We start from the raw sequence: 72089 nt of genomic DNA, 5'->3' as shown, positions 1-72089 counted from the left end.
AAGTGCATTGGTGGAGCTGTGGATTAGTCAGAGACCTGCAATATCAGAGCGTGCTCTGGGGTAGTACTGAAGTGCATTGATGGAGCTGTGGATTAGTGACAGACCTGCAATATCAGAGCGTGCTCTGAGGTAGTACTGAAGTGCAATGGTGGAGCTGTGCCTTGATGCAACTACCAGAATACTGGGAAGTGTTGTGGTGGCAGACGTGAGATGATTAGCAGAGCTGTTCTTGTTTTTCTTGGTCCTTGCATTACAGAGATGCTTCCAGGGGCCGCATCGTGATCCCCTTTTCTGTGCAGCACCGGCGCCGAAGCCGTCTGTGTGTTTCTTTTTTGCGTCTTGGGCATATACATTAACTCGAAAAGTCTCCACATTAGTGCGTATTTTGCCCACTGGCAGAGCTCAGAAACACAAAGGCAACTACTACCTTGTGTTTCAAAGCTTGCAGTCTGCAACCCATTCACTAATTTGGAGATTTTTTAAGTTAATGTATGCACTGAAGGCGCAAAAAAATGCACATATCGCTTCTGCTCCGGCAAGTGAGATCATGATACAGCCAGGGGTGTCGCTTGCATTGGTGCAGCAGGTGCAGTGGCACCGGGGCCCAGAGGCCTGACGAGCCCACTGAACCTTGATGTTTGTTGTATTTCACAGTTCAAACAGGGGCCAGGGGACTAATTTCCTTGCTTGCACTAGGCACATGGCACACTGACTACACCACTGGATATGGCTCCAGGTAGAGATGTGCTCTGGCTGACTCGGCTTGGACTCTTGCAGCCGTTTAGTAATGAAGTGCTGAGCACTGCTGGCACCAGGAGGCGCGCAGGTGGACAATAAAACAGGGATATAACGAGCAGCCTCTCCATCTGCTGAGATATGGATTTATTGGAAGAAAGGAAGAAGAAACAGCACCGTGGGAAGTAACGAGTGTCTAGTTATCGCGCAACAATGGAAGCCCAGCCGGCCGCCTGTCAATCACGCACAGAACAAGGGGAAGCCTCCATAAAGGCCGCGCTGGGGCCGCCATGTGTCCGCGCCACTTGTGATCATCCTCAAATTGGAAAAGAGAGGCAACAAGAGCTGAGCATCGAGTATGACTTTCAACTTATCTCAAAGGACCCTCAGGAGGTGGCTGTACATCTGATACCCTATTAACCTAATCTTCAAAATATGAGTTCTCACATATAACCAGAGGCAGCCACTCTCATGGGAAAGTCGGGCCTGGCCCATGTCCCATAAGCTAGCAGTGCTGGAAAAAATCACACATCTGTCTGAATGTTGGCTTGTGGTTGACTCTGCCCGGCCCTTTTAAGGGCACCTGCCTACCATGATTTGTCTTGATTGAGCTGGATGCGTTTCTACCTCTATGAACCTCCAAAATGTCCCTTCTTCGCAACCGACTTGAGTGAAATGATCTGGCTGTACCATTTATGATTAAGAACTCTGACTAGTAGGGAACTCTGAGGGCAGTGAGCATGTTAGGCTCTCACACCTTTTGTGTTCTCTGGAGCTAGGAGCTGTTTGGGATTTAAATGTTTTTGCAAAGATAGGTGAGTTTCAGATTCCAGTACAAATTCCCTTATTCGAAAGGTACAATTTTGGCAAAGAACAGAACTGGTAGCAGCGTGACGTAGGGCAAAACGCGTCTTTTTTTTTGTTTAAATCACCAAATTTTCTGGCCTACTCTAGACATGCTAAAGGTGATAAAATGCTTCTCTGACTAACAATACAGTTCATAGTTCTGTCCTTAACAGCTGCAAGTCAAAGTTCTCCGTTTATAGCTCGAATGCCATACGTGTTTATAAAGCAATGTGTGCAAAAAAGTTTGGATGATGTCATCAATGATGATATGTGAGATGTCATCAGTGATGTCATAAATGAGGTCATAGAACATGTAATTTGTGATGTAATATGTGAGGTCATAAACAGTGCAAAGCAGGAGGGGCAAGTTGTAGCTAGCTCTTTGTTTTTTTCAGTGAATTTCTAGGGCTTTTTTAATGTAAAGTAATATTTTATTATCGCACATAAACCTAACCCCCAGCAGTTCACGTCCTTCAGCCATGCACAGCATGGGGTTGGCTACAATGCCTGCCCTATGGCCAGGCCGTGCAGTGGCCAACTCCCCCGGAGGCAGCCAACCCCATGCTGTGCACAACATGTTTTCATCCCTGGGACCTTGCAGCCCACACCCCCAACCCTGGGGCCTTATTTATTTATTTAGTGGAGAGAGTACACAACCCCTTCCTGAGCTGTATTCGACCCCGGGGACCCCTTCCCTGGGACCAAATTTAAATATTATGGGGAGAGGGTGCACAGCTTCCCTGCCCAAGCCATATTTGGACTCGGGGACCCCATCCCTTGGAGCCCAAAGTATTTCCTAAGGGAAGGGGACCATGCAGCCCACCCCCCCCAAGCCTTGAAAAGGTCCTGGAGACCTCATCCCCCAGGGCCACTACTTAAATTAAAACAGAGGGAGCCACATGGCCCCCTCCCCAAGTTATAATAGGCTTCAGGGAAACCACACCCGGGACAGCATTCTGTAAAGGGCAGTGGGCACGTGCCCCCCTCCCTGAGCTATTATAGTTCTTGGGGAACCCATCCCTGTGTCCTTATTCAATAAAGGGGAGGGGGGGCACGTGGCCTCCCTCTCTGAGCCATTTTTGACCAAGGGGACCACTTTCCCCAGGGCCCAATTAAATAAATATAGGGGGAGGAGGCATGCAGCCCCACTCCCTGAGATGGTTTTAGCCCCAAGGATCCACCTCCTGGGCCTCATGGATTTATAAAGAGGAGGAGTGCTGCACGGCCCACCTCCCCATGCCTAGTAATGGCTTGGAGGCCCCATCCCCCAGGGCCGCTAACTTTACAGAAATGGAAGGGGATGCTTGCCCCCAGCTCCCTGAGCCATTAATGGCCCCAGGAACACACCCCCTGAGGTAGGCTCACTTGCTGTGCCCTAGGGGCCCTCCCTGGGACACTGCTGTTTCCCTGCTGACATTGGCGCAGGCAGGGAAACCTGCGTTTGCTCCCTGACGTGGGAAACCTGGCGGGGGCATTTTAAAAACTCCAGCCAAACAGGAGCGAACACTAAGGGGGTTATTCTAACTTTGGAGGAGTGTTAATCCGTCCCAAAAGTGACGGTAAAGTGACGGATATACCACCAGCCGTATTACGAGTTCCATAGGATATAATGGACTCGTAATACGGCTGGTGGTAAATCCGTCACTTTTCCGTCACTTTTGGGACGGATTAACACCTCCTCCAAAGTTAGAATAACCCCCTAAGTCTGCTCCCAGCAGGTGAGAGCTTTGAAAATGCTCCTGCGGCTGGAAGTAGACTTGTATTCTGTTTCCCTGCCAGCAATTATGTAGTCAGGAAAACAGAACACGAATTGCTGCCGCCCGGAGGGAGCATGCTGAAAAAGCTTCCAGTGGTTGGGACAGTCCCCTAAACCCATGCTTTCTTCAAAGAGTCGTCATTCTTTGAGAAGAAGGGCATGGTCACATTTAACGGAATCAAACACAAATAGACATGGCTTTGCTTGATCTCAGAGACAAATGGGATGCCATGTGGGCCAAAGTAGCATAGAGGACAGCAGTCTAGCCACAGCCTTCACTCTACAACATTACATTTAAGGTGTTCAATAAGAGCCCCTGCTATGTCGAAAGAAGGAAAAAAAGAAATACTAAATGGTGCCGAATTGAGAAGGCAGGTTGTAATGTTGCACAAGAATGTCCCCCTGGCCCGGCTTCAAAAACTAGAGATGGCAGTTTATCACCCCCCACCCCCCCATTTCCCCCTCACTCCGCCCCCCGCCCCCCACTGCATTGCTTGTCTGCCCCTACTACCTCTTTCTCTAACACACTACTTCACTCTTTTTTTCGTTCTCACCAGGAGGCAGCCACCAGCCCTGCAGAGGTCAGGCCATAGCACCGTAACCCGCAGAGACGCCAAAGACGTGCGAAGAGCCTTTTATTATGAGATGAACTGCTCCCTTTCTGTGAATATCTGCCTCGCACACACTCAGACCCGGTCCTTCGCAGCTCTCCCCTCCAGAGGTAGGAAGAGGCAGCGCATACTCTACGCCTCTCCATTGTCTGCTGACGGCCCCGCGCTGAAAGACGTCCGGGGAATGGTACATTCGTTGTTCAGGCCCAGGGTATGGGTTCTTCTAATTACAGTTTTTTAATTAAAATTAACCAGAGAACGCGGCAGAATTATTAAAGGCATCGAGTATATCGACTGGCCTGACAGGAATGTAATTAAGACGTGCATGTCCGTCCTTGCTCTCTGGAGCTGCGTTAGGGGCACCTGTCTCTCCTGCTCTCCTCATCCCACTCAATAGATCTTTCTTGTCTCAGGTACCCACACCAAACCGTTCTCCTCGGTCTACTGCCTTCTCCCCCCCCGCCCACCCCCACCAGCAAACACACCCACACACAAATAATTTCTCACTAATGCAACTCTTTTTCCCTCTTTATCTCAGATGCCACATGCATTTATTTCCTTTCCTCTTCAATGTCATTTTCTTTTTATGTATTAAAATAATTAACCTTATGGTATAGTTTACAGGCTCAGTGTGAGCTATGTAGCAACCCACGTGTTCCTGGAATTATTGCCTTTCTGATAAGCTGCATTCTGAAGGCCACTTGCCCCTTTCACTAAGGAAAATCTATGTAGTCAAATGTGGGTAGCGTAGACTGACAGTATCACATACTCTACCTAGTGCTTAATTTGTAAACTAGTAACTGCCAGGGCCCTTGTCAGGAGGCAACTGCACCTTGTCCTTCCCATTGCTTCTACCAGCACTGCCCAGGACAGCAGCTAACAATCACACAGTGTGACAAGCCAGACTATTCCAAGAACCCAAAGCCATAAGAATGGGAAGCGGGAATTAGTCCTTTTAAAGTGCATTGAATTAATAAACAACTGTTGTTGCGCTCATCTCTAAATTAGACAAACAGTGCCACCACGTGGCACACTGTCATAAGTGCTGGTGTTGATAATCACGTGCTGGTGCCCACCACCGGAAACAGAGGCTCAAATTATTCACTGACGCCCTGTACTATTGTGGATGGAGGAGGAATTCAACATTAGCCCTATCTGACCATAATCACACACACAGTGAGCAGCAATAACAATCTAGAGCACATAAGTGCGAGCTACACTTGAGGTTTGCATTCTTCCCCTTGCACTTCAGCTTGTTTTTTAGTCAGATTGCGTCAACATCACTGAAAATGCAGAGCATTCCACTCCAGAGACGTTTTAATGCATGGACAAAGTGGGCTCAGCCTTTCAGGGGCCTCCTGATACAGCCAGCTCTGTTCTACAGAGAGTCTTGCCCTGGCGACATTGAAAAATGCTTGAACAGATTTTGTTTTAAATACTGCTTCCCTTTAATTTATATTAAATGTGAGTGATGTAGGAGAGTCTATTACAGACATTTTGCAGAGAATAGTTGTGTTTATGTTACAGCGACATCCATACAAAAGTTATTTAGATCAAAACACGACCTCACATATGAGGAACTGGAGGGTGTCACATCTCAGAGATTATTTGTAGTAACATTAGTTAGCTGCTGCTGTGTTAAAATATTGAAAACACACATCACTTTCCCAGAGCATTATATGGAACAGCATTTGAATTTGGACAAGTGTGCTTGTGCACTGTCAGTGACCTGACCAAAGAGAGCATGAAAGAGTCGAAATTGGATCATAAATTTAAATCTGTTTGGAACAGGGGCATCCAAAATATATTCAGCCCAAAGCCCCCAAAATGCATTTGGCCCGAGGCCCCCACATTCCTTAAGATGTCTCTGTTTTACTCAAGAGAAAGAGGAACTTCGCTGAGGAGGCGGAGTAGGACGAGGCAGAAAGCCTCTCTTGGTTTTCTCCCCTCCTCCTCAATTAGTTATGCCTCAGGATGAGGGACAATGCATACCCACATTGTGAAAAGGTTCTTGTGCCTGTGGCAGGCTTACTTATGGTGCTGATCTGTGTGTGGTTGGTTGTGGGTTGATGACAAGGAGCTGGGGAGGGGTGTGGTGCTGGTGTTAAAAATGAGCCCCCCGAATGTGTCTGTAGGTGTTATGTAATGCGTGATTGGTGTTGTATTTGTCTTTAGTGTTTACATTTGTAGTAGTATGTGTGGTTCAACAATTTTTTTTTTTTTTGGTCTTCATATAGTCATCTCAGTGTTTTTTGTGAAAATGACGTTTATTGAGACATTTTTGTCCCTACAAACATTTGTGCATTCCTTGTGTGTAATGATACATTTGAGGGGTGTGGCCATGGAGACAACCGTGATGTCCGCTTGATGATGAAGCTCTGACGGTGGCCCCCTGATAACTGGCTGAATGGGCAGCCGCCACAGGGCATACCAGCAGAGCATGAGGTGCATGGGCACCTGAAGGTGGCAGGACAAGGGGGGGCTGCAACCAACCTCATAATGCCTGTGGAGGCACCACACAATCTCAGCAACTGGCCCGCGCTAAGCCAGCATGCTTCAGAGGTCTGAGTCGGTAGAGGCGGCGGACAAGCCTGAGGTGCGTGGCTGGTCGAGCAGCATGGTGATGCCCGTAGAACACTGTCCCAACTCCCTTCTGTCCCCCCCATCCAATGAACATAATCGGCCCTGGAGGGCTGAGGGGGGCAGTGGCTGTTAGACACCCCATCAGCACGGCCTGGTTGGGCCCACATGACAGTGCTGCACTGCTGAAGGCCTATGCACGGCCTGGACGCACTCGAGTGTGGCTGCCATCCACTGTGAGAAGACGACCGGCCATCTGGGCACCACTGAGGTAGGGAGAACTGCCCAGACCTGCTGCACAATCATTGTCCCCAAGGGGAGCGACCCTCCAGCGATGCCTTCATCCTTCCTGGGCCTTGCCCTACTGCACATACTGTAGGAGAGCTCAAGCTCCCCCTCCCCCAATATTGTTGAGGACTGCAGTGGGCAGTGGCACCACCATGCAACACGTGCCAATCCGCAGCTTGCGCTCACTGGGCAGAGGGGCCCGACCCACCAACAGTGTGTTCCAGTGTGGACAAGCAATTGTGTATCCTACCAGCTTCACACATGCCTTTTTCTGGGGGCCACAGCCCTTGAATTAAAAGTCCTGCCCAGCGCAATACTGGGCGTAGTGTCTTTTCCCCCGGCTGTGCATACTGAGCCAAAAGAACGCTGTCCATCCCCTCCTTCAGTGTTCGTGTCTGACTGCTGTCTTGCTACTAGTGCCCGAAGAGAATTTCCTTTACATGCAGATTTCTAGTGGGGCTCTCCTTAACACCTTCCACCAGGCATGGTATGTGGGACCCGAAACAACCTAAACTCATTTTTTTAAAAATGCGACAATGGATGCAAACGTATTATCATCAGCCGCAGGGGGAGCATTGGGGGCCCTGTGCTTGGACAAGTGGTAAGCACAGAGGCCATAATGGCAGAGCTGCGAGTGGGCTTCCTTGCCATTGATGCCCGATTTGACACCTTAACCAGTAGAACTGATAAAATGGGGGAGCGTCTCATTTGACAGCAGACCCACCTGGAGGGTGCGAAGGAGCGCATCTCAGGATTGGAGGATGGAGTTGCAAGGATGGAGGAAAGACTGGAGAGATTCGAGTCCAGGCTCAAGACAGTGACTATAAAGAATGAAGACCTAGAAGCCAGAGACCACCATAATAACCTGTGCATTTCTGGAATTGCAGAGTCTACAAACACCAGCCGCATGGACCTGTTTATGGAGGGGCTCCTTGCGGATCTACTAGGTCACTTAAACTTTACATCTACTTTCATGGTGGAGAGGGCACATCGTACTCTGGGGCCGCAACCCACGCTGCAGACTCTGACCCGCCTCATCATTGCAAGATTACTCAACTACATGGACCTCGACACAGCGATCCACCATGCTAGAGAAAAAGGACCACTTCATTACCAGGGCTCAGTTGTTTCCCTATTCCCAAATTTCACACCCACTGTCCAGGACGCCAGAAGAAAGTTTGCTGATACTAAAAATGCTCTTCATAAACTGGGCCTTCCATATGGCATGCTCTCCCCAGCCAGACTGCAGGTTGTTGTAAACAGCAAACCCCGCTATTTTGAGTCTCCCACGGATGCCCCGTCTTTCTGTAAGCAGCAAGCCAAAAATGGCTTGTCCCCTGTGAGAGAGATCCCAGGGCATACTCCGCCAGATGTGGACCCTGACTCCAGCCTGGACCTCTTCCCCCTCCAGACTGATGACTTTACTTCCGCTCTAGAGAGCGTACGCTATTGATCTCTAATGCCGCTGTTCCCTCACATAGTAGCACTAACTTTAATGTTGTTTTATGTCTGCTGATCACCAATATTATTCACTGAATATGGCATTCTTATTCCCAACTATTTCATTCAAATTCTGTCCTTATGGGGGATTCACCCCCATGGTGTTGTCATGTCTGCATGGTTGATACCAAGTTGTACATTATTGGGACTAAGTTGTTGTTTGGTTGGAGTCTACGGCATTCGCCTGCAGTTCTCTGTTGGGTGTGGGTGATGGGAAGGAATCAAATGTTATTTGGGATATTTGTTTTAGCATATTACCCTAGACGCAGCGCAGGAGACACCATAAACACAATAGATTACAATGGCATGAAACCATATACATGTAACAAGCAACTTATATAATAGGCAGCAGACAGTTGACATTACCTTCATGTCATAAAACATGTGAGGCCTTAATAACCAGCGAAAAGGCAACCAGGTTCTGCAATACTTGACCAGACATTATGTGCAGGTGGCTTTCCTACAGGTGACACACCTCCTGAGGGAACCACCCACACCTTCGCACCTTCCTGGGGACCATGCTGCTATTTTGCTGGCTACAGTACATACTCCTGTGGCACCTGCATTGTTTTTTGGCCTGGGCAGAGTTTGCAGAGTTCTGCTACGTGAAACTCCACGAAGTGCTAAATTAACTCTGCTGCGCTATGTGGAGTTCCGTGAGCGGCGGAGTTTCTCCCTGTAAAATCAGTGCGAACTGCACCACATGGAGTGCCAGAGGGCACTAACTTCTTTCTGCCACTTGAGTAGATTTTCTACTCATGCAGCAGCTTCCTCAACGCGAGTGACAGCTTTCTCATTGTGAGTGGTCGCGGCCTACCGCGACTGCTCGCGTACAGAAATCTTGCTCAGCAACTTAGCGATTTCTCTCTCTCGACGACTTAACGTTGGCAAGCGCAAGCGAGAGAAAAAACTCTTCTCTGTGTCACTTCATGGAGTTTTTCAGAACTCCATGCAGAGCGTAGAGTGGGGAAAACTCTGCAAAATCCACTGTTGGAGAGGAATTCTTCACCCACCCATAATTTTTTGACAAAAGGACCTTCTATTCCACTCCAACACCTCCTACACAGATGGAGAGGGCAGGTACATACTCTTGACAGGGGGGCTTGCTGGACAGAGGGATCTGTTTTTGATTGTGTATGCTCCCAATGTCGACTCACCAGTTTTTCCAAACCCTGCAGTACCACATTGATCGTTTTGAGACCAATCACTTTCTACTGGGAGGCAACTTCAACATGGTTTTAGACCCTTCACTTGACTTTACAGCCACTACACAAACCATGAAGCCCCGTTCACTCTGAGTCCTTCAGACCATCTATGACACATATACACTACTTGACCTGTAGCGACTTCCCATCAATGATGCATTGGCTTATACCTTCCATTCAGCACCTCATGGCACCTGGATGCACGTTGACTAATGGTTAATGTCTAAAACAATCATCCATTGGCTGACCTCCAACAAACACAGCCCTCTCACTTTATATGACCATTTACCAGTGATGATAATACTCAGTATTCCCACACAAGGGGGTTTAGAGGGGCCACGGCGTTTCCCAGACATGGGAGTGCAGGAGGCGCTATTCCACTCCGAGCTTCTCAATGCCATCACCGAATACTTTGTCCCTAATGATCGTTCAGTAGCTACACAAGTGACCCTAAGGAAGGCATTCAAAGCATATATCAGAGGTATTTGTTTAGCAAAGCATTCTGGGGTGCTCTGTGACATACAACGCAACTTGGTACATGTGGAGGCACAGTTGGTAGAACTAGATAGTGCAGCGGCGTACACAAGAGTAAAACACTCTTAGACACCTTCTGGGAGCTCATGGATCGCAAGGCCAAATTCCTGGAGAAATACGCCAAAGCCTATAAATACAGTGAGGGAGAGCGGCCGGGGCTCACACTTGCCAGGTTGTTACGCCCACCTCGATTGGCTGCGCACATATTATAGCTGCAGAGAGAGGACAGGTCACGTGCGGTGGGCTCTGCTGTGGTACAGATGGAAATCTTCAATTACTACACTCTTCTCTATACAGCACAAACCACCCCACCTCCTTCTGTGTTACAACAATACCTTGCAGAGGTATCGATGGTCTGGCTGACCACGGGACAGCAGCAATTCCTTAGTGACCCCTTTACCACGGTGGAAATAGTGCAAACTATACATGCTCTGGAGGGGGCTCAGGCCTCTGGTCTAGACAGCTTCACAGGGGTAGCTTACAAAAAGTATAAGCATATTGCCGCACTGTGCCTGCTGTTGGTGTACGCAGAGGCCCTTGAAGCAGGGGTGCTACCCCTGATGCTACGGGAGGAGATGATCACCCTCTTACCGAAACCCGGTAAGGGCCCACTCGGGTGCAGCTCCCATCAACCCCTCTCCCTTCTAAATTTTGATAACAAGAATCAAGCCAAATCACTAGCAACACGCCTCTCCTGCCTCTTAGACCAAATTGTATCCCCAGCTCAGTCAGGTTTTATTCCACACCGCTCCACGTCTCTAAATCTCTGCATGGTCTTTTCCATATTGAATAGAGTGTCTCCCACAATACCAGCAGCGATCACACTGCTGGACGCGGAGAAGGCATTTGATTCACTCGAATGGTCCTTCCTCCATGGCAAGCTCCGTAAACTTGGATTCCCACTGGGATTCACGTCCCTGATCTCACTGCTATACACACAACCGTCAGCCACTATACAGGTCAACGGATCTCTAGCCCCCCCCCTTACTGTCCAACAGAGCAACCGGCAGGGACGCCCGCTATCACCCCTACTCTTTATCATTGCAATGGACCCATTGGTACACCACCTGAAGGAGAAACACATCCACAGGGGCCTGCAATTCACTAGTGGTCCCCCATTGAGATCACCGCGATATTTTGTTAATCATACACAGACTTGGTGACATCTTCAAGCCTGTACTAGACAAAGTAGTCCAGCTTGGTGCATTTTCAGGGCTACATATTAACTGGGGAAAATCCAAACATTTTCCCCCTTACGAACATCACCATGCCACCACAAATGGAACACCCCCTGAAGTGGTGCAATGAATCAACCAAATATCTAGGCATCCACGTACACTGGAAAAAAGAACAAGTCATACGGTTAAATGATGGGCCAGCCATCAAAAAACTGACCATACAGGTGAACTGCTGGATAGGTCTCCTGTTGTCCATGGCAAGCCACATCTCCTTAATCAAAATGGTGGTACTACCCCAAATGCTCTATTTGTTTTTAAATATCCCTATTGCGCTTACAAATTCCTTTCTCAACACTCTTCGCGGTCTGCTGATATGGCTTGTGTGGACGGATAAACATCCCCGGATCTGATGGGAAATTTTAACCCTCCTGTATGAGTGTGGTGGATTTGGGATGTCCCACTTCCAAGTCTATTATCTGAGAGTGTAAAACCAATTCTCCTGTCATTGGTTCCATCCTGATGCGCGCATTCCCTATGTACTCCAGGAGCGAGATCTTGCTGCCCCTGTCACATTATGAGTGCTGTTACCTCTGGGTGTCTCCCTAGACCCCAAGAATATTCAGACACTGTCCACCACCAGCTGGGCATGGCATAAACTTGTTCCTCTTCTCCAAGGTGAGTTGCTCTACTCACCTGCGTTATCCCTGGCCAATAACCCCTACCTCCCCATCACACAGGAGACACTCGTTCAATGTTCCCTGCTGGCATCAAATATTCAAATCCTTCAAAGATGTATTCCCGGACAGCCACATCTTCTTGTGGATGGAGGATGAATGTTTCACTAATGTTACTTACCTGGAACACTTTGTGCTTCACCACCTCCAAAGCGCCCTACATGCCCAGATCCCCTCATACCCGTGAGCTCCAACAGATTTCACCGCCTCAACCCCAGTCATTACAGCTGACTCGGGACACGACTCACCTCCAAGCTTTACCATGCATGTTTTAGCTGTGTCAAATGCAAAGCTAAGGGCGGACTGGGAAGCGGGCCTAGGTTGTACCTTGTCTGAGAGGATATGGTCAGCCTGTTGTGCTCAAACCTGACATTTAATCATCGGCACAAACTCATATAACTCAAGTTCCTGCACATGGCCTACATCACACCTAGTGCCATAGCACATATAGACCCCTCGCCATCCTCCAACTGCCTTAAATGCAGCGCGTAGGTGGTTGACCTCCCACATATGACATGGACATGTAGCGATATTAACCACATCTGGATCAAGGTATTTACCCGGCTTTAACAGATGTTGGGGATTTCCCTTCCACCTGACCCACTAATGGCCCTCTTGGGATATGTGGAGGATCTTCCAAAAGGTATGAGGCGTTTTACTGCCATTGTGCTCCTCTTGGCAATGAGAGCAATTGCTCTACCCTGTGGCACCAGGCACCCACCCACAGCTACAGAGTGGCTAAGAATTCTCATCTATTCTGACAACACTCATGAAATCTATGCACCTCTCCAGCCCCTACATGTAGGCATAGAGCTATCTGGCAGCTGTCAAGAGACTACTTACGTACCATAGACACCACGCCCTTGAGCTCACAGCATCACACGAACACATGATGGGACTCACACCTGCCCTGTCACTCATACCACACATAAATACGACCGACAGGGCTGCTGTGATAGTGTTTGCTAACCTATTTCATTTTCCTATACCTGTACGATAGATATGCATGTCATGTTTCACTCTCGGAATGTTACGCTAATCCAACTGCACAGTACATTCCTTCTTTCAAAAACTATCAAGACTTGTTTTTCATTATTGTATGCCTTCAAAATGATAAATAAAGTTTAAAAAAATTATACATTTGATATGTTTGTAGATACTGTGTTATGTAAATTTGTTTTAACATGTATTTTTAGCAGCTGTCTTTTGTAAAAGCGTTGTTATACTGCTGAATGTCGGTTGTTGTGTAAGCAGTTGTACCATTAAGCTTTGAGTACACTTTTTTTAGGTCTGGCCTGATAATAAAAATATAGGGTCTTTTCGCCAGCCCTCTTAATCAATTGGTCTGTTCACGTCATTCACATTTTGCGTTCACATTTTGCGTTCACACATTATATCAAACAGCATGGGTTTCTGTCACTGTGATTGGTAGCATGATCACATGTTCATAGCAGCTTGAGCATGAGAGAACTTCAGTGCCAACAATGGTGTGTCTCTGCATTTGTGCATCTTCTTCACTTTCATATTCTTGAGATGTTTGCCTTTTTTCACATATTGAATATTTTCCGAAAAGGATGCATTACAAAAAAAAACTTGCAAGCTTCACAAAGCCAGATCCATGGACTTTGCCAATGTGTGTTTCCTCTGCCTTGTGAAAGTTCTCTCTGCCTCCAATTGTTTCCAGGGTGATTTCACTGACGTTCCACTAATGACCTGTGTGTGGTCATCAAATCTTGGTGGATTTAACTGTCACTCTCGTTAGCCTGGAGTACTACTTTAGATTTTGGTTTATCATTTGTGAAAGGAGCAAGGCGTACACATTTTAAGACATATAACAAGTGGCCCTGGTTTTATGGTGTGATTTTTTTTACATTTTCATCTGTAATTGTACACACACATTTTTTGTTAATTTTAGCTGTAGCTAGTATATTTCTGAATTCAATTAGCTGATAAATCTACACTCACACTTGAATACCTGATGTGTCTTAATGTATGTAGCAATAAACGATGCATAAATGCAATTATGACATCGTGAGCATTGTAACATGCACACACATCTTGAGGGAAACCTCCCTTTTCGGGTCGAGGGCACAACTGCTTTCCGACCTGTTGTTATCTATCCGTGGGCATTTAATCACACACATCTCCCTCCCATCACTTTCACTCATTTGTGGGCTTGCCTTTAATCTTGTAATATAATCGGTAAATGCTTTATGTTTGTCCCTCCTTGCAGACCTCCTTACATGGATAATTGCAGTATTGCCGATATGCTTCAGCACGGGCTAACAGCGCTAACTCCATTGGTGGTATTGGAGTGATGGGCACATAGTTCACATTGTTCACATTTTTACCTAATCAGTCATTTCTTTTTGCTCTCTCCTTAGCACTCCATAGCTTTTCCAAAACCACTTCTAATTGATTAATGCTTTACTAAAAAAAAAACAGAAATCGCAATACTACAATATTCTACAGCACTCAGGAAAACTCGACCCATAATGCTTTGCAAGAATTCTTTTTCACACCAGTTTTGCCCATAACCTAACCTGTGGTGTTCCTAGAACAATGAGACTACCACCAAAACATTCAGCACAACATGCTCTTTCTGTTTAGGTCATCTCTGGGTCTCCACATTAGGTTAATGGGGACCCCAAAATAATAGCCCCTCCACCATTCATTGTCTGTTTAAGCTTTCAAGCAACTGGAACTTTTATTTTATAGCTGGGAGTAGTTTGTGTTCTAAGGGCCATAGTATAGCAGCAGGCATGTTAGGCCTAATGTGTGTAAGGTACGATGCCCTCTAGGGACTAAATGTATGTTTTTACTGCATTTTATTCTGTTTTCATGTGGTTATGTTCTCTAGAGGCAAACTATATGGTTAAATTATCATGATTCTTACAAATACTATTTTGGTTGTGGTGTCCTCAAGGCTTTTTTGAGCATTACATTCAATATACTAGAATATTGGCTGCACTCAGTCTGTGGTGGTCCTAGGATAATTGGACCACCTTTGTTCACCACAAGTGCTCTTTCAGTCTAGATCATCTCTGGGTCCCTGCACTAGGTTAGTGGGGACCTAAAAAAATAACTCCTCCCACCATTCAGTGTCTTTATAATTTTTCACATGGTTGGAACTTTTGTTTTACAGCTAAGAGTAGTTTGTGTTCTAAGGGTCTTGTTTGTAATATCATTGCAGTGGGTCTGTTAGCCCTAAAAACATGTCGCCTTTAGACGATAAATATACGGCTACACTGCTTTACTTTTGGTCATTTTCTTTTCATGTGGTTATGCCCTCTAGTGGCTAACTATATCATTGCATGACCATGTTTCTTACTAATGCTACTTTCATTGTGGTGTTCTCTAGGGGCTGTTCTGAGCATTACAGTCTAATGCCAAAAGTTTATTTCTGAGAAAGGTTTTTATAGGGTTTATGTGATAATTGTATATGTTTTATTAATATCTCCTTGTTACAATTATGACCAAGACTCAGGCCAACTTGTCTTATTACACTATGACTGTTTGAACACTCTTGATGTGTTTGGGTGACCCTTTTAGTTTATTTTTCTCATTGCTCCTCCGTGGCTATCTTGTGGTTTCATTGGGGGGGGGGTGAACTGTGTTAGCCAGCCAGCAACTGTGATGGTGGGGTAATGTAAGTGGTATTCTCCTACAATTAACATGGCAGGTTTAAATTAGGATATTAAATGTAACATTTTCATTTTGGGCTGCAGATAGAGGAAGAAGGTAAATTGAAGTGCTTTAGTTATGTGCAGGACCACTGGAATTATGTAATAGGAAAAGACCGAATTATGAGGCAGAGTTGACCAATGTATGTGGCAAGAAAAGTCCAGTTATGCATTTACAACTCCAATAGCTCTACATCACGCAAATGTGAGACCCATTGCATTGCAAATGCTTGTTAACTCTCATATCTGCCTACCTATTGGCTTGGCATTCTTGCCTAACAGTATAAATAATAACTCATAAAGGGAAAGGTTTATTCATATAGAAACAGGCAAATAATAGACGGATTTCTGCTTATATTGCTGTGTAAAAATCAGTAAACTGAAAAACCGTGAACCTTTAATATAACACATTTTTGGGCCAGTGCCACTTACAACGCCCACTTTTACGCAGGTGGAGTAAGGTGTGGTAAGTTTTAATTTTCATAATTGTCCTCACATGTCGGACTGTTATTATGCATATGCCAGGCATACTTTTCCAAACTAGTTTTCATGAATTAGGAATCATCCTGACTCTCTAATACACACTTGTGTGGGTTACTTGAGGTTTGGTCACTCCGAAACAAAGGAATCATCTAGAAAAGAGGGACATTCATTCAGTGAGACAGTTAGTGCTGACACTGGTGTTTTCTAGAGATCTAGAAGTTACATTTGTGACCCTTATGCTTTGTAGGCCTGTGTTTTAACTGTTTTTTCCAAGATTTTAATTTATTTTGTATTTTCACACTTATTGTGGGATTTTTAAATTATTTCCTGTGATTTCTGAAGGGTCACATTATGTCTTCAGTATGTGAAGATCTCTATAGAGCACCCACTCTGGCAGGTTTGTTTAGAACAGTACTGTGAGAAGACTGAAATGTTTGCAGTTGCGGTTTGTATTTATGGCAGAGGGCCGCAGGGAGGGGGATACAATAATAATATATTTTTTTTAAAGCACTTATCTGACGCAACGGGTCTTAAGACAGCTGGGTTAGAGAAGTTTAAAGTGTGCATATCAGGCTAGCCGACGCAAGACGGCCGGCCAAAGGAACATGCACACTTTAAACTAACGTGCACAGCTCCCTACTGCTGTCACTCAGCAGCATAGCAGATGTCGCCCGCCCCATCCTGACACTCCGTTCAGGACAGGGTGCTGAAAAATAAAATGGTAATAAAGAAAGTTTATTACCTTTTTTTTCCAGCTCTGGGGCATGTTTTTTAGAGGGGCAAAACTCCTCTGCTCTTGTGAAAGGGCCGCCCGTGACATTTTATTTAGCCACACAAACCAGGATCAGTTGGAGCTCATACAGTTAAATTGTCTGAGACAAGCTGTAAGAATAATGCAGTGGCATAACAAAGGCCCCCAAAGCCCCTGCGGTGCGGGGGAGCCCTGAGCACCAGGCAGCCCCCTCAACATTGTAAACTGTGCACATGCAGCAGGCCTCTGACTGGGTCCAGGGAGAAGTTGGGCCCCTCAAGGTACTTTGAGGGGGGCTACCTCAAATTTCGTTACACCACTGGCCAGTGCTGGTGGTTTAGGGCCATTCTATTTGTTATAGAAATAATTCCTGCAAAATTACTTTTCATGAGAAAAGAAAGCTGCTAAACCTACCTTTTACAGAATATTTTTCCACCCAAAAAAGTTTTCGCAACAAATTCTCATGTTAAGATTTTTTTGTTGAAACTTTGGGGCAGTTTTATGAAGAAGTAATGCAGCGCATCACAGCAAGTCACCTTGCTGCACTGCACTGCACTGCGTGAAAGGGTAGGAATGCACAGCACTTATCACTGTATGGCACATTGCTGGCTTTTCCCTGCGCTGGTGCACAATGTGCTGCCTAGAGCTATCACAGGCACACATGCACCATGATACAAGGGTCCCTGCATTGTAAGCAGGATTGTTTTTGTGCAGGAGGGGCACTCTACTGCACTAAAACAATTCCCTGAGGCATTTTCCTCTCTTTAAGTGTGCTGCAGAATGCCCACACATAGAAAAAAAAAAAGCGAGGGGAAATAAACTTATTTCTCCTTGTTACGCCTCAACTGGAGAGGGGTAGCAGTTTTGGCACTTTCCCATGTCTACCACTTATGGTAAATCTGGCAATACATCACAATCCATGGGTGTTGTGTGGAAACACCCACACACCACTCATGTAAAGCCTCTCTGGGGCAGAGTAATGCAACACAGTGATTTGCGCTGCATTGCGTTACTCTGGATTTATCAAGGCACTCAGGGCAAAGCAGGGTGGTCTTGTGTGGTTTGATAAATCAAACTTAAGGGTTTTGTCACTTTTGTGACCCGTTGCCTGTTGCAAAAGCAACACAACCTTTTGACAGATATACCCCAAAACTTTCAATCTCTGGTTTGGAGCAGTACTTCAATCTCTGGTTTGGAGCAGTACTGGGATGCATGTCATACCTCTGACCCCGGACTGGAGCAGAATCTGTCTCTGATTCTTCAGCTACTTCCACTACCGGTATTCTTGTGGCAGCAAACTGGAAGATGCTGGTGAGAGTGTTGTGCGCCACTTGCTGGGGTGTCTGGCTCCAAGTTAGAACTACCTGCCCCTCCTGTCCTCCACTTTCCTGATTTATCCAGGCATCTACTACACTTTTGCGGCTCCTCTTGTCCTGTGACAATGACCTGGTTTCCAGCTTCTTAATCCATGGTGCATTCCAAACCACCAACTCAGTGCCCCTGCTAGCTGATACTAGTGTCCAGTTTGCTACAGTAATAGTCCAAGGTGCAAGTTCACAGGGCAGTGGAATTTTCACACTGGGTGTCCAACTCATACAGTGACAGGGTCTCCTGGCTTTAAGGTCTACACTTTGGCTCTCAGGTTTCGTCTGACCTTGTCGTCGGTCATTCTTTGCCTGTCTTGAGTGCTGTCAGGGTCAAAGACCAGGGCTTGCTACAACGGGCTTGACCTGAGCATCTCAGCAGCATTTCAAAGAAAAGGACTTTGCTGTACAGTGAGGGGTGCTCCAATATGCTCGCAGGAATTGAAGTAGGCTTGCTTCCAGATTTGAGCCTTCATCCATGCCAATCTGCATGGCTTTATTAAAGGTGTGCATGAAGAAAGGGGCGTGGTCTCACCGCACAACAATGTGGCTGCTTGTTTCCGGAGCTTTGTGGCCCGACCGCCTAATCGACAGTGATCCTCTGCACATCAGCAGCCTCAACCCTTTCCATCAGCAGAGGGGAGTCCACAAAGGTGACCGGGATTCAGGTGGGGAATCCAGGACACTGAGGTGGTCATTCCGACCTCGGCGGTCTTTTCAATAGACCACCGAGGGACCGCCGTACGGAAGACTGCCAGTGCTGGCGGTCTTCCGCACGGGCCATTATGACCGTTGGCAGCGCTCCGCCCGTTTCCGGACGAAGAGCCGCCAACCGCCATACTGGCGGCAGGCGGGGAAGTGGAGGTAGCTCCACCTCCACCGCCACGCCAACAGAACACCGCCCAGCGAATCACGACCTGTGATTCGCTGTGGCGGTGTTCTGTTGGCGTGGCGGTGTCGGCGGAGCTGCCCCCATGGGTCCCGTTCCCTCCCGGAGGATCACCGGAACAGGTAAGGTGATCGTCCGTTAGGGAAGGGGGATGGGGGGGTGTTGTGACTTGTGTGCGTGCATGGGTTTGTGCGTGTGTGTATGTTGAGGGGGCGTGTGAGTGCGTGCATGAATGCGGCGGGGTGTGTGTATGTGCATGAGTGCGTGCAGGAATACGGCGGGGTGTGTGTATGTGCATGAGTGCGTGCACGAATGCGGGGGTGTGTGTGTATGTGCATGAGTGCGTGCATGAATGCGTGCGTGTATGTGTGTATGTGTGTGTATATGTTGGGGATCGGGTTGGGGAGGGGGGTCCTGCAACCTTTTGGGGTTGGCAGGGGTGGTGGGGGGGTAGGGGAGGGAGTCGGGTGGGGGTGGGGGAGACCCCTATCAGTGCCAGGGAAGGGATTCCCTGGCACTGTTAGTGCTTTCCGCCATGGATTTCATGGCGGTCCCAAACCGCATGAAATCCATGGTGGTAAGCCGGGGTCAGGCGGGTTGGAATACCGCCGGCGGTATGTGACGACCGCCGGGCTGGAGACCCAGGTCTCCAGCCCGGCGGTCGTTACCGCCGTGGCGGTCGGAACGGTGAAGCGGCGGCTGGAAAAGACCGCCAGCCTGTTGGCGGTCTTACCGCCGCTTCACCGCCGACCGCCACGGTCAGAATGACTGCCTGAGCGTCTCCCCCTCAAAGTATTTTGCTCTCCTCCGAGGCCTCTGGGAAAGAGGCCCGTGCATGCCAAAAACAGGCCCCATGCCTGCCTGGCCTCATATGTGTGGTCCACCTAGGACTCCCAGGAGATGCCAGAGGTGCCTGGAGCGAGGTGAGGGGGCCCCTGTGGTGCAGCAGGGCCTACTTTGTGGTGCTGCCAGCCACTTGTTGAGAGCCTGGAACCTTGGATGATACATGGATAAGGGCAGGGCTAGCACCCTAGAAAAAGTGTTGTGGCACCTAGGTCTGGCTCTGGGCCCCTACCCTCTAGCCTTTTTCTGTCTGATTTGTGAGAAAGGGCTTGGCACTGAGGCCCATTGGAGCGTGTGGAAGGCCCCTGCTTGAGCAGATGTGGTACCCTGTGCTTATGAGCCACATTACAGACTTTGTGGGGCACACAGAGGACTGAGACCTCTTGAAGAGTGCCTGCACTGTGGCCTTGTCCTGCTGCTGATTGGATTCCTGCCTCTTTCACCACCCTGGTTTGATTAAGACCTGCTTGGTGCATTGTGGGCTTAATTCTACCTGTTTACCTTTGGCCTCCCCAATATCTGTGGGGCCTGCTCGTGCTGCCCTGCCTCCATGGAGGGTTTGTTTGGCAGGTTAATCAGGCCTATTACCTTCTAGTCCCCCTGCTGACTGGCTGTGGGGATCTACCTTGCGCCCTTCAGTCACCCCCCTGGAATGGGGCGGGCATGTTGACATGCAGGTCAGGGCGGCATTGTGGCGTCCAGGACCGGTACCATGGGGGGCACAAAACCAGCAAAGATGCCACAGCCACTATGCAATCCTTGACCAGGTCCCACAGCCGGGACCAGGACCCCGCTTTGCCCTCCTCTAACCCAGATAAGCCAGATGTAATCATGACAGTCGAGACATCATGCCTCAGTCTGGAGATGAAGGTTGACGCGATTGCCATAGATGTGAATCTTCTCCAACAGGATCACAGAAAGTTAGTCGAGCGGGTCACCCTTACTAAGCACTCTTTGGTAGACCTCCAGCCCCAGTCATCAGATCTTCAGAAGCAGATGTGAGACCTCAAGGGTCCAGTACAGGTTTTAGAGGTGCAGGTGGAAGACGCAGAGGGTCAAAGTGACCCAGCAATGTTTGCATTATTGGCCTCCCGGAGGATAGTAAGGGCTCAAACATGGCCACTTATCTGGAGGGGATGGTCTAAAGAGTTGGTTCCCACAGAGGAACTCATCCTGTTCTTTTCTTTTGAGAGGGCTCATCGGGTCCCGGCCAGAAAACCCCCTCTGTTAGCCCCCCGAGGTCCATTGTTGCACTTCCAGGACAGAGACACTGTTCTTCAGGCAGCCCGTTTCTGAGGGACATTGCATTCCTAATTTTCCCGGACTTTATATTGACTTTTCAGCATCAGTGGGCCCCCTTCCTGGTGGTTAAGTGCAGGCTCTGCAATTTGGGCCTTAACTATGCACTGCTGTTCCCCTCCATGCTTAAGGTGTTGGTAAATCCTATTTCTTCCAGGAACCCTCCGAGGCTTGGGAATGGATTGAAGCCTTTTGGCCTACCCCTACAGCCTCAGCGGACCAGGTGGTTTGGCCTGCAAAGTGGTCTGAGTGCTGCCATTGCTCCGGGCAATGCATGCTGGACTGGCCACAGATCCATGCCATGCCCTCTCCTGAACAAGTGCAGGACAGCAACTTTCCAGTATCCTCTGATGGACCACTCAGCCACTTTCTTGAGCCTTTCAGACATGGGTAGCTCCACAGCCCCCTCAGCCTTCAACCAGGGCACACCACCGCGGGTGATCCCCCAAATAGCAGATTATATCATTTGAGTCGGATGGACTTCATTTCCATGCTACAGCCCATTCCTCATCCTCCAATCCTATGTACTGGAGGGTTCATCTGTATGAATCTACTAGGCAGGGGCCTCCTGCATTTATTGCCTGGTCTACTCATCCTTGGACCTTCACTGCGAGTGGCCTGTGCTGCTGTGCTTTCTACCTGCCTCTCTCTTAGAATGGTTTGGTGCTTTTGGTTGGGTGGCTGGCCAATGCTTCATGGCCCTCAGTATTCTTGTTATGCTTTATCTTGTACTGTTCAGTTCTTGTGTGCAGGTGGTCTGATCCAATGCAAGCAGTCTCCTGACCCCTTTGCAAGGGGTGGGGGTCCTATTACTCTTCTCTGTCCCTTTGTCTCCTTGCTACTCTTGGCTCCCTGTGAAAAGTGGGGGGGCAGAATACCAGGGGATCTCATGATGCCCCAGAAGTATACTGTTCTCTCTTGGAACATCCAAGGCATGCTTACACTGACTAAACGTTATGGCGTACATACCTTTCTCAACCGGAAGGACATACACATAGCCCTACCACAAGAATCTTACATCACTAGGGTGGAAGGGGTCAAACTACAGAAAACATGGAGGTGGGAAAGTCTTCACCACTAATTTCTCAGCCTGTTCAAGGGGGGCTCTAGTCTGGGTGAGGGCAGGGAACCTGCTTGAGGTGTTACACCAGGAGATTGACCTGGAGGGCAGATATGGTTCCTGGAGGTGAGCCTAAATGGTAACCATGTCCTGTTGGGGAGTATATATTACCAGATTACCTGGGTATGGAGTTGTCCAGTCATAGCCCACTGGTGGCGGAACTACACTGGGGCAAACCATTAAGATGCTTGAACGTCCATCAGGAAAGCTCCCAACATACAAGCTGCCCTTCGTCTATGGTGCTTCACATAGTTCTCCTGTGGTTCCCAGTGCCAGCACATTGGTTCAGCTCACCAGGTGGCATGCAGAATAGCTCTTCACAGCACTGTCAACCTTTTAGTGGGCCTTGGTTTTTTGAGGCCCTTTGGTGCCCTTCATGCACTTCAGTTCAATTCTCTCCAACATAATGCTGTTGGTATCACAACTAAGTGACCCTTCAGCAGTAGTATACCATCTGAGTAATGCTCAGTTCATCCCACGCTTTCCACACTTGTGACAGCTGTTCTTTGTCTGCCGCCACCTGTTGGTTAGCATCATGCAGGAACATTCTCCACACACTTCCTTGGGAAGTAGTAATGGTCTGTTGGTGGTCTCATCATTCTGCGTCATCCAACTGATTTCGCAAGTAGTGAGGGATTTGGGGCACGCAGTCTGACTCACCATTCATATGTAGTCTTTCACTGCTAACTCTTGGCTGCTCTGTCTCTCTTCCAGTTGGACAGGGCTCCCAGACAAGAGGTCTGTAGGTTTTTCTCACCCCTGGTTGGTATACAATGGTATGCCAGTACTACTAAAGCTGTACTGCCCATCATTCAATGCATGGATATGTGTAGGGTCCACTGCCTCTGAACAGGTTGACAATCAGCTATTGACTGGTGATCACTTTGAATACTCTTCCACAGAAGTAAAAATGGAAGTGGTTGCACCCACATTTGAAGACCAGAGGTTCTATTTCAATGTAGGCATATCTGGATTCTGTCGCTGTGAGAGCTCTGCTCACAAAACCAAGGTGGGCCCACAATCCCTGTGCTAGTTCATGGGTGAGTACTGCCCGACACTGGCTGCACTGGAATTGACAATCAATTTGGTGGCCTTTTCTGCATCAAAATAAGCCATTGCGGCATTCATCAGCAGTCCCTGCTCAATGCTCTCAAAGGCAGCTTATTCTTTGGGCTCTTGTCCATATGATGGCTGACTTTGTCAGGACTCTCAGCGGCTTTGAGTGAGCTGCTAGGTTTGGCATAAAATTTCTGCAGTTGGTGGCCATTCCCAACAAACTTCAGTGGCATTCCTATTAGGGGGTGGGGCTGCTGAATAGCTTCAGAATTTCCGGGGTCGACCCTTAGTCTATCTTTTGTAAATGCACACCCAAAGAATTCAAATTGGGAATCAAAGAAGAAGCATTTGTTACAAAGCAGAATTAGGCCTCACAGGCTATGGTGATGGTCTTCCAAAGTAGAGGAACATATGATTATGTCACTACTGATGTTAATTACCCCTTGTGGGCTAGAAAGAGTTTCATAATGGTGTTTTGGAAGGCCTCCGTTGTGGATGAGATCCTAAAATTTAGTCTTTTGTATCTCATTAGACCTAGATGTGCTGAAAAGTTTGTGATGTATCAAGTTAATGGGTTTTGCAGCAATTTGTGGTTTAGTGCATTAAGGTCCAACTAAGAGAACCATTGGGTTCTGTTGAGATCTGCCACTATGTCATTAATTTTCAAGGTGATGTGTCTCTCTTTTAATCACCCGATTCGGGAGACTCATATCTATACCTAGCCTGATCACCTGAGGTTATATGGATTTTTCTGCTATGACCATCAGAGAGAACCACTGAGTGGGACCTGACACCTTTTCAGTGACATCAAGCCATTTAAGTTCTTCAAGCTTTTGCTTCAGAAGAGGACAGAGATGGAACGGTACTCTCTGATGTCGGAGCGCCATCGGCTTCACTGATTTGTCAATGTGAGGTGTGATCAGTTCTCCTATCAGGCACCTGAGTCTCTGAAATATTTAACTGAATAACCACTTGTAAAGCACTGCAACTACATGAAGAGGCCACCCCAGTACTCACATAAGTTGGTGAGAGCACACTGAGGATTGAGGTGTGTTTGACTTAATAGATTTAAAAAAACAGCTCTTCACTTGTTTTTTTTAACCTCTTGGGTGCCTTGGACGAGGTCACCTCGTCCTACACCCGGGAACTGGGGGGAGCGCTAGCGCTCCTCCCCTGTGCTCCCCACCCACCCCCCCAAGGCAGGGATGGAAGGGGAAGCCCTTCCCCTTCCACCCCAACCCCCCCACCCCCCCGTGACGTCAGCGCGCATCGCGCGCTGACAATCACAGAGGGCCTCCTCCCATCGCGCTGGAAGCTCAGCTGGAAGCTCAGCTTTCAGCGCGATCGAAAGAGAAATGCAAAGCATTTCTCTTTCGATCATGTGGGGGAGGTCCAGAGAGGCTTCAAAGGGAAGGAAAGGAATTTCCTTCCCTTTGAAGTCTCTCTGAGCGTTTCAAAAGCCGGATTGTTTCCAATCCGGCTTTTGAAACGCCCATTAGACACCAGGGATTTTTTATTTTTTTATTTAATGGACATAAGGGAGCGACCCCTTGGGCAAGGCTCGCTCCCAGGGGGGGGGCATTTTTTTGGAAGGCCTTTTCTGCCCCCCCGGGGGCAGATCCAGGTCGGCCTATTATTAGGCCGATCTGCCCCCAGGGGGGGCAGAAACCTCTAGGCACAGGGATCATTATTTTTTTTTATTTTTTTTTGGAGGTAGGGAGCGACCCCTTAGGTAAGGGTCATCCCCCTAGGGGGCAAATTATATTTAGGCCTATTTTTATGAGGCCAATCTGCCCCCAAGGCAGACAGAAACCACTAGACACCAGGGAGTTTTTTTTTTTTTTTACGTGAATTTCACGCAAGGGGAGCGACCCCGTAGGCAAGGGTCGCTCCCAGGGGGTGGGGGGGAGATTTGGGGGGGCAAATTTATTTTAGGCCATTTCTGCCCCCGGGGGGGCAGACTCCAGGGCAAAAAAAAAATTGTGTTTTTTTTGTGTTTGTTTGTTTGTTTTTTTAGAGATGGGGAGCGACCCATTAGGCAAGGGTCGCTCCCCTGGGGGGCAAATTGTATTTAGACCATTTCTGCCCCCCTTGAGGGCAGATCGGCCGATTTTAGGTCAATCTGCCCCCAAGGGGTTAGAAACCACTAGGCAGCGGGGATTTTTTTTTGGCGCCAATGTCACACAGGGGGAGCGACCCCGTAGGCAAGGGTCGCTCCGGGGGGGGGGGGGGGTTGGGGGGTGCAAATGTATTTTAGGCCATTTTGGCCCCCCTGGGGGCAGATCGGCCTATTATTAGGCCGATCTGCCCCCGGGGGGGGGGACAGAAACCTCTAGGCGCCAGGGCAAATTTTTTTTTGTGTTTTTTTTTTTGTTTGTTTGTTTTTTCAGAGATGGGGAGCGACCCATTAGGCAAGGGTCGCTCCCCTGGGGGGCAAATTGTATTTAGACCATTTCTGCCCTCCTTGGGGGCAGATTGGCCGATTTTGGTCAATCTGCCCCCAAGAGGGCAGAAACCACTAGGCACCGGGGATTTTTTTTTTTGCGCCAATGTCACGCAAGGGGAGCGACCCCGTAGGCAAGGGTCACTCCCGGGGAGGGGTTGGAGGGGTGGGGGGGCAAATTTATTTTAGGCCATTTCTGCCCCCCCTGGGGCCGGCTGAACTTGAGGCCAAAATCCACAGGTAGGCACTTTGCAAAAAACACCTCTGTTTTCTGTGAAAAAATGTGATGTGTCCACATTGTGTTTTGGGCCATTTCCTTTCGTGGGCGCTAGGCCTACCCACACAAGTGAGGTATCATTTTTATCGGGAGATAAATCACAAAACCACAAATTTTGAGGTTTGCAAAGGATTCTGGGTAAAAGAACCTGGTCAGAGCCCCACAAGTCACCCCATCTTGGATTCCCCTGGGTTTCTAGTTTTCAAAAATGCGCTGGTTTGCTAGGTTTCCCCAGGTTCCGGCTGAGCTAGAGGCCAAAATCCACAGGTAGGCACTGTTTTCTATGAAAAAAATGTGATGTGTTCACGTTGTGTTTTGGGGCATTTCCTGTCGAGGGCGCTAGGCCTACCCACACAAGTGAGGTATCATTTTTATCGGGAGACTTGGGGGAACGTAGAATAGTAAAACAAGTGTTATTGCCCCTTGTCTTTCCCTACATTTTTTCCTTCCAAATATAAGAGAGTGTGTAAAAAAGACATCTATTTGAGAAATGCCCTGTAATTCACATGCTAGTATGGTCACCCCGGAATTCAGAGATGTGCAAATAACCACTGCTCCTCAACACCTTATCTTGTGCCCATTTTGGAAATACAAAGGTTTTCTTGATAGCTATTTTTCACTCTTTATATTTCAGCAAATTTATTGCTGTATACCCGGTATAGAATGAAAACGCACTGCAGGGTGCAGCTCATTTATTGGCTCTGGGTACCTAGGGTTCTTGATGAACCTACAAGCCCTATATATCCCCTCAAAAATTGCTGTTTTTTTCACCTCAATTTCAATATTTTTCTTTTTCCGTTGTTATTTTCTGTAGGAAACCCTTGTAGGATCTACACAAATGACCCCTTGCTGAATTCAGAATTATGTCTACTTTCCAGAAATGTTTGGGTGTCTGGGATCCAGCATTGGTTTCATGCCCATTTCTGTCACTGACTGGAAGGAGGCTGAAAGCACAAAAAATTGTAAAAATGGGGTCTGTCCCCGTAAAATGCCAAATTTGTGTTGAAAAATTGGGTTTTCTGATTCAAGTCTGCCTGTTCCTGAAAGCTGCGAAGCTGGTGATTTTAGTACCACAAACCCTTTGTTGATGCCATCTTCAGGGAAAAAACCACAAGCCTTCTTCTGCAGCCACTTTTTCCCATTTTTTTGAAAAAAACTAAATTTTCACTGTATTTTGGCTCATTTCTTGGCCTCCTTCAGGGGAACCCACAAAGTCTGGGTGCCTCTAGAATCCCTAAGATGTTGGAAAAAAAGGATGCAAATTTGGCTTGACTAGCTTATGTGGACAAAAAGTTATGAGGGCCTAAGCGCGAACTGCCCCAAATAGCCAAAAAAAGGCCTGGCACAGGAGGGGGAAAAGGCCTGGCAGCAAAGGGGTTAAACAGATCTCGTTGTCAATGCAAAGTAGAGTGAATTGTCAACAATCATGCCTTCAAAGACCTAATCTCACTATTGGGGAGGTATGTAAAATTAAAATGCCTGTCGGAATACACTGTAAGAGTTTGTCCAGGTTCATACTTCCTGGTCAGTGCAATGATTGCTGTTAAAATGCCAGCATATAATTCAGTACCTGTAAAACAAGCATGTTGTCAGACAATACATAGACTCCATCACTGGGGGTGAAAGGTTAGCTTGTAGTTCTGGTGAATGAGGGGCACTTAGACAAAGCTTTAACAATTAGGAAGGTTTTTTCTTTGAAACTGTGGGGTTTCCAGACACCTTTTATCACAGACCCTAAGAGTCCATTCCAGAATATAAGGATTGATCCTTGTGTTCCCACAGTTCTGTCTCTGCTGCTAGATGGTCTTCTGTATTACAAATAATCTAATACACAAACGTTTACTTGAAATGGAGATTCAGTCTTGCCAGGAACTAGGTTGTGTAACTTTGGATTTTCTGCAGTTGGCAGAGTGTCTCTTTTGATGTTTGATGAAGGTAGCCCCGCAGTAGTCATGTCTAGGTCCCACTTTCACCCTCACAATGATAGTTCTGATTTCTTCTGATAGAGTTCTGATGGAAATAGTTTAATCTTTTGCCACCATTAGGAGGAAACTGTCAAAGGTGACACCTAAACTCTTAACTTGACTTAACAATTAAATGTCAGATTTACCTACCACCCCTGTCATATTGATCTCACACAATTATTTCACAGTTGCTCTTGATTCTACTAACATCTGCTTTTAGTGGGAGCTAACACTCATATATCAGAGGGTTGGCCTCCCTCTCATCTGAGTATCATATACTAATATAAGCCCATAAATAACCCTCCTGATCATCTTTAATAGTTATAGCATTTCACTCACAGCTTGTACAACTGACTGTAGTTCAAAGAGCACGCATAAAATCTCTTTACTCTGCCTGACCATCTTACACTCACATAAGACAGAATTGCTACAGGTCATGCCTATTACCCAGTATTGTACCAGTCCACCACAACAAGCCACCCATCATCATTTGAAAAGGATTGTACTCTTGAATATCGAATAAAAGAATACTGTGGCACACTAATCTCGTGGACAAATTATCGAGGGAAAAAAATCAAAAGGTTAGTGCACAGATGGAAGTATAGATTTACTTTTCTTAACTCCACATCTATGTTCCTTGACAATATACTTATCGCCAAGGTTCGTAGGTGTGGAGTTAGTTATGGAAAATCTATACATACTTTCCTTTAGGTATTTTGTCCCTGGAAATGTTTTGTACATGGTATTAGTGTCTAGACTCCATATTTAGAAGCCACGCCTTTGAATAGGCAATTAATAACTTGGGAGAACTTCTACATATTTCTGATCAGTCAGATTTGCCTATTGTATTCCATTATTTCAGGTCCCAACTACCTATATACTGTGACTGCTTTCTGGCATCTCATAATGACTTTCATATAAGGAATGATTGTAAAAAAGTCCTTTACAGCAGATCTCCTGAGAATTTCCATCTCCAACCTATACCTGCTCACGACAATACAAATAAAAAAACATCTCAGCCTGGACAACCCTGTGTATTAACCAGCTTCGACTGTGCTCACATGAAATGCCATACGGAGGCCCTGAGAGCTGATCAACAATGCCAGCTTATCAATAACAAGAAATAGGATGCTTAATGCTCAGACTTCATGATCAATCACACTGTAAAGCACTGTTTCCTTTAACACAATACCTGCACCATGCTGGACATAACCCATGACATGAGAATCATTCCCACATAGGTTCAAAACAAAGGCAACACCTTTCCAAACCTGTACCTTACATGGCATAGCATGCCACCCATGTTGACAAGTATTTCAGCAGCATGGATGGGGTAGTAAGTGCTATATAAACCTTACAATACAATACACTACATCCATCTATGGATCTCCTTTCGTATACTTCAAACCAGTGCTTAATTTGCAAAAAACGAAGTACCAGGGGAGACCACTGCAGGTTGCACCACCCATTGCCCCTGCCAGTGCTGCCAATAAATGCACCAACACAACTACTAGGCATCACACTCCTACAAGAATGACAAATCAGACTGTTCTAGAGTAGAAGAATGGCTTGGATGGCAGTCATTAATCATTTTATTGTAGATAGGATTCCTAAACAACTATTGTTGTGCTCATTCCAAAAATAAACAACCAACGCCACCATGTGTTGGACTGTCATATGCGCTGGTACCAATATTTAAGTACTGCTGCAGAGCCTCAGAAACCACTGGCTCAAATTAAGCACTGCTTCAAACCGCAGCTGAATTGAGTTCAAAATCGCCATTCAGCAGTAACATCGCACACCAGATATTTGAGTCAGTATTACCAGGGCCTTTCCATTGCATATATTCCTTCAGGCACACTTACAACATGCATTTCAGTAATGTAACAGCGAATTATATAAATTGCCTGCCAAAGCTACCTCTTTCCGGCCTTTGATTTTTGTTGTTGATATTATAACTAAAAGCCTGTGCAATTTCCTTTACACACAGCCATGTGAAACAGACACAATATATATTAACAAGAGTTTCTTCAAGCCAAAGTCACCCCAAAGTTACCTTCATGCCTTCATGCATTCCCTGCTTTATGAGATGATGATGTTGATCCTGCACACCCACCCACTACAAGGAACACCTTCCTTTATCTGTGTTTTACAGTGTGATTGCTAATTTTCCTAAATCCCTCAGGGAAGGATCACTTGTATAAGTGACCCTCCTCACATCTTCTGGAAGGTCCGTGTGTAGTTATGCTCTGCTGCTCTTTTACCACATCCTGCCTGCAGAAGATGCTTTTCAGCGCCCTCATTTGTGAAGGAAACAATTCCAGCTCCTGCTGATTCAATAGTGCCAGCTAACAGAAAAACAAATATGTTATTTGCAAGATGGATTTAAAAGTAGACACTGGATGTGATTTAAACTAGACCACTTTCAGCTACCCAGAACTGGATATATACTGAATCATTTGGTCCAAAATTGTCAAACCATTTCACCTTCAGCTTGTCCTTCAGAGCAATTGCCAGTGCATTATGCATGTTGAAGTGTGTGTGGGCAGTTTCTCACCAAAATAGAAACAAGCTTAGAACCTCAGCCTGAAATGACTGTTTGCTTACCTGATGGATCACAGTTGAAAGGATTAAATGTGATTTATGCCCCTGCAGAGAATGCAGTGATAAGAATAAAACCACCTTCTCCTTGGAATAATTACTAGATAAAAAGATGAATCGTGTTTCTTGGCTGAGTATAGGCAATTTCAGCATATCTTCTTCCACAATACTACAAAGATCAGTTTCCCTTTCTCCGAAGAAAGCATTATTCTACCTTTTAAAATGGATGAGGACAGCGGGTTTGAACCAGGAATTATCAAAATGCTTCTGACACTTCTTGGTATAAGTAAGCATTTGTGGCCCACCCATAGCTTGCCACATTGCTCTAGTAGTTTACAGGGTGGGAGAAGGAGGATTTCACCTGGGTCTCAGTAGTGGGAACCTCCCAGTCCACCACAACTTAGACTTTTGCCTTCAGGGGTGGGACTTTCCTACTGCCCATTTGACATCCAAGGTAGATAACAGAGGACTGGCCATCTTGGCACTTGGGTGCCTTGATGGTCTTTCTGTCCCCCTGCAGCCTAACTAGAATCTACTCCATGTACTGTATGTGGTCTTCTCACAATTTATTGAGCACAGTAGTGTCATCCAGGTAAGTGACACACCCCTGGGCCATATAACACATAATTGACTCAGTAGTGAATAGTGGCAGAAGCATTTTTAATCCAAAGGGTGTAACTGTAAACTGGAAAAGGTCCTCTTGGATGAAGAATGGCACTTTTCTTTGCCCTAGGGTCCTGATTTATACTTTGATGTATATGTTGCTCCATCACAAACATGACGGTTACTCCCACCGGCCTTATTATAAGTGCCTTATATGTAGGGATTCCAGTTTACAGTTCCACTTGTTTAATGTCAGTAAAGACCCGCCGATCAGTAATAAAAGTTTTCCAACTGAAACAAAAAATTACAGAACTTCTCCATTACATGGCAATAGATTGTCATCACTACTTTTGGAATTTCTCTGTCCAGACAGAGACAAATCATACAGGGAAATGCCTACAAATCCTACAAATAAGCAGCCCTTCTAGCACATATTGAGCCAATGAAGCTGGCAGCCCACTGTCTCTGCCTCCTGTACCCAGCTGAATGAAACAATGTCCATGTGCCCTGACTACCAAGCTGGAAGGCATAGTTTGTCAAGGACAATGCACTGGGACATGAATGGTGGGTCAGGCCAAAAGGCTCATCCCCTCACCCTTGTCCCCGCCAAATACCAGTACCCTTCCACTTTTATTAGCATTGGGAGTAGTTGAGTAGGCTAGAACCTATGGGTGATAAGGTTGGAGAGGGGGAGTGGTCCCCAGAGCCACCACCCTGTCTCCCCACCCTGACAGTCGAGGGGGAGAGCCCAGGATCGCCAACTTGGAGTGCTGCTGGGGACTAAAGAATGGTTGCATTCTGCAGAATGTTGCAACACACCCACGGAAGCTTGGGCAACCTGCTATCATTTCAGGAGAGATTTGCATAAATTTTTTTCTGTTCATGCTTTGTTTTCCACATGGGGCATTTTTTTTGGGGGGGGAGGGGGGTGATGCACCCAGATCACAAAGCATCAGTTGCTGTCTAAGTTATAATCAAACAAAATTCTAGACAATATTCCACAGAATTATGAACATGATGCAGGGGTCCCAACTCTGGGTAGCTGCGGCTACACGCAGCAGTGCTTAAACAAGGAACTAGTGGAAAACATTTAGAAGCACCAGACAATTAAATAAGAAAGTCACAGAACAGGAAAGAAATCAGACACCATTTTATAAAAAATATATTATATTTTTATGAATTTTTAGACACCAAGATGAGCAAAATCCACTTGAAAGTTTCAGAGATATAGATTTTTAAGCAAACAGTAAATGTAATCTTTTTAGTCCAAAGACCAAACAAGCATTGCTACTCATCAGGTTTATAAACCCTTGAAAAGTTTGAAAGAGTTGTGTTCCGGCTACCATAGCCTACACTGGGTGGCCAATTTTGACAGGGAAAAGACCATGGGGCCAGTAAGGAGTATTTGGACAGTTATCTCGTTACCAAAGGAGTCTTGAGTCTAGCTCCCGACTTTACATCAAGACCGCCATGGACTTCAATGGAGTGGTCCTGATGCTGGGGGATACAGGATGCTGAGGAAGCTGAAAGATGCTCTAGGTGCTGTGCAGTCAACAGCTCTTGAATTCCTCTTCGAGCCAGTAGAAACCCAGCAGCGGCTGGGCTAACAATCTCTGGTCACAGAAGGTTCAGTGGTATATTTTGGTGAGGGCTAGTGTCCTTCTTCAGTGACCAATCCACACTCTGGTGACTCTCCCTGGTCCGACAGATGCGGTGCAACTTTTGGTTCTGGATGAAGGTCTTCTTGGCTGCACTCTGCAATCAGTGGTGATTCCTTGCAAGTGGCTACTGGCTGGCCAGAATGGGCGACTCCAGCTTTCATGGCCCTTGTGTTGCAACTGGAGGTCGACTGACTGACCCTTGGTGTCACTACTGTAGTTTAGGGCTCAGGACTTTTCCTCAAGCCAGGCACTACAGGCACAATCATCTCTTTGCTAGCCCAATAAGCAGCAGGGAGCCCAGAGTTTAGTGTAGCCTCTCTTGCTAGGTTAGTCAGTCTTCTCTCCAGGCCAGATGTAATCTGAAGTTCACGATGCAAAGGGTGCCACATTTTTAGCCAGAAAGTGCCTTGGGGGGAAGATGCAGTCACTAGCCAATGGGTTACAAGGATCCCTCCCACTGTATGATGACATCCAGCTGTGTACGACATCTAGCAATTCTAGAGTGCACTATTCTGCCTACTACCAAGATGTCTCAACCATTCCCTGGATGTTAAGAGCTTGGTAACCTACCTTAGGGTTGTGGCTACATGTGGGTTACAATGCCCACGGAAAAACTGTCTTGGCAACTGGTTTCCCTTCTCTGTTCCCACAGCAAGCCCATGTACCTGAACAAAATGGCAGCCTTACTCGAGTGTGATTGCCATTTGCCCACCAAAGATGGCTTCTTCTTTAAAGCTCGCCTTTTGGGCCAACACCATGTTTCAAATTAAAGAACTTCAGGTACTCAGTACTCAACAGTACCTGCCAATGTAAAGCACTATTTTTTACTTAAAGCGAATGCTTATAAGGAGGAACAGATTTACTTACAGTTAAGTGGCCCTGAAACAGCAGCAGTTGAAGGTTGTGTATACTTTAAGCAAGGTACCCATTGCTAACTGTTCAGTTCATGTTATTTCAATCAGAAGATAATGATCTCGTGAAAATTAATCTTGCCCACAGCACCTCCCTTAATTTGCAGTTCCTCATAGCCAATTTCTGAGGAGTGCTCAATGACGACAACATGTTTGCGAGAGGCACACAATGTGACAGAGGTACTAGCCTGTTCCAGTCAAAGTACGGTGTGACTTGTGCAAGATACAGAAAAAATACCTGCAGCATTTTCACTCACTATAGCCAGAAGGCACAGCTCTCACTTTCATTTTAAGCTCATTCCTACTTCTGATCCACCACCCCTTCCCTAGTTCTTTTCCATCATTTTTATTTCTCATCCCTACTTCTCATTCATTACACCTACTTCTCAATTCTGTGTCTTATCCATCATCCAGACTTCTCATCCCTCAACCCAACTTCTCATACCAACCTCTCATCTATTATCCCTTCCTCTCATCCATCATCCGAACCTCCCCTCCTTCATCCCTGCTTCCCATCATTACTTCTCATTCATCATCCCTACTTCTCATCCATCATCCCTACTTCTCTTCCAACATGCTTACCTCCAGTGCTTAATTTGTAAAAAGATAATTGCCAGGGCCTTCTTCAGGAGGCCGCAGCAGCTTTCACCACCCATATCCATTGCCAGTGCTGCCAATGACAGTACCTACACAACTACTAACCACTGCACTCCTATCAATCAATCAATCAATCAATCAAGGAATTTGTAAAGCGCGCTACTCACCTGTGAGGGTCTCAAGGTGCTGAGGTGGGGGGGGAGAGGGTGCTGCTACTGCTCGAACAGCCAGGTCTTGAGAAGTCTCCTGAAAGTAAGGAGGTCTTTGGTCTGACGCAGGTGGGTGGGAAGAGTGTTCCACGTCTTGGCGACGAGGCGCAAGAATGATCTGCCGCCGATTGTAGTTCTGCAGATGCGTGGGACGGTTGCGAGGGCGAGGTCGGTGGAGCGGAGTTGCCGGGTCGGGGTGTAGAAGGAGAGCCGTCTGTTGAGGTATTCTGGTACAGTGTTGTTCAGTGCTTTCTGAGCGTGGATGAGGAGTTTTATGGTGATTCTGTTGTTGACGGGGAGCCAGTGCAGGTCTCTCAGATGGCCTGTGATGTGGCAGCGGCGGGGATGTCCAGGATGAGGTGTGCGGAGGCGTTCTGGATGCGTTGCAGCCTCTTCTGGAGTTTGGCCGTGGTTCCTGCATAAAGGGCATTGCCATAGTCCAGTTTGCTGCTTACGAGGGCTTGGGTGACTGTTCTTCTGGTTTCAGTGAGGATCCATTTGTAGATCTTTCAGAGCATGCAGAGGGTGTTGTAGCAGGAGGAGGAGATGGCGTTGACCTGCTGGGTCATGGATAATAAGGAGTCCAAAATGAATCCTAGGTTGCGTGTGTCGTCGGTGGGAGTCGGAGCAGATCCAAGAGTGGCAGGCCACCAGGAGTCATCCCATGCGGAGGGGGTGGAGCCGAAGATGAGGACTTCCGTCTTGTCGGAAATGAGTGTGAGGCAGCTGTTCTTCATCCATTCAGCAATGGCCTTCATTCCTTCGTGGAAGTTGGTCTTGACGGAGTCCCTGGTGAGGGAGAGGATCGGTGTATGAGATGATGTTGAGGTGGTGAGATCGGGTGATGTTAGTGAGCGGGGCCATGTACACGTTGAAGAGGGTCGGGCTGAGGGATGAACCCTGAGGTACGCCGCAGATGATTTTAGTGGCTTCGGAGCAGAATGGGGGGAGACGGACTCTCTGGGTTCTGCCGGGGAAAAAGGAGGTGACCCAGTCCAGGGCTCTGTCGTGGATTTCTACACTGCTGAGGAATGTGCATAGGGTGTAGTGGCAGACGGTGTCCAACACGGCTGAGAGGTCCAGGAGGATGAGGACCGCGGTTTCACCGTTGTCCAGTATGGTTCTGATGTCGTCGGTGGAGGCGATGAGGGCAGTTTCGGTACTCTGGTTGCTGCGGAATCCGGATTGGGAAGGGTCCAGGGTGCTGTTCTCCTCATGGAAGCGGGTCAGTTGTCTGTTGACAGCTGTCTCAATTACTTTTGCCAGGAAGGGGAGCAGGGAAATAGGCCGGAAGTTCTTGAGGTCTTTAGGGTCTGCTTTGGGTTTTTTGAGGAGGGGGTTGGTTTCGGCGTGTTTCCAGCTATCTGGGAAGGTGGCGGACTCGAAAGAGCTGTTGATGATCTTCTGTAGTTGTGGTGAGATGACAGAGCTTACTTTGTTGGGAATGTGGTGAGGGCAGGGGTCAGATGGAGGGCCGGAGTGGCCGGAGAAGCTGTCATGGATGTCTGCAATCTTGCAGTGGAAATAGCACATTAGGGAGTCGCATAGGTCTTGAGATGGCGGGATGTCGTTGGCATTGGAGCTGGGGTTGGAGAGTTCCTTCACGATGTTGAAGAGCTTCTTGTGGCTATGTGCGTTGTTGTTGATTTGGTCTTTGAGGGTGGTTCTCTTGGCAGTTCGGTGATGTCTGCGGATGGCGTTTTTTAAGGCTGAGTGGTTGTTCAGTGACTGATCTTGGTGCCACTTCTCTTTGAGTCTTTGGCGGGTTTGCTTAGATTCGTGGAGGTAAGCGGTAAACCAGAAGCCCTTTCTGTCGGTGCACCTGTTGGAGGGATTCTTGATCGGGCGAGAGTGCTGGCACAGGTGTCGATCCATTGCCTGAAATTGCGGGCAGCTGTGTCAGTGGTGTCGATGGGTGGGTTCCGGGACAGGGTCGTGATTAGTTGGTCTTCGGTGATCTTGTTCCAACTGCGGTGGGGAATCCATTGTGAGTGATGGTGTGTTGTGGGTTTCTTGAAGGAGAAGTGGATGCAGCGGTGATCTGTCCAGTGGAGTTTGGTGGTGTGGCTGAAGGAGACGTGATTGCTGTTGGAGAAAACAGGGTTGAGTGTGTGTCCTGCGGAGTGGGTTGGTGTCATGACGAGCTGTTTGAGGCCGAGGTTGGAGAGGTTGTCGAGCAGGGTGGTGATGTTGTCGTTGATGTTCTTGAGGTGGAAGTTTAAGTCCCCAAGGAGTATGTAGTCAATGGATGTGAGAGTGTGTGCGCTGATGACGTCGGTGATGGGGTCGCTGAACTGCTGTCGGGGGCCGGGGGCCTGTAGACCAGGGTCCTTCAGAAGCTGGTGTTTGGGTCTGTGTGGATCTGGAAGTGCAAGTGTTTGGCGGTGCTGAGGGTGTCTTTGGTGCTGGTCGTGATCCTGAGGGTGTTCTTGTGGATGATGGCGATGCCTCCTCCTGGTTTGTTGGAGCGGTCCCTACAGGTGATCTTGTAGCCGTCCGGGATGGCTATGGTGATGTCAGGTGCTGAGGAGGGGTTCATCCAGGTCTCGGTCAGGAAGGTGACGTCTGGGGAAGCTGAGTCAAGTAGATTCCATAGCTCTACTGCGTGTTTGTGGCTGGAGCGGGTGTTGAGGAGGATACATCTGAGATTATTGCGTCCTGCCTTGGTGGGTGGGTTGTTGGCGTGGAGGCTGGTGAAGGTGCAGTTCCAGCAGGAGAATCTGCGGGGAGGCTTGAAGGCAGGCGGGACAGCAGCCGGTGTTGAGGGCGCGGAGGGTGGCGGCGTCGTAAAGAAGACGTGCATGTCGGTGGTGGGGGAGATGAGAGCCAGAGGTTCCGGCACTGGGCGTGATCCAGGCGCAGATGGGTGCAGAAGGGCTTGCTGCCTGCACAGCACCCACCATTAAGTAGGGAGGTGGAGGGAGGAGAGGACAGCTGGGAGGTGGGAGCAGGGTGAAAACGGTGCACAAAAAGGGGGTGGGCAGCAGCAGTGGGAGTGCAGCGTGAGAGAGAGGAGGGGGAGGGGCTGCAGGGGCGGCAGCGACGGGGAGATAGAGGGTGTGGAGAGGAGAGAGAGAGAGAGAGCGGAGTGGAGGGAAAAAAGAGTGTAAGCAAAATAAAAAAGTCAAGAATGGAGCACCGTGAAAAGTGAATGGCAGAAGGGGCACAGAGGGGGCAGACACGGAAGAGAGAGCACACAGTGAGTGAAACAGAGAAAAGGAGTAGAGAGGCAGCCTTGTAGGAAAGCAGAGCTCTCCCACTAGACACCAGGGATGAGGGGCAGGCAGAAGCCTGCGGGTGGAGGAGGGCCTCGAACACCTGACAGGGGTCAGGAGTTCAGAGGAGCGAGGGGTGAGGGCTCTAGTTACCAGGTGGAGCCACAGGAGGCAGAGCAGTTCACTGACCAGGTATAAGTGTGGCAGTTCAGACTATTTGAGTCTGCCAAAGCTATAAGAATGGCTTGGGTGACAGATATGAACTGTTTTTAATGCAGTTTGAATTATTAAACAAGCTGTATTCTACTCATCTCTAAATTACACATACAGTACCACCATGTGGCAGCTGTCATAGGTGCAAGTGTTGAGAATTAAGTGCTGGTGCCAAGCACTGGAGGTCACTGGCTCAAACTAAGCACTGCTTATTTCTCATTCATCATGTCTACTTTTCCTCTCTCATGCCGCTCCTCACACCTACTTCTCATGCATCACACCTACTTCTCATTCATCATCCCTACTTCTCATCCATCATCTCTATTTATCACTCCTCATCCCTGCTTCTTATACCTACTTTTCATCCATCATCCCTACTTCTCACCCCTACCTCTCATTCATCATCCCTTCTTCTTATCCATAATCACCACTTCTCATCATTCATACCTGTTCCTCAACCCTACTTCTCATCCATCATCACCACTTCCCATTGATCATCCCTACTTCTTAACCATCACCCCTGCTTCTCATCCCTACTTCTAATTCATCATCCCTCCTGCTCATCCAACATCCCTGCTTCTCATTCCTGGTTCTCATTCCTCCTTCTCATCCATCATCCATACTTCTCATCCATCTATCTTACATCCACTCTCTACTTCTCATCCATAACCCCTATTTCTCACCCATTACCATTACTTCACATCCCTACTTCTAATCCATTGCCCCTACTTCTTATCCCGACTTCTCAACCATCATCCCTACTTCTCATTCATCACCCCTACTTCTCATCCTTACTTCTCATTCATCATCACTACTTCTCAACACTACTTCGCATCCATCATCCCTACTTCTCACCCATACTTCTCATCCATCATCCCTGCTTCTTACCCATACGTCTCATCTCTCATCCTTAATTCTCATCCATCACCGCTACTTCTCATCTCTACTCCTCACCCATCATCCTTACTTCACATTCCTCACCCCTCAGTCACACCAACACATTTTCTATCTAGTGAAACACCCCCTCACATAGATTGGTTGGGAACAGCCAATCAGAGCTAAGAGAGAGGACTGCATTGTATTGGTCTAGCCACCGAAAAAACAGCCTTCACATTGCATACTGTGCAGTTTGCTTTCAGTGAATCCAAGGCTGTACAGAATTTCATTTTATTTAAGTACTAAAATGGATGATGTACAAGATAAGTTCAACAAAGCATGTACTTTAGCTCGTTCTGGCCTCTGCTTTCTCAGGCAAAATGGCTTACAAAGGAACTATGACAAAGTATTTCCTCCTATAGGCTATATGGGCTGGGGACAATTTTGTCGCATATCAAACTGTAAGTGGGTACACAAAGATGGTTACCTGCTCAACCATCTTTTAATAGGACAAACAATTGTTGGTAAATTATAGCAATTATTACAGTTACCTTAGAGGTCAATATGACTGAGTGCTGCAGATGCTGTGTTCAAGATAGGTTCAGGAATGTCAGCAGATGGGCTAAGGATCCAGGACCATCAGTGGAGTTGAACTGGGAGATGCTCAAACACACTCACACATGATCACAAGATCAGCACAACTGCATCCTACAAAGCATACCTAATTACCATCACTGGTGTCACTTGCCTCTCCGGAGTCCTGAGGGTTTCTGGAGGCAATAAAGGACCCGACGGAGGTTGTACTAGACTGCATGAGGGATCAGGACACATACATGCAAGGGCTTTTTTATGTCTCCTAAGCTCACTAGCACACCAACTGCCAGTACCAAACCCTACAGGGTGGTGCTCAAGAGCACAAGGGGCTAAGCCTGAGGAACGGTAGGTGGGGCACATGGCAGTAGATGATCTGTTTTTCTAACCCTTTTTACAGGTCCGCTACTCTTCCCTTCATTGGGTTTGTCTGGCTGGCTGCCTATCAGGCTCAGTCCATGCGAGGAAATGGGAAGCACCATTTTAAGGCTTTTCAGTGTTGAAGACGAGGACGTTGTGCCCTCCCCCCACTAGTAAACTTGCGTGCACACTGCACATGTGGCTGAGATGCAACAAAACAACAGGCCCTTCAGCCACACATCTGCAATGTGTATGCAAGTGGCAGAGTTCAACAAGGTGGGCCAAATTCAGTTCAGGCCATCAACTCAGTAAGGAAAATTAGAAGGGATTTATTAGTTTATTAACTTAATCTAATCAAGCATAATACAGCTGAACTATTATGCAGTGCTAGCGAGAGTAGGGTTAACTGCTGGGATGCCATGTGCTGTCCACTCTCAGTGGTTCAAAGAGTTTGTAACTATGGAATTACAGTACAGGGATACAGGCTACAGGTGATTAAGACAATATAATATAATGAGAACTTGTGAGCGGTGCTTAATTTATAAAATTAATAAATAGAAAAAGGAACCTAAACTTTTTGTAGGAGACCCCTATCAACACTACGAATCCCCAAATGGCTGAATACCAAGCCTGCACAGACTTGTCTTCACTTCATGCCTTTTTCTTCCATAACCCTATACTTCCTGTCCTTTTATTTAACTCTTTCATACTCCTTTTTATCTCTGCCTTTTCCCCTTAACTTATTTCCTATATTTTCCTCTTCTCTTCTGTCTCTCTTTTATGCCATACCTCCTGTTGTTTTGGGGGTAAAGTCTGATGATAAAAAATAAGGGTGTGATTTAGAACTTAGGCCCTGATTTATACTTTTTGACGCTATACTTTTTGACGCTAACCTGCGCTAATGCAGTTTGGCGTAAAAAAGCATACCGCTGGCTAGCGCCATTCCAAGACGCCAGCCGGGTGTCTTATTTATGGAATGACGTTATCTGGGTGGGGGTGGGGGTATGGGATTAGTGGGTTTAGTGTTAAAAAATGACAGTAGGCTGGTTAGAGTAAAAAAAGATTACTCTAACCAGCCTAGGGTCATTTATTGACACTAAACCTACCATACCACATGACTCCTGTCTTATAAAAGACAGGAGTCATGCCCACCACCCCAATGGCCAGCACAGGGGACAAGGGTCCTCTGGGCATGGCCATTGCACCCATTTCAGGGCCCCCAATGGCACTTTTAAGAAAATACAGAAATACTTACCTCTACTGCTGTATACTTACCTGGGATGGGGTCCCCCATCCTCCGCTGTCCCTCTGGTGTGGGTGTTGATGTTGCTGGGGAGGGCACCTGTGGGCTTATTCCATGGTGTTCCACCATGGAAATAGGCCCAACAGGGTCCCTAATGCCTGCCCTGACCCAGGCGTTAAATAATGGCCCGCCTCTCTCCCAAGCACCATTTTTGCACGGGGGATAAATAAGGCGCTAGGGCCTTAGAGTCATTTTTTGCCCAGGAAGGCCTACCTTGCATCTCATTGCAGAAGGTAGTTTTCCGCCGGCAAAAAATGACTTTAGCTCCAATATTTTGGTGCTACACATGTCAAAATATAATTATGGAGTTAAGTTTGCGCTGAATTAGGGTCAAAAAAATTGACGCTAAATCAGCACAAGCAGAGTATAAATATGCCCCTTAGTGGATAGGTTACTCTGTCTCAAACACAAAGGCCTTTGTCTGCCAACCTCATTTAGAAATGGGCGTACTGTACATTTTCTGCTGGCTCCATCGATAGAATACTTCCTCTGACAAACCAATGACACAGGGGCCATCAGTAGAAGGACATTTTTACCACCCCACCTATTTAGGGTGGATGGTGTAATGTCCTTTTTTCTTGTCCATCACCTCAGGAAAAACCTTGTGGAGAGGAACAGGAAAAAATAATGCCCCCCCACACCCTACATCCTGGGAGAAAGCTCCCAGGTGTGCATGCTATTAGTTTTTTGTTTTCTGAAAAACAAAAAAAAGTTAGAAGTTTGGGGGCCAGCTGTCAAAACCGATGATTGCCAACCACCAAACTTTTAGGGACAGTGGTTCCCTTCAATGTACAGAGATGACGACTGGCAGAGGGTCATTTCTAAATTTGTAAAGTACTAGTCAGTCAGGGTAGCGGAGGTAATGTCCTCTGCCACCTTGACAGTCTTCACCGCCCCACCAGACTCTAATTCAGGGCCTAAGTCTCATTCCCCCAAAATGAGTACTGGTCCCCACCACCTAAACCGTCAGCACAAATGTCCACTTACCTACAAGGAGAGTCTATAGAATAGAAGGCTAACAGTAGGTGACCAGCGTGATGCAACAAGAACTAAAAGATGTAGAATACCTGAGGACAAAGGTGCAAAGAATGCTGAAATACCTACTCTGTGAATCAGCCTCTCTTCACTGGTCTTGTGAGGATTGGTGGTTGGTAGCAAATAAAGCTACCAGTGCTGGGGACCAGGCATTGAGACCCTCCACATTAGGTGACAAGTGGGTGCGCAGGGAGGGATTGTAAAGCACCTAGAGATTCACTTTGGTGCAAGACTCTGCGATCAGAGTATGGCCAGGGCACAGTTAGCAGATGCAGTGAGATATTCTTGAAGACTAGTCTCAGACTTCTGCCTGAAGCATCGGCAAGGCCAGAATGACTCCTTCAAAAGAAATATTTTTGGGGGAAAAAATAAACTTTTCAGTTCTTTTTAGATCTGATGAGTTAAGACTACATGAGTAACATAAGAATTGTATGTCCTCATCAGCTATGTCTAGTGTACAATTATTGTTTCCTGAATGCATATAATATCGGTCTATTATTAGTACCAACGGTATTAAATGTCTATCAAATGTAATAATGACAATTATTATGCATCATTTTGATGCATATCTCACTCAAACTGCAGAATCATATGAACCGTCTGTTATTTCTGAAATATTTGCCTTACAGTCCTCTATACTATATGTTTCAAAGACAAAGGCATAAAAATGTAGCGCATAAATAGTGCTCCTTATATGATAAGAACTGAGTCTAGTATGTATACCCAAGATAGGGAGTGCCTGTCAGGTGTGCTAAAGAAACGGATTGAGGTTAATAGGATTCAAAGAAAATCCGGTTAATTTATATTTCCAGTCCAGAGTGCACATAATGTTGCTCACACCCACATAATTGGCACCCATGCCTCCAAGCTGAACACTCACCTCCAGAAAATAACTGTGCACACCAGCAGAAGCAAACACATACCAACAACCTTTGGCACACAGGTATTTACACAGAAAGCTCCATATAGATTCAGAACAGCATCTAGCCAGCCACTATCCCACATAATCCAAGGCTAAACAATAAATCATCCTATTTTAATATGGTAGGATATTATCCAATATGGTTTACCTCTAAACATTATGAAACACTAACAAATACCTTGAACGTAGACCACTATTACACGGTCTACAAATGAACTTAACGTAACCAAGTACACCTTGAAGGGCCTGTGCTCTCACTATGTATTCTTTGTGGGTCTTTTAGCGGTGTGTGAACATGGACATGCATCAAAAAACTGTAGGCGCTAGATCCGTCAAACTCGTGGTATCCTCCACCCGTTCCACAGGAACTGCCCTGCTTCGTAACTGCCAAGCCTCGTCTGATTCCACCATCGGTCCACCAACTTTACAGCATTTTAAGGCAGTCTGATGCTGGTTTTCCTTGGCATAGTTTGCACAGAGCCTAATAGTGCTTGACAGGGAAAAATGTAAATTGTCGCTGACGAGCAGGCGAAAAATGCCTGCGTGTCGTCAATTAGTTATTTTTTTGTTGTTTTCTAGAAACCCGAAAACCACTGTACATTTTGCTTTTTTAGGTAAAATGAAAGCCGAGCAGATCGGCTTCATCGGTGGAAGCACTTTAAGCAAAAACGCTTGCAAATCCAGCAGGGGCCTAACAATTTTGTGGGCCGGCTGGTTCCTGAGCTGGTGATTCTACCATCCGAGCAGCTTGTTGGCCCACACACCAAACAGTGAAGATACCTCCTATGTGCTTATTTTCTAATGTATGTTATATATAAATAGACAAAGCTGTTCCTTCGAACTCTCAAAGAATGAATGTATTACTGAATATCGACACCAACAATATTGTGGTACAAGAATATCAAGGACAGAATATCGAGGGACAAAATATTGAAAGGTAAGTGCATATAGGGAAGTATAGATTTACAATTCCAAACTCCACATCAACGCGTCTTGAAAATCTATGTACTATGCAGGCACATATATGTGGAGTTAGCTATAGAAAGCCTAGGCTTTCTTACCAGTCAATATTTCGTTTCCATGTTTTTTCCTCAATATTCTGCCCCACCAATATGTTGGGGCTCAGTATTCACGGTGCACCCCGTCGAATTGGTCAAAGATACTTCTCCTTCTTACAATGGGACATGTTGTATGACACTTTTGCAGTTAAACTAGCATTCGGATTTTGTTTTCTGACGTAAAACATACCACAGGTCATTATGGGCAATTTTTGCTGTTGCCCTCGTACCTAATCTACAGGGAGACTAAACCTAGTCTGTCCGACCTGCTCAACAAACAAATAGATATCAGCAAAATACACAGAGGGACGGAAGGACGAGAAAAGAGTTTAGAGGAAATGTCAGAGTTTACTGTTCTACAGCATTGGGAACAGATTGTATTGATAATGTAAAGAAAATGTGCCACCCTAGCAGTGTAGGAGCAGCAGCCTGTCCTCAATGAATAATGGCCTTAGTTATATTGCCGTATCAATAAAGGAAGCATTAGAGATGGATATGAGTGACAAGGTCCGTCAGCAAGAAAATAAAAGCACTCAGACCCTGATGGTTCTTTCAAGAGAGCACAGGGGGAGGAGAGCACCTGCCTGGCAGCTGGCAGAGCTCCAGACCAGGATCCATCATACACAGGGAGAACAAAATGGCGGCCATGAAACAGCACTCAGAGGAGGGAAGGATCACTTGGCTCAGCGAACATAGAAAATAGCATCTGACCTCTACAGAGACGAACAGGGACCCGCGCATTCTGGCACGAGAGTTCCCAGGTTTGAAGATAGGACAGCAAGTTCAGAAGCTCATGACGGGGCCCTGTCAGCTCCCACAGAAGGACACAGTACAGGACAAATGGTCAAATATTTAGAGTCACCAATATAGTCATCAGTTGTGGATAAAGCATGGGTATTCCCAGAGACTGGGATCCGATCCATCCTTTTACACACCTTTCACTGGTACCTTCCTACATCTGACTTGGTACCGCCTGGCCACCTCTCTCTGATCCCCTTCGACCCACCTTTAGATTATATCTTTATTCCTGCTTGCCCTGTGTCTTACTGCGCAACTACTCACTGGCCGCCTCCTGCACACCCCTCACAGATACCCTCACGCACCTCTCCTTGATAACCCTAGTCACTGCCCTCTGCTGAGCATGACTTGCTTCCCCCTGCACCCCTCCTCGATACCCTCACGTGCCACTCACCTATATCTCCCTCACCCGGCACTCATTACCTCATCCATTACATTGTCCTACATCAATGGCTCCTGCCTCATAATCCCTCATTAGTTCTCTTCACCTTTTCTGGCTCTTATTACTATATGCATCTATGTGGTAGAGCATTGTGCAGGGTCAAAGGCAAGCACAGACTCAACAACTGATGGGCGAGGTACTGGTTATTGGATTGTTACAGCATTGTGGTGTAGTATCCTTTACAGATGCATTTCTTCAACCCTTTGGTAAACTGCATTCCATCGGTCATGGTGGATGAAGGGATGTTCCAGATCCTGGGTACATACATGGGAAGGACCATTGCCTTAGTCGCCAGTCTGATGGTGGCTAGGATGCAGGTGTGCCAAGAGGCTCAAGTCATTGTGAGCTTGTAAAACCAGGGGTGCTATGTATGCCTTTACTTTCCTGCACAGCCTCATTTGCACTCTCCCGCACACCCCTTCCTTGCACCGACGTGCTGTTCTGCTAGATTCTTTTTCGGTACACTGCTTATTGCACTACTGGAGACTGTCTGGTACCGTCCTGTTTCACAGCACCTTGATGTCCTCTTAAAACAATCCCTGGAATCCTGCTGCACACCGTTGTTTGGCTCATCCGTTCCTGGAATCAGCATGGTGTAACCTTCCGTGCAACTCTCCTTTATCCTTCCACAACGTCCTCTCTCTGGGCCCTCTCTGTTGCCCCTGACACACTTTCCATCGGATCCACTTGCACAAGCCGCGTGGGTTTGTGCACCACCTCCTTATTGTCCTACTGCACACCTCTGATTGGTCCCCTCTTGCACACACCTCCATTGTAACCTTCCATACCTCTGCCTTGTGACCCTTGGACACACTTATTTATTTCCTCCTCCATTACTTTAAAGACCATTTTCACCCCTCATTTGTGTTCTGCGGGATTGTGTAGTACACTCCTACAGCTCCACCTCTGGCCTCGTGAACAGCCCTCCTCTCTGGTGCTGTAGTAAACCCCCTAAATGGTAAGATGCCGCACACACTTGCTTGGCCCCATTCTAAAATCGCCCTCCCAGTACCACTCCACTCCACTTCATTCTGTACCCCTTTCTCACTCCGCTCCCTGATACCCTAGTATACACACACTAGACCTGTACTCTTCTGCACTTATCTGCCGAGGCCCCCACTTCATACCCCTCCTCGGTACCTCCCTAAACCACTCCCTGATACCCGCCCCACCCCTCCCTGTTCACCTGGGCTTGAAAGTATGATCAAAAAGGTGGGTCAGGCCTCTAAATGGGGAGAGGCTAAAGGAGTGTATCAAGAAATACTTTCCAACAGGTGTGACCTATGTAATTAAAGGCGTGGATTAAACATATGGACCATAATCCTGTGCCTCAGACGGCATGCCATTTTAACAGTATCTGGGTGCCAAGAGGCATATAACAACAAGCATAAGCCTAAAACAAACCATACTTATTGGCTTTGCCAATGCTTGTTAGCAGAAACAGGCAAAAACGTTTTTTGCTGTGAATAATTAGAGATGAAAATCTGTCAATTCTGAAAATATAATCTATGAATTAAACATTACTAAAGTCGTAGAAGAGAGAGAGAGGTAGTGTCTTACTCATTCCTTAAGTCCCCCTCACACTGCTTTTCTCTACGTCTCTCATATTCTGTTAGACATGTGTACCCTTTGTCCCCCGCACAATTCTAAAGTCCTTCATCTACATCTTTATACATCTCTATATCTCACTCTTCAGCATGCCTTTTCACTTTTGCCTTCTGCGCGTGCTTCCTTTCATCTCCTCCACTTCCTCTTCACACACAACCCAGCCACTCCCCCAGGGCTTTAAGTGGGACAGATCCTGCCGGTGCTCAGCACTGACAGTATTAAGAACAAGCATTGGCATAGCCGATAGGTCTTGCATCTTGGATGTGAATACACTATGTTTGCGTTTCTATTGTGTTAATGTTTATCATCTTGATTGCCACTACAAGCGAAAAACACCCCTGGATATGTGTGTGACGCCATACTCACACGCATCGAAAATATTAAAGGCCGGTTGGGGCTGTGTTTAGAGCATTAGCCAGCTCCTTGCATTGGGCTACAGATATGCTCTGTGAATAATATACAACCGCCCGCAGTGTCAGACTCAATAAGCGCCGCGGAGGGGGTAGGAGAGAGGAAGAGAGAGAGAGGAGTAGAGGAGTAGAGGCAGGGAGAGAGGTAGAGAGGTAGACATAGAGAGAGGGAGGGGGTAGAGGTAGCGGGAGATGTGCAGAGGTAGAGGGAGGGGTAGAGGTATAGGTAGAGGTGCAGAGAGATAGAGATAGAGCGGTAGAGGTAGAGAGGTGTAGAGGCAGAGAGAGGTAGAGGTGGCTAGAGAGCTCGGGAGAGGTAGAAGTAGAGAAAGAGGTAGCGGTATAGGTAGAGATGTTGAGAGGTAGAGGTGTAGAGGTAGAGAGCTAAAGGTAGAGAGGTAGAGGTAGACTAGTCGAGAGAGAGATAGAGGTAGAGAGACAGGGGTAGAGGGAGAGAGAGGAGCAGAGGTAGGAAGAGAGCTAGAGGTAAGGATAGAGGTGTAGAGAGGTAGAGATAGAAACGTTAAGGGAGGTAGAAAGGTGTAGAGGTACAGACAGGTAACAAGAGAGGTAGAGGTGCAGAGAGGTGGAGGTGTAGAGGGGTAGAGATAGAGAGGTGGGGAGGTAGAAAGGTAGTGGTAGATAGAGGTAGAGAGGTAGCGATAGAGCTGTAGAGAGAGAGGTAGAGGTAGAGAAGTGGAGAGAGAGGAGGTAGGGAGAGGGGATAGACGGGTAGAGGTAGAGAGAAAGGAGTAGAGGTAGAGAGAGGGGTAGAGGTTTAGGTAAAGGTGTAGAGAGGTAGAGAGGTAGAAAGGTAGCAGTGGATAGAGGTAGAGAGGTAGAGGTAGATAGAGAGGGGGTAGAGGTAGCGGAAGAGTGAGGGGTAGAAGTTGAGGTAGTGGTAGAGCAAGGGAGAGGTGTAGAGAGGTAGCAGTACTTAGAGGTGGAGAGGTAGAGGTAGAGAGGTGTAGAAGCAGAGAGAACGGTAGAAAGAGAGAGGGTAGAGGTAGAGAGACGGGCACAGGTAGAGAGAAAGTGGTAGAGGTAGAGGGAGAGGTAGAGGTAGAGCGAGAAGTAGCGGTATAGGTAGAGGTGTAGAGGTACAGTGGTAGAGGGAGAGGTAGAGGTAGAGAGGGGGTCGTTGAGGTAGAGAGAGGGCTTGAGAAAGAGAGGGGTAAAGGTAGAGAGAGGGGAAAGAGGTAGAGAGAGAGGTGTAGAGAGGTAGACAGGCAGAGGTAGTAAGAGGTAGAAGGAGGTATAGAGGTAGAGAGGTAGAGGGGGGTACAGCGATATAGAAGTATAGAGAGAGAGGCAAAGAGAGAGGAAGAGAGGTAGAGAGTGGTAGAAGTAGAGAGGTGCAGGTAGATAGAGAGTAGGGTAGAGATAGAAAGATTTAGAGGTGGAGTGAGAGAGAGGGGTTGAGGTAGAGCGATGGGTAGAAGTAGAGAGGGGGATAGAGGTAGAGCTAGAGAGAGAAGTTGAGGTATAGGTAGAGGTGTAGAGAGGTAGTGGTGTAGAGAAAGAGAGGTAGAGAGGTAGAGAGAGATAGAGGTAGAGAGAGAAATGCAGAGAGAAAGGTAGCAGTAGAGAGAGGTGGAGAGAGGTAGAGAGACAGAGAGAGAGGTAGATAGAGAGAGAGAGCAAGAGAGAGAAAGGTAGAAATGGGGTAGAGGTAGAGAGAGAGGGGTATTAGAGAGAGCGGGTTAGAGGTAGAAAGAGAGGTAGAGAGAGGGGAAGAGTTAGAGAGAGAGAGAGAGAGAGAGAGAGAAAGAGAGAGAGAGAAAGAGAGAGAGAGGTAGAGAGAGGTAAAGGTGTGGAGAGTTAGAGGTGTATAGGTAAAGAGGGAGAGGTAGAGAGGGAGAAGTAAGGAGCGAGGTAGAGAGAGAGGGGTAGAGGTAGAGAGAGAGGGGTAGATGTAGAGTGAAATTTAGCCATATAGGTAGAGCTGTAGAGAGGAAGAGGTGCAGAGAGGTAGAGGTAGAGGGACCAGACAGGAGGAGGGAGGATGGGCCAACAAAAATGTTCTCTTAGTGAAGTCCCCAGGGAGGGAACTAAGCACACAAAGGAGGGACATTTAGAAAACTGTACCAATAAAAAGGAAGCATTTAAGAAAAGCACAACAAAGAACAAATGACAATAGTGGTCATGGTCAAACCCTATAGATTGAGTACAGCATGTCTTGCAGCCAGCGCATGCGCACTACCTAGGCTCAACCTAACCAGGTCCTGAGACGGGTCAATATTGGGCCCTCTATTTTTACCCTCAGTGTATAAAAAATATTGGGCCAGATGTAGGTAGCCGTTTGCATGGTGCAAACTGCGAAAATCGCAGTTTGCGCCATGCAAACAGCCTAACGCGATGCCCATTCCCAAATTGCGAGGCGGTACCGACTCGCAATTTGGGAATGCGACTCACAAAAGGAAGGGGTGTTCCCTTCCTATTTGCGACTCGCATCGCAATTCAGACTTGCTTTGTGACCGCAAATGCGGTCGCAAAGCAACTTGCAGTTACCACCAGTGTCACACTGGTGGTATCTCATTCGCAAAATGGAAGGGGTCCCATGGGACCCCTTCCTCTTTGTGAATGTCAACAAAAAGATTTTTTCAGAGCAGGCAGTGGACCTATGGACCACTGCCTACTCTGCAAAAAACGAAACCAAATGGTTTTTTTTTTTTTTTTTCATTTTGCAACTCGTTTTCCTTTAAGGAAAACGGGCTGCAAAATGAAAAAAAAAACTCCTTTATTTAAAAAGCAGTCAAAGACATGGAGGTCCGCTGACTAGAGCAGGCCACCATCCCTGTGGGTGCAGGGACTCCCTATGGGGTCGCAAAATGCGACCCACCTCATGAATATTGATGAGGTGGGTCTTTGCGACCCCATAGCGAGTCGCCGAAGGTGTCTGAGACACCATTCTGCATCTGTTTTTGCGACTTGCAAATTGCGAGTCGCTCAGACTCGCAATTTGCAAGTCGCAAAAACTGATTTTGCTACATCTGGCCCTTTGTCTCAGTAGCAATATCCACCATTCCCAGCGTTTGAAGTAAATTCGATGAGACTGCTTTGTTATGTTTTCTGCCACGATCAGCAGCTAACTGGATGGTATGATCACATGATAGTGATCTGAAAGCACACGCCACAGTATTCACAGGGGCCATGAAGGGTGGGCGTGATGGGTAGGCCTCAGTGGACAAAGCTGCTTTGTAGGCTTCAGCTGCCCAGTATTAGTAGCTTCTGGCCTAGCTTTTTAATCCCAAAATAAATGAAAAAGTAAATATAAGTGGATGCGCCAAATTTACCCATTTGCAGCTGGTAAGCCTAATGGTGAGGTCTTAAAGTGAAGAGCAAAGCATTCTTTTAAAACCCTTCCTTCTCTGCAGTTACTCGGGTACCATGTTTACTGCAACCAATGCAAAGTTCTGTTGAGTGGATTTTTGTTTTATTTCTCGTTCAATGCTTGCTCACTGTGATAAACCTCTTGCTCTAAAGTCCTGCTTATATGCCTTTGTCAGCACACAGGCATAAACATTCCTAGCCCCTCACACTCTGCTCTCTTTCTCTGACTGAACGCTGGGACTTATTGTCTTTGCTGCTTGTCCCTTATGGAGGTCTTTAACACTTCATCCAGTATTACTGTATTCTCACATTTCCATGCTGCCAGGACTTTCTGGAGAAAACCAAAATCTGCAGGATATCTACTAGGAATCATATTTCTGCATAATATTTTCAAATGGAAAGTGAAAATTCTGCTCAGTTCTCTAATAAATAAAAGTAAGCTAAACAATCTCCGTTAGGCGTCTGTATGCAGTCTAGTGCAGGAAATGAGTCAGCTGTTTAAAAATACCAGTATTTTTCCCAAAATTTTCCTTTTAAGGCCACTTCTAATGGCACAGAAAAATGTTTCTGTATAAACTTAAATGTATTGTTACTTAGAGTTTTTAGTTTATGGTTTTGTGAAAGAACTGTTTGTTCACTCCACAAGCCTGATGGAACACCTTCACTTCAAACTACAGACCAGCCCAACATCCCCCCTCAGGGGAACCCTCATCTACTGCCCACCTGGACCCCACGCACTCTTCGCCGACTCCATCACTGACTGCATCACTGCGCAAGCCATCACAGCCACCAACTACACCCTGCTGGGAGATCTCAACTTCCACTTTAACATCCTTCAAGACCCCAACACCGCCTCCCTCCTAGATAACCTCCACAACATAGGGCTTCAACAAATCGTGACGGAACCAATGCACTCAGCAGGACACACCCTCGAACCTATCTTCACAACAGGAACCTCCATCACTTTCAGTCACACCTCCAAACTCCTATGGACAGACCATCGAAGCATCCATTTCACCTTCACCACACCCACCGTCATCAGATGCCAGCACTAACCATCACATAGAAGCTGGACAGAAATCACTGACGACTAGCTCACTGTCACCCTAGCCAACTCCGCCCCCACCATCGCACACAACGATGACCCGAACACCGCAGCATGCATCTTTCACAAATGGATCACCAACTGCGCCAACACCATAGCCCCCCTCAAAAAGAACAACAGTACTTACGGCAAGAAATCCAGCTGGTTCACCCCAGACCTCCAAGAATCCAGATGCACTTGTCGTTGCCTCAAGAAAATTTGGAGAAAGACCAAATCCAGAGAAGCCCAAAGCAAATTCAGAGCTGCCACCACCGCACACTGCCAACTCATCAGGAGCAGTAGAAAGAAAGCTATACAAGAGAAAATCTCCTCACAAGCACACAACAGCAAGGAACTCTTCAGCATCAACAAGGAGTTTGCGCACCCCAACAGCGAAACAACGGACATCCCACCCTCTCAAGACCTCTGCAACAGACTCAAGACTTACTTCCACTGCAAAATCAAGACCATCTACGACAGCTTCAGCGAGGACAACCTATGCGCAGAACACCTTCCACCAAAACCCGACACTGACAAACCAACAATCACCAACTGGACCCCCCAAATACACACTGAAAACAATGAAGTCCATACACTTCAGGCTCCCACTGTCCCATGCTCCCACCACATATTCAACAGAGCCACAGACACCATCGCCCCCAAGCTCCGCCTCACCATCAACCGTTCCCTAGCTGCTGCCTCCTTTCCCAAAGACTGGAAACACGCCGAGAACAACCCCCTCCTCAAGAAACCCTTGGCAGACCCCACCAACCTCAAAAACTTCAGGGCCATCTCCCTACTCCCATTTCCTGCGAAAGCCATCGAAAAAGCCGTCAACAGCAAACTCACCACTTTTATCAAAAACCACAACATCCTCGACATCTCCCAATCTGGATTCAGGAAAAACCACAGCACCGAAACTGCCCTCCTGGCCACAACAGACAACTTCCACTCCCTGCTGGACAAGGGAGAGATGGCAGCACTCATCCTGCTAGACCTCTTGGTGGCCTTCGACACCGTCTCACTCCACACCCTGATACGCAGACTTCACAAAGCCGGCATCAGAGACAAGGCCCTCAACTGGATCCAATCCTTCCTCTCCGGCAGAACTCAATAAGTGAGAATCACCCCCTTCCTCGCAAACCCCATACCTACCACCTGCAAAGTTCCCCAGGGATCCTCCATCAGCCCCATGAGGAACCAGGAAAGATAGAATCCCCACCTGGGGTCTTCTTCCCAGCGGTGGAGGGACACCCTAGGCCTCAGGGTCCGTTTAGCAGAGAGTACACAAATCAAGCGGAGTCACCAACTGGAGGAATAAAGAGAAGTTTATTACATGGATTATAGCTCGAGCTAATACAGAGTCCCAGGACAGTCAAGTGACTATCCTACGGAGGCTGCCCCTTCACTCTGGGGCACCCAACCTTATATACACACAAAACTGCTTAGTCAGAGGACAACTCCACCCCTAGCGTATTCAAGGTCCTCTGCGGCCTTCAGAATATTTCAGGGATACACGTGTGGTGGGAGAAGGTACAGATACAGCTGGCAGGAGGAGGCAACGACCTGTACGAACCTGTTCTGGCAGTTACTGATTAAGCACAAAAATTCTCGGAACTACGGTTAGAACAAGTAAATTACAGCGATAAGCAGATTGCAGCCCAAGGCTGCGAGCACAAGATCAATCATCAAAGTTCAGGAGGTTTGTCAAGCACATGGCAACATAATAAAGATAAACAGATGCCTAGCAGCTATGGTGTATGATTAAGTTTATGTACATTTTCTCAATCCCTCCTTTTGCCATTGTGAGGCAAGTTTGAACGTCATTCAGTGTCTAAGTTAATGGACATAAGGGGGGTTATTCTAACTTTGGAGGAGTGTTAATCCGTCCCAAAAGTGACGGTAAAGTGACGGATATACCACCAGCCGTATTACGAGTTCCATAGGATATAATGGACTCGTAATACGGCTGATGGTAAATCCGTCACTTTTCCGACACTTTTGGGACGGATTAACACCTCCTCCAAAGTTAGAATAACCCCCAAGGTCTTTTATATCCTGTTCAAGGGACAGCATAACCGTATGTTGAGGAGGGCGAACAGGCCAGGGGGCAAGGGATGCCATACAGCAACCGCACAAAGCAGGTAGGCACTGTACACAAAGACAACAGGTGAGGTATACAGCAACGAGCACAAAAAGGAATATTAGTATCTTCCAGCCCCATTGGGAAATCAAGCCCCAAAACCAGTCGGTCAAGGACCATGTTCCTTCGTCTTGGTGTATTGTGGAAGCTATCGTATGCAACCTTTGAATAGCTTTATACACTGAAGGGGCATTGTCTGGTATATAAATGCAGCAGCTCGATCCGATCAAAGTACAAACTCCCCCACGGTCCGCCAAGATGATGTCAAGAACCATAACGTTTTGAAGAGTAACAAGGCGGTCAGCAGCGAGCTCTGCAGTGATGTTACTCAGAGGTCCTGCTGTTTCATTTATTGTTGCTTCCACAACTCGTGTGAGATGTCTGATATCCCTACTGTTCATCATAGGGCCCAAAATGGAAGGACTCCTTTAAAGTAGTCCAATGCTTCTTGTGCTGAGGTATCCTCTGCACATATTACCCCTCTCCGAGTCCTGTGGTGTTGAGGGCCAGCTGTGTAAGTTGGTGGTAGTAACCAAGCAATGTAACACGTGCCGGTCCAGGTGGGTACCAAGGAGGTGTAGGCATTATTACCACAAACAAAATACGAGTTTTGTGATGGTATCATGGTAGGCCAATTAGTTCCATTCAATATTACTGTAGCATTACAGTTACTGGCACCTACACTTCTATTACCACTTTTCTGAAAACAAAGTGGAGCCTTGACCTGTGTTACAAAAAATCTTCAGCCAAACCGGGGTGTGGTATTAAAGGATAAAAAATATATGTCAGTAGACCTATTTCGTCGGTCAGCATATTCTGACTTTTCTTCCTTTGTTCCATAAACTCTTGTTCCAGTGGGCCAGCATAACCGGTATAGGTGGGTGACCAATAGTCCGGTATTAGTAGCATCCATTGAGGTAGCCCAAATGGCTGATAGTTCATACCAGGCGCTGCAGGAGCCATCAAAACAAAAAGGGAATGAAATATATGGCAACCTTCTTTGCACGGAACTCGGTAGCAAGCCACATATCCAACAATTTGTTCTATTTACAGCCAGCTGATGTTGATGTAACATAGATATGAAGGTATTGTTTTCATATTCCTTACGTAGTCCTTCCTCTTGGGGTGGTAAGGAAACATGGCTGTGTTCTGAAGGCGGTGGCGTAGTTGGTGGGACCTCTGAATCAGAATCATGTATTACCCACCCAATGCAGGACAGAAGTACCAAAAATAGTATTGTTATGGTGAGACAAGCGATACTTGGGCCTAATAGTCTTTTTAAATTACTTATTTTCTTCTTTTTCCTCTTGTCTTCTTGTATAACACCCATTTCTCTTTATTGCTTATCCGACTAGCAGTTCAGTCCGACCTAAGTGCTGCCCGTGATGGTGGTTGCTTCACTGTGGGGTGATACCAGCAATCATATTGACACACTCTGGTCCGCCCCGACAGACAAAATCACGGCCCTGCAGCTATCGTCAGACTTAGTACAGGGGACAAGCAATCAGTTCATTGTTCATTTTCTTATTTTCGTGGGCGGAAATCATATCTTGTGGACTGTGGTATGGTATGGTCAGGAAACGATTGTTCAGTGTGACTAAAATCTGAGGGAACCTCCTGCAGCACACTGTCGTTCTGTTTTTTATCACTCCGCGTAGTGTTGCTGAAATGGTCCTCAGTCGTCGGGTGGTCACCACTTTTTATTTCATCAGAGGGTACGAGTAGGGGTACTTTCTTACAGTGGGATGCATGTATCCAATTCTTAGCTCCCTCGACTTTAACTGCTGTTCGAGTAGCAAGAAGGACCTGTCGTGGACCTTTCCATCAAGGTTCGAGACTCTTTTTCCGCTGGAAATTCTTTGTGAGAACCCAGTCGCCAGGTAGTATCTTGTGACCTGGATCAGTGGATACAGATGGGAGTGCTTCACGCACCTGTTGGTGAATAGAAAGAATTAGTGAGTTCATTTAAATAGTCCATCAAAACAGGATGCTCTAGTTCTGAGTACTTGTGAGGTTGAGGGACCCCCCAGACATTTGCTGGCCTTCCCATCACTATCTCATGGGGTGACAACCCTGATCTAGAGTGAGGCGTCATCCTGACAGACATTAAATCCAGGGGCAACGCGTCCGGCCACCGTATACCGCATTCTGCGCGTATCTTTGACATCTTCAATTTAAATGTGCCATTATATTTTTCAACTAGTCCTGCTGACTGGGGGTGGTTAGCTGCATGAAACTTCTGGCGGAGGCCCAAGCCTTCACACACCCTTTTCATCACCTGCCCTACAAAATGACTCCCATTATCTGACCAGACACACCTTGGGACCCCAAACCGTGGGAAGAACTCCTTCAGAAGTACCTTTGCGGTAGTAAGGGCAGTATTATCTTTAGTAGGGTAAGCTTCTACCCACTTACTAAACATACAGACCACAACTAGGACATATTTCAAGTTGTTACACCTTTCAATCTCAATATAATCCATTTGTAGTACTTCAAAGGGATACGTTGGTGGTGAAAAATGCCCAGCAGGGACTGAGGCACCCTTCCCTATGTTATGTTGTAAACAAATCATGCAGGATTGAACCAGTTGGTCAGCTACTCTTCTGATATTTTTATTAGACCAAACCGGATCAAGCAAATCACAGATGCTTTTCGCACTAACGTGTGCAGGACCATGGGCCATAGTCACTACTGGCAGAACGAATGCATCGGGTAACATCCATCTTTCGCTCTGTGACAGATCTGTCCAGCACAGCGTATTTTCATCTAACTTGGCCTTCCCTTTTTCCCATTCCTTTTTCTCCTGTTCAGTTGCCTCATCCTGTATCTTCCTGACACTCTAAACCGTGTTCCAAATATTTCATGGGGACGAACCTTCTCTGTACATGTGTCCTGTCTTTGCGTACGCTGTATCTTTTGCTGTCTGATCGGCTAGGGCGTTGCCCCGTCCAGTTTTATCTGTCACCTTTTTGTGTGCACTACACTTCATGATAGCCATTGTTTTGGGCAATGCCAGGGCAGAAAGTAAGTTAGTTATAAGGGTCCCATGTTGAATATGTGTCCCATGTGAGGTGAGGAATCCTCGTTCTGCCCACAAGCGACCACAATTGTGTGCTACGCCAAATGCATACTGACTGTCCGTGTAAACATTCACATTAAGTCCTTTACTTAACTCACAGGCTCGTGTTAGAGCTATTAATTCTGCGACCTGAGCAGAGTTATGTGGTATTCTAGCTGTTTCAACTACAGTGGTAGCTGTTGTAACTGTATAGGCTGCAGAGGTAGTGCCATCGGGTAGCTTGATGCATGAGCCATCTACGTATAATATGCCATCAGGGTCTTTCAGTGGAGTGTCCTGTAAGTCCACTCTCCCTTTTGTTTCATCCTCCATCCGGAGAATGCAGTCATGTATGTCATCATAAGAATCTTCTGTTTTTTCAGTAATTGGCAATAAAGTGGCAGGATTGAGCGTGTTGCACCTTTTTAATGTTATATGACTAGCTAAAAGTGTCAGTTCATAAGTAGTTAATCGTGCATTAGTAAGATGCTGTGTTTTTGTTTTGTTTAATAGTGCGTCAACAGTGTGTGGGACCAACAGGGTAAGGGGTGAATCCATGACTATCCCGGCCGACTGGCGCACTGCGACCGCTGCAGCGGCTACTGCCCGTAGACAGCTCGGGAGTGCACGGGCCACTGGATCCAGTAGGGCCGAAAAATAAGCACAGGGGCATTGTTTGCCGCCATGCTCTTGGGTTAACACTGATAGTGAACATCCATTTCTCTCGCTCACATATAACTGAAAATCTTTACGATAATCAGGAGTACCCAGTACAGGTGCTGTGCAGAGTGTATTTTTCAATTCATCAAAACCAAACTGAAAATCGTCATTCCATTCAATTGTTTCAGGACAATCTTTGTGGGTGAGTTGCAAAAACGGTTTTATCAAAAGAGAATAATTAGGAATCCATTGACGAAAGAAGGAGGTAATACCTATAAAGGTCCTAACCTCTCTTTGTGTCCTTGGAACCGGTATGTCTCGTATAGCTTGAATTCTCTCAGCCGTCAACGTACGTCCCTCCTTAGACAGAAGGAGTCCTAGGTATATAACCTCCTGTCTACAATATTGCAATTTGGAGAGGGAGACCTTATGGTGATGGTGTGCAAGATGTTTCAATAAGACTACAGTATCTGTTTTACTATTTTGTTCTGAAGTGGATGCTATTAAAAGGTCATCCACATATTGAACCAGCGTCGAGGAGCAAGGAAAAACAAGGGTATCTAATTGACCCTTGAGGGCCTAGCTAAAAATGCTAGGCGATTCAGTATAGCCTTGTGGAGCGCGACAGAACCGGAAACTGCGACCACCCAGTGGCAACCCAAAGATGTGTCTGCTATCTGGATGAATGGGAATGCTAAAGAATGCATTTTTAAGATCGATAACAGAGAACCAAGTAGCGGAGGCAGGTATCATTGTTAATAATGTCGTAATGTCAGGAACAACAGGGAACTGGGGTATTACAATCTTATTGACCGCCCGTAAATCAATAACAAATTGGAGTCCTGGAGACGCGGTGCCATCAGATAATTTTTGATGAACAGGAAGAACAGGACTGTTACAATCATTACCACGCGTTTCTTCAATGACACCCAAATCAATCAACTGGGTCACAATATTTTTGAGTTGTTGTTCAATGTGTTGGGATGATTTGTATTGGGGAAGACGAGGTAATTTGGCATTGGCTTTCAAGCGTATGACATACGGTGGTATGTCCAGACATCCAACATCGTCCTTATGTGTGGCCCATAAAATGTCTGGCAAATCTCGAAGTTCGGGTGGAAGTGGTTTTGACAAAAATTGTGACGGGGAAATATTTGGACCTAAAGTGACATGAACTCCATCCGGAGAGCAATAAATGGTAGCGTACAATTTATTTAATAGGTCCAAACCCAATAAATTCTCACTACAGGCCGAAGTAAGAATGAGAGGGGAGCTAATGGTGTAAGGACCTATAGCAACATGCAGCAGCTGGGAGACGGGGTTAGCCACCGGAACACCAGAAAAACCCATAGAGACGTTAATATTGCCAGACAGAAGGACCCCTTGGACCTCTTCCTGTTTAACAGAACTTTTGGTGGCCCCAGTATCTACCAAAAAATCATGTGGAGTACCGTCTAATTGTACCTCAACGTGAGGGCCATTCTGCCTAACAGGAATAGAAACTGGTCCCACCCCCCTCTGTCGAAGGCTGTCCTAGTCAAAGGAGGACCCCTGACCTTCATACGCATCATAGTCGTCATTAAAATATTGACGCTGGGATGAAGCATCAAAATAATTCGGGTGGGGGGTACTGTGGGACCGTGAAGGGGCCTGCTGGCAGGGTCTGTCTGCAGGACCAGACCTACCGCGTGGTCTGTTGTCCTGTTGCGGTGTGGGCATGGGGCGGCCTGTGGAGTTGTCCTTATTGGGGCAGTCATTCTTCCAGTGGCACTCCTGCTTGCAATAGGCGCACTGATTGTAGGAGAGGGAAGAACAGGGAGGGCGTTGGGACTGCCTTCTGTCATTGGGAGGGCCTTGTGACCTTGATCTGGACTGCTGTTGACGGGGCTGAGGGTAGGCCTGCTGAAATAACACCTTCGTTTTCAACTCCTTCGTTTTTTTCTCGTTCTTTTCTTGTTCTTCCATCTCCCTGTTCTCATAATATTGGGCCATTGTCAGTATTCCAGTGGCAGTAGAGACTGGCCACGTACTTTCACACAATTTCAATTTTCCCTTTATGTCTGGTAATAAATTGTCCACGAATTTGTCAACAAAGAGTCTTCTCCCCCCTTCAGTAGTCATGTCTTGGCCGCTGTAATCAGAAAAGACACCCTCAAACCTTGTATAAAAGTCCAAAACACCCTCGTCCTTCTTCTGTTTACAGGCAGCCAATTTATCCCAATTTTTCCTGTGTGGTGCAAGTATGGTCTTCATTAAATCCAAAATACGCAGTGGGAGAGCCAATATAAGTGGGTATGGTTTTGCTCCCCCAACTCTGTCCCTTTCTGCTGCTTGCAATTGGTCCCACGTGCCCCCTAGTTCAGCATGGTCGTGCCTCCGTACTTTTGACCATACTTCCTGCGGGACTACTGCTGCCATTAACATGTCAATATCGGACAACGTCATAGTACAGGATTCAAGAATTTGTTGCAGTTCTTTATAATATCCTGCAGGATTCTTACGGGGTCAGGTAAGGCGGCTTTTAGGGTATATGTTTCAGATCTTTTCCAAGGGGTGTGTACCCACATTTGTTGAAAATGCCCTGCGGTAATAACTTGGCCAGCGTTATCCATCACCGGCTCTCGCCAAACCGGCGGAACCTCTCTCATGGGAAACATGGATGCCCTTATAGAAGGGCTACATGTCCACAGGCGGTCCCTATATACGAGAAGAGTAACAACATAATCATGTAGACCAGAACCAAACGTCAGTCCAGTAGAGGTGCGTTTTCGGAGGTCCACCAGTCCCGCGGGAGCTGAGGAACCATCATCCTCATATTCTTGTATTATAATATTGCACATAAGGGTAGCTGCATGTAACTGAACTAAACTATCCCATTGTTTCATAGTGTGGACAATGTCCCTGACCCCATAGTCATTCCAATTAGTCATCCACCTCCGTGTCATTTCTTCAATGACATCTTCCTCTTGTGAATTAGAGAACAAGTGTCCGCGGAGGGTGCGCTTTCGCAGGGTCATGGGACGGGGGGTATGTGTGGTGTCTAAACAGAAGTCAGGGGTGGGCCAAACGGGGGCCAGTCGAGGGGTGGGTACAGTCGGGCAGGGTGTATCCTCTATAGGTCTGGTGACAGGAGGGGTGGTGGTGGGTGGCGGAGCACTCGCCTGAGATCCAACCGGGGGTGGCACAATAGGGTCACCTGGTGCAGGTTGAGGATGTAGTGTAGGATATATTGGTGGAGTATATAACGGGGGTTTATCTAACATATCGTTTAAAAGGGGGTCTTCCTCTTGTGGCTTATCCACTACTGTCCTGGAAGGGTAACACTTATCAGTTTGTAAGTGAAGCCTTCGGTCATGTTCTAAAATTTTCTGTTGATGTTCAGCTATGTCAGAGTCATATACCTTTTCAGTCACCGTCCTGGTCTTATGTCTCTGTAATTCTTTCTCTGCCTTCCTATGTCTTTGGTCTCCTTCTTTCTGCCAAGTCCGTAGTGAATCAAACATCCCTGGTCTACTTTTTGTCACAAACAAACGTTAATGTAAATAGTCTAATTTATCTTTATCAAATGTCCCGTGAATAGGCCATTGTAAATCAGAACTACCTTTGGTTCTTTTTCTCCATATATCAGACCAGATAATCGGACCTATGCCATTTTTAACATATATATCATGATTCGGAGTCCCGGCCGGAGGAGCGGGGCATGTTTCCTCCAGGCGGTAGTCCGTACAGCAAAGACAACAACACAATTTCCTAAAACAACTGAACGCTGGCATTCTTCCAGTATTTTTTGTTTTAAAAATCTTACACCAGTAGTTTGAATACACCAAATGAGTGGTAAATATGCCCTTTGCTTCCTATATACTTAAATGACAACTGAGGTCAGTCTTACCACTGACGTTGATCTTTGCAAAGAGCGATAGAAACCGTACAATACTCACAGACCTATTTTTAGACAGGAATCTTTCAACTCCCGTCCTTACCTGACACTTCTGTTATAGTCCGACAGTTGGGGACTCCAGTAGTTCACGGAAAACAGAGACCCGAATTCAGACAGCGCCAGGAGAAGTCGAGCCGGCTGGAAGACACACAGTGGAGATCCGCAGGTCCACGACAGAGAACGAAGCTCAGAATCTGGTGTGGGGCGCCTCCCTTGGAAGTCCAATCGTGAGTGCTCCGTCACCTGGTCGGTCCCCTGGATGCCTGACTCGGGTCCCTGTTCGGGCACCAACTGAGGAACCAGGAAAGATAGAACCCCACCCGGGGTCTCCTTCCCAGCGGTGGAGGGACACCCTAGTCCTCAGGGTCCATTTAGCAGAGAGTACACAAATCAAGCGGAGTCACCAACTGGAGGAATAAAGAGAAGTTTATTACATGGATTATAGCTCGAGCTAATACAGAGCCCCAGGACAGTCAAGTGACTATCCTATGGAGGCTGCCCCTTCACTCTGGGGCACCCAACCTTATATGCACACAAAACTGCTTAGTCAGAGGACAACTCCACCCCTAGCGTATTCAAGGTCCTCTGCGGCCTTCAGAATATTTCAGGGATACATGTGTGGTGGGAGAAGGTACAGATGCAGCTGGCAGGAGGTGGCAACAACCTGTACGAACCTGTTCTGGCAGTTACTGATTAAGCACAAAAATTCTCGGAACTACGGTTAGAACAAGTAAATTACAGCGATAAGCAGATTGCAGCCCAAGGCTGCGAGCACAAGGTCAATCATCAAAGTTCAGGAGGTTTGTCGAGCACATGGCAACATAATAAAGATAAACAGATGCCTAGAAGCTATGGTGTATGATTAAGTTTATGTACATTTTCTCACCCATGCTGTTCAACGTCTACATGGCCCCGCTGGCCACCATCGTCAGAAGCTACTGAATTAACATTTTCTCCTACACCAATGACACCCAACTCATCCTCCCCCTATCTAATGAACCCAACACAGCCAGACACAACTTCCGCAAAGGCATGGAGGCAATCGCCAACTGAATGAGAAACAGCTGCCTTCAACTCAACGCAAAGAAGACAGAAGTACTCATCATGAGCCCTCAACCCGACGAGTGGAACGACTCCTGGTGGCCAGCCACCCTCAGAAACCCACCCACCCCCACAAACCAAGCTGGCATCCTCGGAATCATCCTGGACTCCAAACTCAACATGAACCACCAAATCAACCCAGTCACTTCCACCTGCTTCTGCACCCTACTCCTCCTATGCAAGACTTTCAAATGGATCCCCCTCGAACACAGAAAGACTGTCACACACACCCTCATCACCAGCAGACTGGACTACAGCAATGCACTCTACTCCAGAATCAACAAGAATCTCACCCGCAAACTACAGAACATCCAGAAAGCCGCTGCCAGACTGGTCCTCGACCTGTCTCGACACTGCCACATCTTGCAAGACACCTTTGCACACTACACTGGCTTCCCATAGAGAAAATAATCACCTTCAAGATCCCCACCCACGCACACAAAGCCCTCCACAACACCGGACCAGCCTACCTGAACAAGCGGCTCAACTTCCATGCACCCCACAGGGCACTACGCTCAGCCAAGCTCTCTCTCGCCAAAGTACCCCGCATCCGGAAAGCCAGAACTGGGGGACGCTCCTTTTCCTACCTCGCAGCCACCTCCTGGAACGCCCTTCCACTCCACATCAGACAAACTACCCCCTCCTCAACTTCACGAAGGAACTGAAGACATGGCTTTTTTAAGAATCACCTCACCCGTGGAAGCTACACATCCCCACCCAGCACCTTGAGACCCTTACAGGTGAGTAGCTGCGCTTTCTAAACACTGATTGATTGACTGATTTATGAACTTGTGCAGTGCAGCGTTTTATTCCCCTCTATTAGGCCACACCCTTTGTTACAAAAGCCTTGTCCCTTTTGAGCACCCCATCTTTCCTTTCCCACTTTAAACATTGCACTCCCCTATTCGCATTGCATTTTCTTTTCATTTAGTGATGTCCATATTTTGAAATCTGTGGAGTTCCTTCGCACACGTTCCCACATTTACAGCTGACACATATCTGACCTTCGCTCTGAGTGCTCTGCTGAGAAGCCAAGGACCGGATGTACCGGAAGTCTGTCCACCTTTAAGACAACTGACATGTCCTCTGTGAAACTCGCATGGCCTTCAGCGTCAGAGCTCTTACCGGGCCCTGTCTGTAACATCCACCAAACCTTAGACACCCATAAAACACCTGGAGGGGAATCATTTTCACAGTATGTTCTATACAACAGTCGCCTGTTGCTTACAAATGAAACTAGAGAAACACAACAGCTAGAAAACGCAAATAATTTTAGAAGCTGAAATACGAAGTAAAACCTGGGAAAAAGAAACAGAGACAGCACTGATGACGTGGATTTCCTTAAGGAGGTTTACAGCCCTTGTTCAGAAACAGAACAATGTTTTTGCCTGTAGAATCAAGGGCATGAATAGAGGGCGCAAGTGAGTCCCTTTTCAAAGCCAGTTTTTAATTACCTCCTAGACTGAGACCCGGCAGCACCCGGCCCGCTTAAAGCCACGCGTGTCCCTTGAAGTGCATCTGAAATAGATATCCCCATGAATTACACGTGGTGCTCTTTTGCACACAAAGCATCCTCCCCCACCCGAAACGCTTCCTACATACCCCACGTTTGGACCTCTCCTGTACACCTCTACCTAGGCCTTGCATCACAGGCCCGCCTTGGCACCCTTCTCCACGGCCCTCCTTCATACACACTTGCACGGACTTCTCTTCCTGGGACGCAGACCCTAACCCGGTCTTCTACGTACACAGTAATCCGCACAGTCTTGTTCCCTTCTGCACAGACCCCTCCTCCCCTCAGAATGCCCCAAGAATGCGAGGAGGAGCCCCTACTTCTCCCATATAACACAGATATTCTTTGATTTAGGACTAAATGAGGCTCCCTAAATGGTTGGAGCCCCCGGAGATTTGGGGCTCCCGCGCCAGGGGTTGCAGGGGCTTGCATTACGCCCCATGCCCCTGATGCGCACACTGTCCAGATGTCGTCTCCAAAGAGAACTATGCCTCTCTCTGCTGCGCGCACAGTCCTGGCCACTGCCGCACACACAACCTTATCCTGCAGTGATGCCCCTCAGGTGCAGGTAGCCTATGTTGATTAATGCAGACTGAACGTTTCCTATCCTTCCCGCAGGAGTCAGATTTCCCGTGCTACTGAAAATTAATGTTTAAATAGAGGCATTTTAGTGGGGTGAGGGTCAGAGGTCAAACGTGATTAGATCTGCTCGGAGTGTAGTGTAACAAACACGACATTGCGTTCCCAATAATGCCAAAAGGTTTTTCATATGGTAAGTGCTGAGGCGCGCAGAAAGCAGCCCTTACTATTGAATTTCGTCCCTATTGGATTCAGCAGATGGTCAGGTTAATGCCCCTTTGTGGTCTGGATTTACGATGCCCCCCAGTACTAATGCGCTGCCACCCTCCTCCACCACGTGCACAAGTACACATATTTGTCTCTTTTTCTCGTGCCCTGCTTTCACGGTCCGCATGAAAGAGCTAAGAATAGGGCACGACGTTTGTTACACATTTGTATAAAAACAACGATAATAAAAATAATCATTTATATGAACTCTAATATATCCTACAAAACGCTTAATTTTATTTTCTTATTTAAGACGTTCTCATGTCAGAGCGATCTGTTGTAATAAAATGTTACTCATTTGTAACAATTTATCACAGATTAGTAGTGATGTCACAGTGCCGCCATACCTTTGCACAGCTGGTGTGAGCCTACGCTTTCACGACCTCCGCCATTGGAGTGACCTTCTTGCAAACATTGGCAGCATTAGATACCTCACCTACACCAGACAGATCCAGCAGGGTTACATACACCTGCCCCTTTTGCCTTTTGTTGCCTCGAACAGCTAGAGGAAGACGCTAACAGGCTCATATGGAGATATGTGGTCAAGATGGAATGACTTCCTCCATTGTAGCTGTGAAGGCAACATAAAGGCAATCAGCTTGTAGCCTTGTACCTTTGCATGGTCATGGACAGGGACATCTGAATGATTTGGGGGTCCCTGAGCCAAACATATTTTGGGGGCCCCTGTTCAGAACAACTTTGAATTTATGATCTAGTTTCAGGTCTTTCATGCCCTTTTAGGCCCCTCACTGGCAGTGCACAGGCCCACTCTTCCAATTTCTAAATGTTTTTATATCAAATATTCACTGATAGTGACATGCGTGTTCAATATTGTAACACAGCCGCAATTCACTAATATTACTGCAAATAATCTCTGAGACACCCTCACATTTATCATCTTTGAGGTCCTGTTTTGATCTAAAAGAAACTTTGTTTATGGATGTTGAATGAAACCTAAACACATTTCTTTGCAAAATGTTTATAATAGACTTTCACACATCACCCACATTAAAAATAAAGGAGAATGGTATTTAAAACAATCTGTTTAAGAATTATTCAAAGTCATCGAGCAAGACTCACTGCAGAACAGAGCAGGCTCTATCAGGGGGCTCCCTGAAAGCCTGGGGCCCAGGGCCAGAGCCCACTTTGCCCATGCCTCAAAACGTCTCTGGACATGGAGCACCTTGGTGACTTGAAATATTGTATGTCATGTCATGTTATCAGCATCAGTATAGCACCACACATTAGTACGTCATCATAGTGCTTTTTTAATCGGAACAATTTGTATGATTCTAGGATTTCCATCAATCGATTGTGCCTTCTTGTTTGTTCAAGTTTCTTTGTGTTTAATTTCTAGTTTTGTAATGGCTTGTATTGACTAAGTTGAAAATAAACTGAGTTTCATGCTGTGCAAGATCTTGTAATGTGTTATGTGTATGGATCGGAGTGTCGACTTGGGATGGGTGGTTAGTTTTCCATAGTCCGACCTATACAAATTGTTTTCTAGATATCATCATTAGCCCAGCCAATAATTATGAATGTTGCACTTTAAGCTATCATTATCTGAATCGTTCTAAGATGTACGTTGGTGTTATGTGTGGGGGCGCTCCTGAGCTGGTAGAACGTTGTCAACGATGTGCCCTGTGTGCCTTGTTGGGTGTATGAGGGTATCAGGGGATCTGTACAGCATGTTCTGTTTGAGAAAGTTCAGTATTAGGTGTAGTTGGACAGGCGTTGTTTAGTGATAATTGTTGGTGGAAGGGGCAGTTGAATATGTCCCATTTTAGCCCTTTATGACTTGTCAGAAGGGTGTCGTCTGGGCATAGAGAAGTCTGTTTTATGTACAGATTAGGTGGTTGTGTGGGGTATTTTGAATTTCAGTGATTTTGGTATAGTGATAACCGATCACATGGCAAACCTTAGAAGCCTAGTTAGGAAATAAAAAGGTAAAATCAGAAAGGCATGGTATGGTAACCTGGTGATTAAAGAGAGGGATAGACAGACCCAAAAAAATCATGTGTGTTTATTTATGTGTTTTAATAACTGAGTAAATGAGTTAGTGAATCAGTGAATGCGTATTTCACTGGTGACAGAAAGGTAGCCAGTCAGCGAATTGAAAATTAGGGGGGTGCCATGTCCTGGATAAATCTAGTAAAATAAGAGGCTGACGCCCCCTATAAGTGTCTGCTATTGGACCACGGCCACCAGTCGCTCCCCAAAGGGCATATTTACCTGTGGCTCCTAGAAGCTGAAGAGGAAGACAGTGGAAATTTGAGAGTGGGGCTAATCAGTTTATTTCCTGCTGTTTCTCTCGGTGCCCTGACTTCGGGAGGCAGAGGGGTCAGGATTCAGAAAGGAGAGCTCCTGAGGTTGCTGAAGGCCATGCCCCAGCACTCACCTAGCCAAGGTAAAAGGATTAAACTGCCATAGTCAGGGCCACTGGAATTATGTGAACGTGCGGTCACCGTATTTTTTGCATAATTATAGATTCGATGCGTTTTCCACATAATCCATCATCTGCTGTATAAACTGCATGATTTGACAACATTAATTTTGTATCTTAGACAGTTCAAATGGTTCTAAAAACGCAGCGACACAACACATGTTACTGCACAGTGGAGGATCCTTTGCCAAGCTTTACTGGTCACCATTCTCTTGCTTATTGGTATATTTGGGTGTTAAGGTGGTACTAATGACGTACGACCAATGCCCAGACAGTTTTAATAAGCGTAAATAATGGCCAAACGATACATAAGATCACAAAATGTGTTTCGTTATGCCGCATAATTTGCCTTTTCTTGATGCATAATTTACTCAACTCTGCAACATAAATTAGTGCTCCACTGCTACATAACTCCAGTGGCCCTGGCCGTAGCTTAGTACCACATCTTAGGATGCCTGGGGCTGTTTTAATGGAGATCACAGGGTGCAGAGACTCCACCTCATTTTATTCTACGGTTTCGGATCCTGGATTGAGAGAGTCAGTCAACAAGTGCATTCCATTGTGTCAGTGGGAGAGAAAGTATGGCAGATGACTACCTGTAGGAGGGAGCCCAGGGGAACATTTAAAGGTAAAATCTACCACTGCTGCACTATGCACTGACATCCGTTTTGTAAATAAGTATATACTTTCTTGTGTGTGCCTCTTTGAAGCACGTGTAATCGGATGGTTCAAGCCGGGAGTTCTGAACATCTATATAATAGTTCAGTGAGGGTTCTTTAACGCATGTATTGCATGCAGTGCTTGAAATGGAAAAATTAAAGTGCAGGTACTCTGTGCTAGAGTACCTGCTTGTTTCCGAGAAGCGCCTGTACTCTCCAATTAAAAGTATTACGTTTTACTTGAGATGTGCCGGTACTCTACCTCTCAAAATAAAAAAGTGCCAGTACTCAGTACCGGACAGTACCGGCCCATTTAAAGCAGTGATTGCATGTCAAAAAGGAGTTGCTTATCAGGCTTAAAAGTCTGAGGTGACTTTTAATTTATCATGTCACACCCCGATCACCCGTTTTTCCTTTGTATCCTGCACAGAACTCTACTGCCTTTAGGCCAGGTGTGCGCTATACAGAAACCACAGACATACATGTTTTTGATTTTTAGATCGAGATACAGCCCTTGATCGGCTTCTTTTAGATTTCTTATCTTCCTTTTCTTTTTCATCACTCTTTTCGCTGACTTTTTTAAAAACATTTTTATTCCCTTTTTCTTTTTACTATCTTCTTCAGAACTTTTGCCAATAAGCAAATCGTGATATTTTGATGCAAGCTCATCCTTTGGTTCAGAGCTAGAGCTTTTTATTGCTGCTAGATTAGTGTCTTTACTTTGGACGACAGCTAGTTCAGTCTTTGCTTTGAACTACAGTTACATCAGGGTCTGTAGGATTAAATATACTCAGATCAGCACCTGTGCTTTTAACAGGCACATCAATGACTGTAGGTAAATAGATTAGAGGAAGCATTTTTAGTTTCACTTAAATTAGAGTCAGCACTAACTTCTGCTAGATCAGAGTCTACACTTTTAACAACAGCTAGATTAGGGGCCATCCGCTCGACTACTGGGGGACTAGGTTTAATAGGATCACTCAGTTCTTAGTTTTCAACATAAATTGCTCATCTTCTGTATTTTCATCTACAGTTGGATCCAAATTTGTTTTCAGTTACATTGGCATCAGGGTCTCTGTTTGTAACTACAATTGGATCAGAGACTGCACTGCTACTTGGGAGCAATTAAGAGTCTACTTTTTTGCCCACAGCTACTTCAGAGTCCATTTTTAATACTACAGTTGGATCAGCCACTGTGGGTTGTACTACAGGCTGCTCAGAATCTGTACTTTTAATTCCTGTTACATCACTATCTGCAGTTTTAAACTGAGTCAGATGAGTCTGCACTTTCTACAACAGGTAGCTCTGAGTTAACAGCCTAAGCTCTTCCCTCCTCTTCCACATCTAACTCACCAACCTCACTTTACTACCATGACCTCCCAAACAACCCTACTAAATTCGCCCTCATTTATCTCACCCTGCTACTATGATCTCCCTAACCCCTTCCACAGACTCTTCCCTCCTCCATCCTCCTTTACTCATCACAAGCCTAAATCATATTACCATATACTCCCAATTAACACTTCTGGATTCTTTCCTCCTCCACCCCTCCATTACTCCAGTCAATCTAACTAACAAACTCTCATATCCGCGGCTCAAATGAACTCATAATAATACTAAAACTGTACTCATATTTCCTGATACTAATCCATCACTAATTCTTGTTGTTTTCCTATATGAGCTTACAAAGTAAAAAGGAAATTAAGGCTGTCTTGACCCTCGAAGCGAGGGAACTGGCCAACTTGCTTCAGCATCTTGGACCAGGCCTGAAGCCTGAAAAGGCCCAGGCTACAGCAAAGAGTGCAAGTACGGTGGCTGCAGCCGTGATAGCCTGCTCACCGCCAAAGGAAACAAGCACTTTCAATGCAATGGGTCTCACATTTGCTTCAGTTAGAGCTATTAGCATTGTAAACTCCTAAACTGACTTTTCTTGCCACATAAATTGAAAATGAAAAGTAACACAGTTTCACATAAGCTAGCTGATTCAAAGTGCCCCGGCATGAGCGTGAAGGATGTAGCTTTGGGCCTTCACACGAGCTGCAGGGAAGAACGACACGGACACAGGAATCGTGTACACACGTGGAGTCTGCTAGCCGCAGCTCCGCCTTTACTTTTTATATCGTGACCCTACAAGCCCACCCTTGCGCCCGCAATGGCAACAAAGTATAGGAGAGCCTGGGTGGCTCTCTACATCCCTCTCATGTTTCCATGAGAAAAACCAAAACATTAAACCGGGCTTGAAGAAAACATAAACAGGAAACAAAATGCATGAATATCATTACTTTCCTCAGTTCAGCAGGTGGGGCCAGGTAACTTCTGTAGCCTGGCCGGAAGAACGTACTGTCCCCGGAGCCCTTGCTCAACAGACGAAGTCTCTCAGCTGACTGCTCGGCACGGGATTGGGTCGGAGATGATACCTCTCACTCCGGCTGACCACCCCGCGGTTGTACGTGTCACCTGATCGGTTGTTTTACTGGTAGGCCACACCTCTTGGGTACCAGCCTGTCCATCAGTACCGCCTTTGACTGTACCAGCGCCATCTATTTCTTCTTCCTCCTGTTCCACTTGCGGTGTGACACCAGCTCATTTAAAGTACGAGGCATTTCTTGTCACTTGCCGCTCACCACAACTGGCAGTTACCATGGAGCCTCGGACTGACACTACCTCCCACACTTCCGGTTCAAACGGCGTCTGGAAATTCCCTTCAGAACGGCGATTCTTCACCACCACACGATCTCCCATTTGGAATCCACGCATGCTGGTGCGCCTCCTTTCACTGGCCTTTTTTGTTCGTCAGCTGTCGGCGTTGTTGGGTGGCTTCCACGTCCAGCTCTGGAGATTCCCAGCTGGGACCTGCTGGAATGCAGTCTCATGGGGCTCTTTTGAACAACAGTTCAGCTGGAGCACAGCCAGTCATGCTGTGGGGTGTCTGATGAGAATCTCTCAAGAATTGGTGGAAGCACAGTTCTCCATCTTCCTTCAGTTTAATATCAATCTGTAACGCACGATTGAGGGTTCGCATGAATCTTTCCATGTCCCCATTGGCCTGGGGCCAATACGGCATGATCTTACGGTGGCGTATAGCAAGTCTATCAAGGTATGACTGGAATTCTTGTCCATGAAAAGGAGGGCCGTTGTCAGTTCTGACTTCGTCCGGAAGCCCGAAGATTGCAAATGTCCTATCCAACACCGGTCTCACATTCTCAAACGAAGTGGAAGCTACAACCTCCACCACAGGAAATTTGGTGTATGAATCCAGCACAACCACAGTCAGTCTCCCATCAGGAAAACCTCTGAAGTCCATGCTCACCTTGGACCACAGCTTTTGGCTCGGAGGTTCGTTGATTACTGGACAGACGGGTGGCTCCCTGGAGGTGATTATGCATGAATGGCAGCTCCCAACCATGGTGTCAACTATGGCGTCCATACCTGGGAACCATACCTTGGCTCTGAGCCGGGCCTTCATCTTAGCTGCTCCTTGATGGCCTTGATGAGCCAGTTCCGCCACTCGATGCCATAGCTGTGGAGGCAGCACTATTCTTCTCCCTCTGAGGACCAGCCCTTCTCCGCCCACCGATAGCTCGTCCCATACTTTCCACATTCCTTGCAATGCTGTTTTGTCTTCCGTGGCGGCCGTCCCAGTTCTCCCTAAGAAATGTTTCCACTGCCTGCTACCCAGCGCTTCCTTGATGCGGTTGAGCACCGGATCCGCCTCTGTAGCCTGCACAATGTCTACCACCGTCAGCGCAGGCGGATTGGA

The sequence above is a fragment of the Pleurodeles waltl genome, chromosome 11 (assembly GCF_031143425.1).
Source record: "Pleurodeles waltl isolate 20211129_DDA chromosome 11, aPleWal1.hap1.20221129, whole genome shotgun sequence".
Classification (NCBI taxonomy): Eukaryota; Metazoa; Chordata; class Amphibia; order Caudata; family Salamandridae; genus Pleurodeles; species Pleurodeles waltl.
Note: the sequence above shows the minus strand (reverse complement) of the source record.